At 35.3% G+C, this 71,014-nt stretch overlaps 8 protein-coding genes across 9 annotated transcripts; 6 read left to right on the top strand and 2 right to left on the bottom strand.

The window, feature by feature from the left end:
• The first annotated feature begins 2,900 nt into the window (after positions 1-2,900).
• LOC121256076 (potassium transporter 5-like) lies at positions 2,901-7,116 on the top strand. The gene is made up of 9 exons (XM_041156697.1): positions 2,901-3,117; positions 3,271-3,493; positions 3,606-3,854; positions 3,951-3,989; positions 4,082-4,342; positions 4,449-4,501; positions 5,116-5,230; positions 5,358-5,612; positions 5,688-7,116. Exons 1-9 carry the CDS (start codon positions 2,941-2,943, stop codon positions 6,728-6,730), a joined length of 2,415 nt encoding a protein of 804 aa, XP_041012631.1. The 5' UTR covers positions 2,901-2,940; the 3' UTR covers positions 6,731-7,116.
• A 1,462-nt stretch (positions 7,117-8,578) lies between these two features.
• Positions 8,579-10,933, top strand: LOC121256077 (protein indeterminate-domain 12-like). The gene is made up of 3 exons (XM_041156698.1): positions 8,579-8,675; positions 9,382-9,778; positions 9,961-10,933. The coding sequence occupies exons 1-3, from the start codon at positions 8,579-8,581 to the stop codon at positions 10,799-10,801; spliced, it is 1,335 nt and encodes a 444-aa protein (XP_041012632.1). The 3' UTR covers positions 10,802-10,933.
• Positions 10,934-16,153: 5,220 nt separating this feature from the next.
• On the bottom strand, positions 16,154-20,813 carry LOC121256075 (probable protein S-acyltransferase 7). The gene is made up of 6 exons (XM_041156696.1): positions 20,631-20,813; positions 20,273-20,486; positions 19,977-20,159; positions 19,035-19,340; positions 17,002-17,235; positions 16,154-16,915 (listed from the first exon to the last, which is right to left on the bottom strand). The coding sequence occupies exons 2-6, from the start codon at positions 20,399-20,401 to the stop codon at positions 16,562-16,564; spliced, it is 1,206 nt and encodes a 401-aa protein (XP_041012630.1). The 5' UTR covers positions 20,402-20,486; positions 20,631-20,813; the 3' UTR covers positions 16,154-16,561.
• A 15,963-nt stretch (positions 20,814-36,776) lies between these two features.
• On the top strand, positions 36,777-37,624 carry LOC121256074. The gene has a single exon (XM_041156695.1). It carries the CDS (start codon positions 36,957-36,959, stop codon positions 37,524-37,526), a length of 570 nt encoding a protein of 189 aa, XP_041012629.1. The 5' UTR covers positions 36,777-36,956; the 3' UTR covers positions 37,527-37,624.
• A 10,856-nt stretch (positions 37,625-48,480) lies between these two features.
• On the top strand, positions 48,481-51,984 carry LOC121256071 (calnexin homolog). 2 transcript variants are annotated; one of them, XM_041156690.1, is made up of 7 exons: positions 48,481-48,596; positions 48,728-48,859; positions 48,985-49,054; positions 49,913-51,042; positions 51,135-51,206; positions 51,312-51,428; positions 51,510-51,984. In XM_041156690.1, exons 2-7 carry the CDS (start codon positions 48,746-48,748, stop codon positions 51,672-51,674), a joined length of 1,668 nt encoding a protein of 555 aa, XP_041012624.1. In that variant the 5' UTR covers positions 48,481-48,596; positions 48,728-48,745; the 3' UTR covers positions 51,675-51,984. The 2 variants fall into 2 exon arrangements, with proteins under 2 accessions (XP_041012624.1, XP_041012626.1); XM_041156692.1 differs by having other exon boundaries at positions 48,520-48,859.
• Positions 51,985-55,647: 3,663 nt separating this feature from the next.
• Positions 55,648-59,043, top strand: LOC121256073 (calnexin homolog). The gene is made up of 6 exons (XM_041156694.1): positions 55,648-55,946; positions 56,057-56,126; positions 57,092-58,221; positions 58,316-58,387; positions 58,515-58,631; positions 58,714-59,043. Exons 1-6 carry the CDS (start codon positions 55,833-55,835, stop codon positions 58,861-58,863), a joined length of 1,653 nt encoding a protein of 550 aa, XP_041012628.1. The 5' UTR covers positions 55,648-55,832; the 3' UTR covers positions 58,864-59,043.
• Positions 59,044-59,846: 803 nt separating this feature from the next.
• LOC121256072 (calnexin homolog) lies at positions 59,847-63,055 on the top strand. The gene is given in 7 exon segments (XM_041156693.1): positions 59,847-60,153; positions 60,268-60,337; positions 60,976-61,323; positions 61,326-62,104; positions 62,197-62,268; positions 62,373-62,489; positions 62,566-63,055. Coding segments are annotated over 7 exon segments (1,647 nt in total). The 5' UTR covers positions 59,847-60,042; the 3' UTR covers positions 62,716-63,055.
• Positions 63,056-63,738: 683 nt separating this feature from the next.
• On the bottom strand, positions 63,739-66,019 carry LOC121256070 (pentatricopeptide repeat-containing protein At2g01510, mitochondrial-like). The gene has a single exon (XM_041156689.1). It carries the CDS (start codon positions 65,761-65,763, stop codon positions 63,763-63,765), a length of 2,001 nt encoding a protein of 666 aa, XP_041012623.1. The 5' UTR covers positions 65,764-66,019; the 3' UTR covers positions 63,739-63,762.
• Positions 66,020-71,014: the final 4,995 nt, after the last annotated feature.

Below are 71,014 nucleotides of genomic sequence, written 5' to 3'. Positions count from 1 at the left end.
GCTTTAGATGATGGATGGAATGAAAAAAAAAAAAAAATTGGGTACACCTAAACTATCTGGGTCTTTCAAAGTAAGATGTATATGGTTTTGGAGCCAAAAATCGAAGGAGCTCAGATATATATATACGAAGTCAAAGATGGGATTGTAAAGCAGGAATTTCAAGATCTAAAATAGGAATGGTGGAACTCGGACACCCGAACGGCGAAACCAACCCAAAAAGAAGGAAAGCCACAAATGGTGAAACTCGCGTTTGGGTCTTTCGTAGGAAGAAGATACAACTTTTGGCACAATAGCATTTTCATAGGCTTGAAGAAGAGAGTTTGAAGATGGGAATAAGAAAGGGAACATGGTAGGGGACGAAGAGTATACACAAATGACAAGAGTAATATTAGATACAATAATAAAATACGTAAATTCTCTGCATTCTTATTTCAAAAAAGTGAGATATACTATTTAAATTTTTTTTTTTTTTTTATATGGATTACAGATTTATCTAGTTAGTAATAATATTAGTTTTTATTACACATCTTTCCAAAGAGGAAAAAAGCCAGAAGAACCAGTGCCGTAAATGAAAGGTTTAGGTGATGCATCCACCACATGTATTTATATATTACAGTTTGCATAATAATAGAAGAAGCGTTAAGAACTGCTGAGATTCCGCGTAATTGAATGTTTCAAACTATAGCTGACCTTAATTTGGTGGTTTATTTTAAGGGGCATTATTGGTTCTCATTTCTCCTAATTGATGTTATTATATTGATCATAATTGCAATTATTAGAGGTGGATTAATGGTTTTTTTTTTTTTTAATTCAGATCGCTTTCATGCATTTTCATCATAATCAAATGGAAAAATTATTGCAATAATTGGAGATAAACTACTCCACATTCAGACGTTGAAAAATGCATTAAAATTTGATAGAGAATTAGATATTATATATATAGAGGGTGAGATAAACGTACGGAACAGATTAGGATCCATTTGGGATCACAACTGTTCTCAAATATTTTCATATGAAAAATGATATTTGTAATCATAAAATACACAAGCGTCATGCACTCATTTAAAAAAAATTAAAAAATGGAGTAAATATGATATCTACACGAAAATTTAATTTTTTAAGAGTAATACTAAATATAGTTATGAATTATGCAAGCGTCACACAGTGCACAGACTCATTTTGAAAAAAAGTAGGGTCCATTATTAAAAAATTAGTTTTTCATACAAGTCTCATGTTTACTCATTTTTCAAAAGGAGTACGTGGCACTTGCGCTCCTACGCACTCCATAACTGCAAATATCATTTCTCATTTTTTTAACAGTAGACTCTATTATTTTTCGAAATGAGTGCGACATTTGCACAACCTATGACTATATCTAACATTACTCTTCTTAGATATTCTAAATTAATATTTCATTTCCAAACATCACACAAGCACAAAACACTTTTCAATTTCAAATCTTCATATTTTTCATCTAGTTATTACATAATCATTATAACTTTCTCATATTACCAAATAAAAATAATATTAAAATATGTGTTTTAATTTTATAATATTTTTATTAAAATTTTCTCTCTTTTTTTAAAACTCAATAAAACATCTTAACTCAAACTATTTCATTACTATTCATAAATTATTTCACTATTATTCATATATAATCTGAAATATTTATCCCAAATCAACGGCTACTTGGCATGTCATCGAATATTGGAATGAGAAGAACTCTGAAACTAGTCTGAATAATGCAAATGATTTTTAATTCTTAAATTAATCTCTTTTGTTGGGAAAATATTTTAGATTTGGGGTTGCATTATGTAAAACAAAACGAATGATAATACAATGGAATAGGAAGTTGGTTATGAGATTTTATAATACAATTGATGACGTAGATTCGTAATTAAGGATCCACTAAACTTAATAATAATAATAAAAAAGCCCCAAACTGATCTAGCTAATCCATATGTCAGAACCTTCATCCCGAAAGCTAAATTAATAGTACATAATTAACAGACTTGTAAAAAAGAAAATGGAAATATTTTCCCGTAACGTTAGATATAGAATTAAGATACATAAATTCTGTACATTTTCTTTAAAAAAAAAAATAGAGTCCATCATTAATAGAATGATGTTTTTATGTATATTCTAGATTTAATTACTTTATTCAGAGGGGATACATGAGATTTACACATTTTAAAATTATAATTATCATCTCTTATACACATATTCTGAGATTTATATATATATATTTATTACTTATTTATTATTGTCTGAAATATTTATAAGAAGAGTAATAATTATTGTCAGATTTATTTTTTTTATTTATTTCTAATTGAGATAGTCAGATTGGAGCTAGACAAAAGTGGTGTTTTTTTTTTTTTAATGCTAAAGATAAGTTTTAAATGCACAAATTTTACTTAAATTTTTTATAAAAAAAAAAAAAAAGAAAAAGAAAAAAGACTCCACGTAAGAAAAAAAATAAAATAAAATTTTCATACTCTTTCATGATAGTCTTTGAAAAAAAAAAAATCGAGTGAAAAAGTACTTTAATTTTCTAAGTGACGAAAACTAAAATAAAATTTCCTCCAAATATAAGCAAAAGAATTGATTCAGAGCAATGAGATCATGCCGATTCATTCCTACACATTTTAGAATTAAAAATATGAAATTGTCAAAGCTACTTATCTTATGAATATTCAGATCACCCAAGTGAAGACAAGGCTCCATTCTGACTTTGATCAGCGATCATGAGGACTTTCTGCAAAATGCAATAAACTGAATGGCAAAAAAGACAAAACAAAAAATCAAACCAAACATATATGATATATAAAACACAAGCATGTTTGACATCAGCGCCTATATATAATGACTAATGAAGCTGGCAGCAAAGCGCTGGTAAAAACCTGTCCATCACTGGATCAGAAGCACAAAGAATACCAAACGATGGCAGATCAGAAAGAGATGGAGACGAGAGAAGCAGAAACAAATGAAGGAATAGAAACAACAGTTGTGGGGAAGAACATGAAAGAACGAAAGATATCGTGGGCGAAGCTGCGCCGGGTGGACTCATTGAATATAGAGGCTGGAAGGGTTTCATCTTCTCAAAGCCATGCCTCCAAGGTCTCTTTTCATGTTAATGTCATAGTTTATTTTGCTCGTTTGATTTATTCCTCATGGGGCTAATTTGAAACTCATCAGTCATCAAGTTCTTGAGTGATTCTTTTTTTTTTTTTTTTTTTTCAACTTCGGCTTGGTGGGTTTGGTGTGAAGCAGGTTAGTTGGAAGAGGACGTTGAGTTTAGCATTTCAGAGCATAGGGGTGATATATGGGGACATAGGGACGTCTCCACTTTATGTGTACAAAAGCACTTTCACCGATGGTATTCAACACCAAGACGACATTCTTGGTGTCTTGTCCCTTATCATCTACACCATAGCGCTCATAGCCATGCTGAAGTATGTCTTTATTGTGTTGTGGGCCAATGACAATGGGGATGGTAAGAAAAGAAACCGCTTCAGCTTCCTTAATTCCTGTTTTAATGTGCAGTCTTTGGATCCTATATATATTTCTGATCTTCTGACTCCTTGCAAGCTGGTATTAATTTATAGGTGGGACGTTTGCACTGTATTCCTTGTTGTGCCGGTATGCAAAGGTGAGCTTGATTCCAAATCAGGAGCCAGAGGACAGGGAGCTATCCAACTACAGACTTGAAACACCATCCAACCAGTCGAGACGGGCTTCGAAGATTAAGGAAAAGCTTGAGAATAGCAAAACTGCACAAATTTTGCTTTTCATTGTCACCATCATGGGAACTTCCATGGTAATTGGAGATGGGATTCTTACTCCATCCATTTCAGGTCAGTTTGACAGAAAAATCTCGGACTTAATGAAGACAGTACAAGCCTAAACATGTTGTCAGTAACATTTAACAAATGGGTTTTGCATGCATGCAGTTCTTTCTGCGGTGGATGGGATAGACTCGCTAGGGAAAGGTACTATGTTATATGTCAATCATTCTTTTCTAAGCGAACTAGAAAGTTCTTTAGATTATTATCTCTGACGTACTAAACATGCTTCGATCCAGATGCTGTTGTGGGGATTTCAGTGGCAATCTTGATAGTTCTGTTTTCTGTTCAACGATTCGGAACAGATAAAGTGGGGTTTTCGTTTGCCCCAATCATCTTCTTGTGGTTTTTGGTCATCAGTGGCATTGGTCTTCACAACTTGTTCAAATATGAGGTTGGAGTTTTACGTGCTTTCAATCCAGCATACATAATTGATTACCTCAAAAGAAATGGGAAACGAGGATGGATTTCACTTGGTGGAGTTTTTCTGTGCATTACAGGTGAGTGTTACAGTACTAGTTTTTTTTTTTTTTTTTTTTAAATGTTGTTTACATTAATTTCTACCGTCTGGCTAGGATTCTCTATCTGACTAGTGACATAAATCAGGGACCGAGGCCATGTTTGCAGATCTGGGTCACTTCAATGTTCAAGCAGTCCAAGTAAGCAGACACAATAGTCTTCTATTTTCTTTTTCTGTTTGAGGGATGCACCTTGAATATATGGTTTTTTTTCCTTTAAAAGAATAAAAATTTTATTATACAACCATCAGTAAGTACCTTCAAAACATGACAGTGATGACACTTTTTTTTTTATTATTATTACATGATCAAATGCACAGGCACACGTTAAATTACACTCGCTAAAAACTTAAACAATTAAAATTAAAATTTGTATAAAAGGGCGGCTCCGGTGGCGGGGCTGCGCAGCTGGCCTCCAGCTTCCGGCAATTCTTTCCAACTCATGTCCCCAAACTTTAACAAAACCATCAAACGCCACAGTCAAATGGGTTTCCCCCCTTTCTTCGAATTACCAGCCATATATCCCTCGTACACATCGAGGCCTAGCACTTGCGCTGATGGCCAAGTGCAAGGCGCATGCATTAGTGCCATTCTTTTCTTAGCCTAGTCGATTTGCGTAAATTCTTTCATATGTACTCCTTAACGAATTTCAACTTCCGTGACCAAGGTTCTGTTCTCTTAAACCAGCCGTTCTACTTATTCAAGATTAGCATGATAGACAAAATCAATAATTTTTCACCATGATATTATTGCAGATCAGTTTCTCTTGCATTACGTTTCCTGCATTACTAACTGCATATAGTGGGCAAGCAGCATACCTCAGGAAATTCCCCCGGAACGTGGAAAATACTTTCTACGACTCCATACCAGGTTTAGTGTTTTTTTGTCGCAGCATATATGTGTGGATCCAATCTCTAAGAAAATCTTTTTCGGGTTATTACAACTGTGTTTTCTGAGCAATATTCAACTGATGTAAGTTAACTGGTACTCGATCCAGAGCGAATATACTGGCCAACCTTCGTTGTTGCTGTAGCCGCTGCCATTATAGCCAGCCAAGCTATGATATCTGGGGCATTTGCAATTCTCACTCAGTCGCAAAATCTAGGTTGTTTTCCTAGAATTAAGGTTGTTCATACCTCTGCAAAGTATGAGGGCCAGGTTTACATCCCCGAGGCCAACTACTTTCTCATGATTGCTTGTGTTATAGTCACTGTGGCCTTCAAGACTACTGACAAGATCGGCAATGCATATGGTAAGATTAACATTCTTTAAGGGAAACTTGGGACGGAATTAACAATGATACTTTTTATAATTATAATGAATGCAGGAATTGCTGTGGTTACTGTAATGTTGATCACAACCAGTTTGCTTTCTCTAATCATGCTTGTTATCTGGAAGACGAGGATATGGAAGATTGCTCTCTTCTTTGTGGTGTTTGCTTCCATAGAGGGGATTTATCTATCATCTGTCTTGTACAAGTTTACGCAAGGTGGGTTCCTTCCATTGGTATTTGCGCTTGTCCTAATGACAATCATGGCGATTTGGCATTATGTACACAAAGAAAGATACATGTTTGAGCTCAGGAACAAGGTTTCTAGTGAATTCATCAAAGAATTGGCTGTCAACCCAAATATAAAACGGGTGCCAGGAATGGGATTCCTGTACTCCGAGCTTGTACAGGGTATTCCTCCAATATTTCCCCACTTCATCTCTAATATACCATCTATCCATTCTGTTCTAGTGTGTGTCTCAATTAAGTCCCTCCCGATTAGCAAAGTTGTAGTGGAGGAGAGATTCCTGTTCCGACAAGTTGAGCCGAGGGAATATCACATGTTCCGCTGTGTGGTGAGGTATGGCTATAATGATGTGATCGAGGAACCTGAGGAGTTTGAGAGACAGCTAGTGGAACAGTTGAAAGAATTCATCCGCCATGAACACTTCATGCTTGAGGAAGGAACCACTGAACAAATTGCTGAACCAGTGAACCTCCAGCATTCTTCTCTATTGGTGAAAGATGGGAAAGCAAGAGGATCAGCTGTTCACACTGAGGAATCACTACAACTGCCTAATCCATCTGGGGTTTCATCCAGGTCTAATTCCATTCAGTCGGTCAATGCAGTTAAATCGACAAATTCTTCTAACCAGGGAGTTGAAGAGGAGATGCAGTTTGTCCAAAAAGCGATGGAGAATGGTGTGGTTTACCTCCTTGGAGAAGCAGAAGTTGTGGCAGAACAGAAAGCATCCTTCTTGAAGAAGATAGTAGTCAATCATGCCTATAGTTTCTTGAGAAAAAATTTTAGGCAGGGGGAGAAAGTTCTGGCTATTCCCCACACTAGGCTCGTAAGGGTTGGAATGACATATGAGATCTGAGATTCAGAATCTTTGTAAAATCAAATAAACATGCTGTACGTGTATAGCTTGCCCTGATAGCCTGCTTCTACAATCTCAATATGAGAACATGTAAAACATCTGTAAAATTCTCAAGTTTTAATGGAAAATGTTTTATGCCACACCAACTCAAATGACCAAGTTTTATGAATGAAGCATCCAAATTTACTTGGCTATTGCAGCCGAGAACAACTCCAATGGCCAAGTAAATTTGGAAAGTTCATTAAACAAAGAGGAAAAAAAACAAAAGCCTAAAACAAAGGGGTCCTTTGTGTGAGAACTGGAAGCCGCGCGCTGATGGCTCCAGTGTTATTTATTTTTACCTGAGCTTAATAAATAAAATGGTTTTACTAGTTCAAAGGTGATGAAAGTGTGTTTAGACAGGAGTTGTGAATTTGTGGTGACTGGGGTGAGGATGACTTCTTCACTCTCAGATGGCGTTTAACCTATAAGAATTTAGTCTTCGACTGGGGTGATGACTTGCTCCTCTAGCTTTCATACCTGCTCGAGTGATGCAACGTGGCATCATGGCAGGTCACACCGTCATTGGTGTGATATTGGGTCCTGCCAGTGGAGATTTCGAGGTAGGTTAAGTGCAAGACCAAAACCAGTTTTCCATGAATCCAAAAAGAAAAGAAATTTTCGAATGATTGATATAATCGAACTGATTCTATGATCATGTTGAACAATATTACTGGTGGGATTACACCTTTTCCTATCAGAAATGAATCTTAAAAGGGAGCATTTTTCAAATCCAGCTCCTGTAGGCTGTGCGATAAGATTGTGTCTCTATTGTATTCATGGGATCATTCATGTAGAAAATTATTACTATTTGAATGGAAAAACAAAAAGACCTGGAGAATCTTATTATGGTATATGCTGCTGATCAGTCTATTTTTCATCATTCCATGACGAACTTCGAGTGGATTCTTTTGTTTTTAAGATCGGGGAAGCATTCGAGAGCAATAAGTTTCAGGCTCCCAGAAACACAGTCTATGCCTATGTGCCAAATTAAACCGTTGAAGTACTTCCAATAGACAATCATATTGACCAAAGAAACTACTGGAAGTGGCATGAAGAAACAGGAAGTGCTTCAAGTAATAGGCTGCCATTTTTACGTTTTCATTTTAGTTCCGCATTAATATGATGTAAATGAACTCGTTCTGATTAATCAAACTAAATGACAAACAGGACAGACAAGCACAAATATGCCAAAGGGTAATCGGTATCACAGGTGGATCATGGAAGCAGGTAGGAAAGACAATCTAAAAATAATTAAATTAGAAGGCTAAAGTTGTCTCTTTCTATGGATCTCTCCTTTCGGATCCACTCTTATGTCTTTTCTGAATTGTATCCATCCATCCTTCTGGTCTTATGGTTACCAACCTCAACCAGTTTTTAATGTGAAGACATAAGCATTAATCACCTTTTTTAACATAAAAATGGGATCTGTATATTTAAGATACGCTTGTGTGCATTTCAAAATAGAAATGAAATGCAATTATGTCTGTGTCTTTATTATTGTAAGAGCTCCAAAGGGTGTTTCTGATGATTTTCGCACCTAGCAAAAAGGACAAACAGACCCAACTTCTGATGTGTTTTTTTATTGATATTTGACCTGTTGCATGATGCCATTTGATTGAACAATGTCTTTCTCAGAGAATTCTTATTTGAATTTAAATACCAATTTGTAGACCAAGGTCTTTCTTTGACGTTGGTATGTATGGAACTTCTTTTTGTCTGCTACTTTGAAGTCCTACCTTCCCTTGACTTATATCATCAGCTGCTCCCCCACCCTTCTTAGCATTGGATAGACGAGTCCTACCAAACATGTCAAACTTTGCTCCAGAATTCGAAGATGACGAGCAGTTCCAAAGCACCATTGTTTCCCAGTCTTCTACGGGCAGTCCGCCTCATGCAGAAAAAAGTGGCGATGGCTCCACTCCATCCGCCATATCGAAAAAGAAAAGGAATCTTCCAGGGAATCCAGGCAAGCAAACATTCTACATATCTTTTTCTCTAAATACTGTCCATTCATCTAAGAACTTGGTTGGGAAATATACTAGGAGCATTTTTTTTCCAGAAAATATGTACATGATAAGAACTAGAATTAGGAGAAGCACATCTGTCTAACAGATGGATTGCACCAAACTACACTTTGTGATCAACTGACTTTGTCTTGTAGATATATGATTACATAGCTAGAAACCATTGACTTTGTCAATTTACCAGAGATACTATCTGGAAAATGTTAAGTTATGAATTGTACAATCATCAAATCAGTAAGTTATTAATCTATATGACCATCTGCGCGTGTACATGGGCTATACCTATTTCATTCATATCAATAATATTTATCTCTTACTTATCAAAAAAAGAAAAATATGACCATCTGCGCAGATGTAGATATTTGGCAAATGTTAAATTGTACTGTATAGTTTTAAAATTTACTGAGTCGTAATTGAAATCTATGCTATAAATGTTGGACAGATTGTCTTATTTCTCACCCTATCTAAGATCTAAAGAGAGAATAGTACATGTCATGGGCAATTTCACCAAGTTATCATTAGGTCAAATTCTCCAAGGCTTTGGAAGAGAAGATTGATGGACTGGTCCTTTTTTCTTGTGTGCAGACCCAGATGCAGAGGTTGTGGCTCTGTCTCCAAGAACACTAATGGCAACAAATAGGTACATTTGTGAGGTATGCCACAAGGGATTTCAGAGAGATCAGAACCTTCAGCTACACAGAAGAGGACACAACTTGCCTTGGAAGCTGAAGCAAAGGACAAACATACAGGTCAAGAAGAGGGTTTATGTCTGTCCAGAGCCTAACTGTGTGCATCATGACCCAAGCCGAGCTTTAGGTGACTTAACTGGCATTAAGAAACACTTCTGTAGGAAGCATGGAGAAAAGAAATGGAAGTGTGACAGGTGCTCCAAACGTTATGCTGTTCAATCAGACTGGAAGGCTCACACAAAGATATGTGGTACCAGAGAATATCGTTGTGATTGTGGCACAATCTTCTCGAGGTCAAACTATACAATTTTTAGATTCTATTGTTGTAATTCCGACTGTGAGAAGCTTTTATTATAAGTAGTTAAATCTTGCTTGTGTGTTATCATATGTTGTACAAAACATTGATTAGAGTAATATATATTAGCAGAAGGCTCTGTCACAAAACTAATACAGCACATATCTTGCCTTTGTACAGGAAGGACAGCTTTGTCACACATAGAGCCTTCTGCGATGCATTGACGGAGGAGAACAACAGGCTGAATCAGAACTTTGCTGCCACTGGAGGAATGTTGCGGAGCCATGCACAGGAGCTTTTCATTTCATCAATGCCCGGCTCCTATTCCTGCTCAGAGACAAACACAACGATGAACCTGTCAATATCTAATGAGAACGTTGACAATTCACTGAAGCCATTATCCTCTGGCTCAGCTGGAGTCATGATATCGAGCAATTTAGATCCAACTTTCGATCCAAGAACAACCCGGACATGTTTTAGCTCTGAAGGTGGATCAAATGCCTATCCGATGACAATTGGTTCGTGTTACACATCTGCGACAGCCTTGTTACAGAAGGCTGCAGAAATGGGTGCTAAAACCAGCGATAATTCATTTGCCCCAATAATCCTCAAAGGATTTAATGGGTACCCTATTAGTAGCATGAACTCATCAGGATCTGTCCAGGTGGGTTCTTCTGGAGGCATTATGGGGCCAAACACCAATGGTTCTATTGAGAGAGATCGAGAACCATATGATAAAACCTTAGATCCCGGGGATCATGAACCAAATTATACTATCTCTCACTCTCAAACTGGATTGTTTCACTCTCCTCTTTCTGTGCACACGGAAAATGGACATGCTGGTAATCTACTAAGACATGTATACATTGGAGAAGGAGAAAAAATGACTGTTGATTTCTTAGGAGTGGAATCAGCTGGGAATTCAAGCACCGGGAAGAAAAGAAGTTACGATGGTAATGTAATTGGGTTGGAATATTCAAATGCACAGCAAAGCGTGCAAAATCTGCACTCGGAATGGTGATAAACTCATCCGAGTTCAGGTTAACGTGAATTACATACTATCTCTGATGCTCCGATGTCCGCTGAAGGCAATTCGCAAAGCCTTCTGGTTTGATCATTTTGTAGCAATTAAAGAAAAAAACTTAATTATGTACCTCTTCGATCTGATTGTCACCAGGAATTAGTTTATCCATTTTGAGCCTCCCGATCGATCAAATATGAATGCATTTGAGCATTACAAGAATGAAACACTTCACAAATCACAATGCCTATTGGTAGTATTGAAGTCGTTCATACAGACGGAGTGCATGTTCACATAACCTCAAATGTTTGTAATGACGAGGTCTAGGCCTCTTTAGCATTGGATTGGTCATTCTATTCTTCAAATTTTAACTAATATGTAACTTTTTCACTTTTAACATTCAAAACTTAAAGTCTACATTGGACTAGTCATCACACTCTATATAATAATAAAATATTATTATTTTTTATTATTTATATTTTTTTAATTAATTTATATTTTATTTTTATAATCTTCAATAACCTCCAACATCAAATTTATTTTCATTTTCACAATCTAACAATCTATAATATAATAATTTCATATGTATATAGATGATAAAATCTTATATGAATAAAAATCTCATATCTATAATATAATAATCTTAAAAAATACTTTTAGACTTGTTATAGTTATTTTCATATTTGAAAAAAAGAATAGATTTACTGTAACTTATAGTTTGGATGAAAACAATTTAGTTAATTCAATGTGGAGCAAATATGGATAATAATTACTAAATTTAAAGATGAAAAGGTATTTAGCTAATTCAATGTCAATAAACAGGTAAGCGGAGAACTCAGAAATGCATTGAAGTTTGAAACCCTACCGGTCCCAATAAACAAGTCCAATCATTCATCATATAAACAATCATTTTTTAAAATATAACCGTCCAAGTGGCTTTGGGCTCGTGGGTTTAATGCTTTCACTACATGGGCCAGCTTGCATTGACTACTGGTTGGGAGTTGGAACTGAGTTTATTTTAGTTAGTGTCATGGGCTTAGGCCCAAGTAGATTAATGATGTAATGGACTTCTTTTAATTTCTTTATTGTGTTTATGTTAGTTGTTTAAACCATGGCCCACGAGGCCCAGTAGATGGGAAGCCTTCCATTAGAAAATTCCTACGTATAGTTGTAGGGAGCGTATTGTTTGCTTGGTCTAGAAACTAATAGAAACTTATTCTTCTTCCTTCTGAATTTTCTTAGAGGTTTTCTCACCCTTGAAGTGGAATATTTCAATTTATTTGCTATTAATTCATTGGGCTTGTTACAAAGCGGTATCAGAGATGCCGATCCCAAAATGGCCAATCTAGGTAACACCGAATTGCAATTTTATTTTGAAAATTATCATGCTACTATCAAGAACGAACTTCTTAGGGTTCTAAGAGAAAAATTACTAGTTGTGAAGTGTTTGTTGGAAGAAAAGGAGTTGCAGATCTTGATTCAATACTTTGACGTGAAGTTGAGTATTGAATAAGCTTACCGGAGAGAGATATTTATCCATTGGAGCAGCAAGAATTGATACACAATGGTATTTGCTTGGAAGATGAACAAAACGTGACTAAGACCAAGGTGTATGAAAGTGGTTTTATCTTCCTTATCGATTCGAGCTCAATGGAAATAGAAGAATACGAATAGGAGGCAAAAAGGACAAAAATTAAAGACATAATAGAACCTTCGGAATCAAAGCTCACACAACTTGTGGTGTTGAACTCTGCAGACTATAACTTAGATTTCAATACGGTAGGCAATGCTCTTCAAGCATCTACACTCCATGAGCAAGGGTTGGCTTATTGCTTGTCTGGTGTTCGTGGCATTTCTACAAGGGGATGAATCCCAAGCAAAGGGTCACATCATGTATGGCATCATCCTCTGTGGCCAGGAGGTGATACTCACTCACTCGTGGTCCAACAACCCCAAAAATTCCAAACCCTAGTCTCTGAGCTCACTGATGGTACGTTTCAGACCAATATCCTTGTTATTCGGGCCAAGATAGAGGGGGTTGGAATCGTGCTTTGCTTGGATCTAATTTATGGTCAAATGCCTCTTGTTAGCGAGTCATCGAGCTCTGAGGGCTTCAACTGTCTCTCTTGGGACAAGGCCACTACATAATCTGCTTTCAAGCAGTTATCGTTCAATCTTATCGCAGGCGAACTTGTTGACGGAACCATTGATATTTGGAACCCCCTCATTCTAATCCATTCCGAAGGAAATGAAAATGCTATTGTGGGACATCTTTCAGGGCATAAAGGGCAAGTGCATGGTCCTGAAATTAGTATCAACACACCAAACCCGCTTGCATCTAGGGCCGATAATGATGAAATTTGCACATGAAATTTGGCAAATATTGCAAAACCTTCTCATTTTCCACCTCTAAAGGGCCGTAACTCAACGGGAGATATTTTATACTCATCTTGGAATAGAAAGGTTCAACAAGTATTGGCATCCACTTCAAATAATGGGACAACTGTGGTTTGGGACCTAAAGAAGCAAAAGCCAGTAATAAGCTTTTCAAACTCCGTTAGAAGGAGGTGCTCTGTTTTGCATTGGAATCCTGATTTTGTTTCTCATCTTATCGTTGCATTGGATGAAGATAATTCACTTACGTTGAGGTTGTCCTCTCAGCTTCGAAGGGTTGGGTTTCAACTTGAAAAATTCACATACTCTTTTGTTATAAAAGCTTGTGGTCAGTGCTTGAGTGTTGGAGAAGGTGGGACGATGCAGTCAATTGCTATAAGGAATACTTTTTTGAGAATTTATGCAGCTTTCACCATAAACGAGCTTGCAAGTCGAGTGTTCAATACTGTGAGAGATAGGGATTCTTGGAGCTCCATGATTGCAGGCTATATTGCTTACAACTTTCTGTCAGAGGCTTTGAAGGTGTTCCTACACATGAAGCAAGCAAATGAAAAGCCAAACTTAGTTACTTTGATAGGCTTTGAGGGAGATTTAATAGAAAAGATGAAAAGGCACAAGGAAGTGATGTTGAATGCTTATGAGCAACAATGTGATGAAGCAGCAAAAATATTTGCAGAGTATCGCAAACATCTTCATTACTATGTTAATCTAGTGAGGGAGGTTCAAAGGTTAAGGTTTCGTTTGATTCATTAACTCCTCTCAATTCATCTCAACTCATCATTACAACTTTTTCAAATTTCAATATAAAATATAATAAATAATTCAACTTTTTCAAATCTCAAAATAATAATAATATTAAAAAAATAATATTCTAACAATATTTTATCATCTCAACTCACTCCAATATCCAAACACACCCTAAATGTTGGCTCTTCAGATGAAGTATTTAACAACTTTAGTGCAAACAGTGATAAAGACATTAGTGTGATCGTTGCTTGTAACGTGTTTGATGAAAGGCCTGAGAAAGTGCTAAACCCTGAGAATGTCACGTTCTCAATCAGGGTTATTGAAGTTGATCATTACTGAAGCAGTTGCTCTGGTAGTGGATAGATTTGGGAGGAGACCTTTCTTACATAGTAGTATATTAGTCACATTAGAAGATGTTACATCGTGGAGGAGGAGTCAACTTATGTTGTGTCTATTTTAATTATGCTATTGTGGTTGTTCTAGTGCATAGTAAAATGGAGTGGTGTAAGATTGGAAATGGTGGCTTTATAATATGGGGTAATTGGGTAGAATATTTTGTTGGGGAGAACTCCAATTCATCTTCAATTTTTTTTGGATTGATTGTCTTATCTATACATGGTGATTGCGACTTCATGAAAAAGGTAGAAAGTGAACAGTTAGGAGGTGTTGCGGTCTTGGTGATGATAAATAACAACGAAAATATTTATAAGATGGTATGTGTTGATATTGCTGCTAAAACAAGATGTGGATCAGAAATTACTGGAACAATGGGTTTTACTCTATTTGTTTGCACACCGTTTGGGTAGGTTATATCTAAATGTTTGGGTCTAGGAAAAATGGACCTTGGCCTTGGAATTTATGGTAAACCAGGTGCTATTATGGCCAACATCAACTTATGGATGTGGTTATCTCTCGTGTTCTTAATCCAATACTTCCACTGGAAACCCACTATATTTCCATCACAAGAGGCAATAGAGTGGAGCTCATAGTGGAGCCACCCCTATAAGGGGATTGATGATTGCATCAAGAAAAGTAGTGTTGAAATTACAGCTTGAACAAGGACTGGCTGTTGATAGAGTGTACACAAGGTCCTTTATGACATCCCTTGACATTGCAAGTTTTAAAATATCCATCATGAAGGTAGGTGAAATCATTTAGCAAAGTCCGGATGCGCCAACTAAGGGTCCATATTGGCCTATGGGCGTTGATGGAAATCACTCACCTACCAAGATTCCTGTTCCAATGCCACTGTCTCCTTCAATGAAGAGTGATAAGGCATTAAGTCAACCACCGCAACTGAATCAACAAGGCCATATTCTAGAGTTTGCTATTCTAAAGATTACAAATTACACTTCGACTCTGAGATTGTATGCTAGAAGGAGGCGAGGTGTTCTTCCAAGATTAAGGAGACTTACCTGCACCTTGTAGGCAAGGTGCCCCAATGGGGGAGGATTCGTAAAAGTCCAAGTGGCTTTGGGCTTGTGGGTTTTATGTTGTCATGAACGACAGGGGCTAGCTTGTGTTGACTACTAGTTAGGAGTAGGAACTGAGTTTATTCTAGTTAGTGTCATGGGCTTAGGCCCAAGTAGACTAATGATGTAATGGACTTTTTTTAATTTCTTTATCGTGCTTATGTTAGTTGTTTAAAGCTACGTTTGGATGTTGAGCTGAGTTTAGTTCTTTATGAATAGTATTGAGTTGAGTAGTAGAGTGAGTTATGTAGGACCTATCTAAATTGAGTTTAAAGTGTATTTGGATGTTAAGATGAGTTTAATATTTTTTATGGAAAGTTGAAAAAGGTTGTGGGTCTTACGTAGAAAGATGTGTTAAGTTGAAAAAGTTACGGGTTCCACGTGTAAGAAGGGTTTAAGTTGAGTTGAGTTGAGTTTAATAATTTGAAGAGAGTATGATGTTTGGATGTTAAACTCAGCTTAAAATTAAATTGAGTTCAACTGAGTCTTGCAATCAAATGCGGTCTAAACCATGGCCCACTTGGCCCAGTAGATGGGAACCCTTCCATTAGGAAATTCCTACATATAGTTGTAGGGAGCGAACTATTTGCTTTGTCTAGAAACTAACAGAAACTTATTCTTCTTCCTCCTAAATTTTCTTGAAGGTTTTCTCACCCTAGTGGGATATTTCAATTTATTTGATATTAATCCATTGGGCTTGTTACATAAAACTATCGATAAAAGAGAAGGCACAAGAAAATTAGAGCTTATATTGCTTTTGGTTTTACTTCATCACAGATGATGACTCCAACAAAGTAAGATTTACCAACACCCAACCAAACTCCCAGGGAAAAACAGCTACATCGTAGAAAAACACTCACCCCAAGTATCCACGAAAGCAGTTTGATGTACATGCGCCTTTCCGAATGTTAACTGAACAAGTATTTTTCTTCCCGTGGAAAGAAAAAAAGACATGGCGAGACATCCTTCTCCAAGTTCAATCTGCCAGGTTACGATTTTATCTTGGCTCAAGATTAGAATACTATCCTCACCGCAATGGGTAAGGCATCAAAAGCTAGCTGTAGTGCCTTCCATGAATATTTTGTTTGTCTGTCAAACTATGTTCCATTATAAAGTCGGCAGCCAACATCCGGATATCAGGTGAGATCTACCAGCTCGCTCTGTCATCCCAGTTTGCATATCTTGGCTGGGTTCCACACCTCTCCAATCCACCAACACTCTCAATCTGACTCTGTATTTCTTCAAAATCTTCAGCAGCAACAGCTTGTCGTTTTCCAGACTTCATGTCGAAGCTTCTCTTGGGCATTTCTGGGCTCATGGCATGACTCAGTGGCATTGAAGTGGTGAAGGACGTAGATGAATCCCCCTTGACCTTTGCCCTGAAGTAGATGTTAGAACTGGGAATTTTAGAAAAGAAGATCTCCAGAATATTGCCAGAGCACCCACGATTATAAGGATTCTTCTTCCCATCATACCGGTACCGGAAATTTTCATATGTTGTCTGCAGAAATGCAATACAAGGCTTAACAAGACAAAAATAACCAAAGGGAACATAAACAATGATAGTGATAAATAGGAGATAGGAACCTGATTGGTGAAAATTAAATAGGCATGAAATGCGGTAAGACCTCCAACAAACCAAACAACTATGAACGTATATAAAATCAGAATTCCTGAAACAGGGGACTTGAGAAAAGCCCTCCAGAGATTACAATGGTATGCATCCATTATTTTCCCAAGATTGACCCAGCAAAAGGCAAAAACATAGAGGCAAAGCATGGTTGTAGAGGACACAAACATGAAGAAGAATCTGTAGTTCCTCTGTAAAGAAAACATGTCAACCCTGTTAGGACAATGAAGGGTAAGAATGCATCCTACAATGACAACCAGCAGAGTATAATGAGAGACCCATATTTATAAACTTAGTTCAGCAAAAAACCAGACATAGTGAATAACATATGCCAAGAAATCCAAGAATGACAACAAGCACAGTATAAAGAAAATTCATCTCTCAACCTCAATTGAGAAAAATAACTCTAAATGCATAAATGTATATTTGTGCATGCGTAACGATACAGGTGCATCTGTCAATGAATGTTATGCATTAATATTATATACATATATAGGTAGCTGCCAAATAGAGTCCAAATGATGATGTAACAACTCCAGTTGGGGAATAATGAGCATTATAAAGCTCAGAACTAAAAATCATTTCAACACCGAAATCATTTGCCTGCACTGCAATAACTAGGATGATCAGATAACTCATCCAAACAGTGAACTCTTTCGAACTCTTTGAGCAAGTTCAGGGAACTAACTTTCAATTAGAAAGTAAAGAATCACCCAAACATACTGAAAATCTTCCAATTCAGATCAGAGTATCCAGAAATTCTTTATTTTAAAAAAAGTCACTTAAAACCCTGGAAATTAATATAGAAATCTGGTAAGGAGTTACACAAGAAGGTTTCTTCTACCAGAGGGGCAAACTCCATACCAACCACCAGGATAAGTGGGAGATTTTCTGATAAATCCATCTTCCAGGTTATTACTATTTTCCACAACAAAGAAATTCACCAAAAAATATGAGTACTGGAATACACACAGCCAAAAGTTAATAAGAAGTAGAGAAGATACGACATGAATCTAATTATTATATAATAGATTTGTGTAAATGACTAGATCAAGAATCATGCAATCACCTTGATACATTTTCAAGACTGACAACAATCTGCTTCATTGACTGTAGGTTTTTAACAAGCATCCAAATAAAAATCCATATAATCTTAACCTCTTTTGCCCCAGTTGACTTATGTGCCACGATTCCAACGGTTTCACTTGAGCCAAAATGAGAACCATAGATCCTATGACCTATGGGTGAACCCCCAAGGATGGCAGGTATCCTGTAACTTTGAATTACATGTAACCGAACTTGAATGGGAAATATATTCCCGTGCTTATTAATATTCAGCTATCTCCATCAACCTTTTACACCGAATTTATAATGGATGCCAATGGTCTTGATCTAAAGACAAAAGTGAGAGACAAAAATGGAAACATACAGGGGAGCTGAAGAGGAGATACACCAGCTGTAGGAGATAATGAAGTTCGAAGAGTCGGAAGATTAAAAAATTTATGGACAAGCGTGGACACACTTAACTACTAGAACACAATCATTATTGTAAGTGAAATGAAACAGATTAAAATAATAAGCACATATGGAGTTTGTAATGTGCAATATATTCAATGTGAACCTACTTCCCATTTAAATTTACATAATCTTCTAAAACCCAATTTTTATCTCAATATAATTCAATGTTGAGTTATTATTTTCTTTCAAGAAAGAAGCTTCTAAGATAGGAGCAAGGACTTGTGATTCTAAAGTGACAGCTTCATATACCATAGGACACGAAAGTAACTCAAGGCAAGCAGAGATAATAGACTGGTGGGCATCCAAAAAATAAGCATCCTTCACACATCGCTAGAAGTTTGGTAAAAAAAACTGGCATTTTACTATCTTATAATCAAGTCCCCAATGCTGTTCAAGTTGCTACATGATATAAGGTACCCAAGTTTTACACAATGACAACAAATGTAAGAGGAGATTTTTAGAATGAGCATACCTTCCCGATACACTGTCCCACCCATGGGCAATGGTGATCAAAACGCTCGACACAGTTATTGCAAATAGAACAATGCGAGCATCGTGGTGGGCGATACAGCATACATGTTTGACAATATTTGACTTTAACTACTACCTTGTCGTTGACCATAACATCTTTTGTAGGTGGTAAACTTGGAGCGCTACTTTCCCTTCCATCAGCAGAGATACCTGAGCCATTGTCCTCATCTTCAGGATCTGGCGGATGTGGATTTCGAGGAATGATGCCAGGATCTCCTCCAGAAGTAAGGAAGAGAAGAGTTATTACCTGCAACTCAACAACTTTAATTATCCAATTGTTAACCAAAGTTGATAGTGCAATAATATTCAAGACACCAAAAATGTCAAACAGAGATTTTTTTTTTTTTTTTAACATTGTTCAACTTAATTAAATTTTTTTAGAAAATGTTATTCAAACACTTTCATTTCCATATACTCTACGGTTACACAAATTTAAATTGTTTCATTCCTTGTGCTCCATTTGGATTTCATACTGATATAACCTTACTTGGTTCCAGAAGAAAAGAAGGAAAAAAGAATAAAATCAGCCGAGTATTTTACCGTCAATTAACTTGGTTAAACAGGGATCTTCATTATCTTCTGAATTGAAATATAGATTAGAAGAGAAATCGTTTTTTCTCTTTTGTCCGATCTCCTTGGTTACCCAGCAACCAGAAGAACCTTTATGAAATAGAAACTACATAGAATTGAGTGTTACCCACCAGAGAATGCAAAAATGTTTGTTTTCTAAATGCAGTTGCATAATTCTATCCGGATATGCCTATTCGAACTTCCGCCCGTATTTGTATAAGTATCAGCAACAATATGAATTGAACAAGTATCAGTAGCGATATGAAGCTGGTAATTTGAGAAGCGGCGAAATGAAAAATGAAGAAGTACTCACATATACAGTGACGACAGCGCATATAATTACTATAAGATTGCCGAAAGGGTGCTGGAATTCATTAATGAGGCTCCGAGATACAAAAGCACAAAACATGATTACTGGGGTCACAATCAGAAACAGCGTCAGGAATATAGACCTCACGTCTGGACCAAATATAAGTCTGCCTCCCAGGCAGAATCTCTGCGAGAAAATACAATTTTCGAAGAATTATAGCCAGTTGCTTTGGTTTTATAAAGAAAAAAAATTAGATCGTGATAATGTAAGTAAGACCGATAGATAAATGAAGAGCTCACATTGTTTCCTTTCCAAACTTGATAAACACGCAGGGAGGGAACATTGGGATCTTCCGTTATACGGCTGTTGGAGTCGGAGAGCGGCGGAGGCAGTGGATTCGCATGCATGTTTCCTTGCATCATTGCCATTACTCGATCTCTTGGTGTCACCTGCGCATTTCTTCAATGTTGAAGATGTACTTACCCCCCCCCCCCCTTCCCGGCCCCACTCGATCTGCATACGAAAGTCCGCACGTTCGTTGATTAATTATCATTATGAATTGTGGTCATAAACGAAGGAAAATATTCAAAAAACTAATAATGATCTTCTAAATTAGACACGTATTTTATTCTGCAGCTTCTCTTCTGGAAAACTTACGGATCGAGGGTCGGAAGGTGGCTTCCAGAGCCCGAAAGTCTGTGTCCGGGAGGAGAGATTACAGACAATGCACGAGTGCCGAGAGAGGAGGACGCAACCGCAACAGACCCCGTGGCCAGGCGACTTTCCGCCAGACAACTCGGATCGCCGGTTTTTCACGATTATGTCAACAACTCGCTGTTCTTTTTTTTTTTTTTTTTTTTTTTCCTTTCCTTTTTTAATCAAAAAAATAATGCCACGAATGGACAGATATGTCCTTGGTAATGGCAGTGTCGCCGGAGATCTCTATCTCTCCTCATCCCTTTGACAACGCTCGTTAAAACGGCAGATTAGACTACCCTTCAGCGTTTAGATTGTCTCTTTTTTTTTTTTTTAATCGTCAGCGGTGCTTCCGACTGAATTTTGACCTGTTAAAAAAGTTGTCAATTTGATGCCAGCTTTTTCATCAATTCTCCTCGTTGCGGGAACTGAAAACGACCGATGTAAGATTATATATAGTTATTTATTTTAAGATTATATTTAGACGTTGAATTGAGTTAAATTTAATTGAGATGAGATAATAAAATATTATTAGAATATTATTTTTTATTATTATTATTATTTTAAGATTTGAAAAAGTTGAATTGTTTATCATATTCTATATTAAAATTTAAAAAAATTATAATAATGAGTTGAAATGAGTTGAGAAGAGTTTGACTTCCAAATAAAAAATCTTCTTGTCTCAAAATTTTTATTAATATTTTAATGTCAATTATTTTATTCTCGAATATACACGTAGTACTCGTCATCAATATTATTTAAATAATAAGATTTAATTAATAAAATTTATCTTTTAAACTAAATTATATCATATAAATATTTTATTAAATATATTATCTATCCCAACTTATAAAAATATTTTTTTTACTATAAATATATATGAGATTTGTTTTTTTTAATACAAAGAAATAAAGATGAATAGACTTTAAATAAAATACATGCTATTTATCATCTCACAACACAATAACATGTAATTTTTCAATTTTTTTATTTAAATATACATATTTACATATCAATATATACATATTTAAATAAAAAATAATAATAATAAATCATATATTAGTATACAGTATAGAAAATATTAAATAGAATTTTTTTAAATAAATATGTTTTAAATGGATTTAATTTATAAAAATAATATTATTTTATAAAACACTCGTTATTTAAATATAGATGTAGAGAGTTATAAAAATAAATTGTCCGTATATCATCGCTGGAGAATGAATATTTATAAATATATATAAATAAGTATGGAATATTTATATAACTTTAATTTAAGTATGGAATATTTTAATTTATCAAAAAAAAGTATAGAATATTTAATGTACGTAAAATTAAATATTTTAATTGGTGATATGTACGGGAAAGGAAGAGAGAGAGTCAGCTGCGTACAAAAAGAGAGTCAAAAGCAATTCCATGACAGCGACGCATGTGCAAATCCCAATCGAATTTCTTTGGTTACGACAATCACACCTCACACTTTTCTTCTTTCCACTTTTACATTTTCGGCAGTAACTCCTACGTTTCTTCTTTCCACTTTTACATTTTCGGAGAGGATCTACGCTTCTTCGAATAATATTTTATCTTTAAATTTAATTAACTTTATTAATAGTTAACTTATATTGAATTAGTTAAACACTTCTTATCTTAAATATTATCTATAGTAATTTTATATTTTTCTTCAAAGATGAAAAGTATTGTTTCACCTCTAAATATATTGTTTATTAATTTCGGCTCTCTTCTGCGATTTCTTTTCTTTCTTCTTTGCTCTTTCTCTCCCGCCCGCGTTTCTTCTTCTCTTCTTCCTTCTCTTCTTCCCTATTTCTCTCTCGCATCTCTTCCTCCGTTCTCTTCTTCCATTTTTTTTTCTCTTCTTCTCTTCTTCTCTCTCCCACGTCTCTTCCTTCTTTCCGTTCTTATAGTTTTTTTTCCTTCTTCCCTCTTTCTCTTCTTCCGAAACCATTCTCTCTTGCAACTATTCTCTCCAACACGACACCGCGGCAACTTTTCTCCACCACGACAAGCACACGGTAAGATTCAAAACCCTAACTTTAATTTTACTCTTGATTTTTATTGTTTAGGTTTGATTTTGTTGATACTGTTTGGGTTTGATTCGAAACCCTAGCCTTAATTCTACTCTTAATGAAGTTGTTTAGGTTTGATTTTGTTGGTCTCGGGTAGTTTCTTCGGTCTCGCTAGTCTTCATGTTTGCTTGTCTTTAAGTTCGTTTGGTAGTTTCTTTGCTTGTCTCGTTTGTATTTGTGTCATTTTTTAGCAAGATCAGAAAAAATATTAGTCAAAACTATAAATTTCTTGCAGAGGAATTTAGTGAGATGAAAGTGTCAGCATATGTGTATGTATACCCTGTGCTACAATGTTATTCTTCTAGCCACTCTTCTTCTCAAGCTATTCAATTCCTTTGTTCGCCATTTAGATTATGCATGCTGATGACTGATGAAGATTTGTTTATGAAACAAATGGTAGCAGTCCATGGCTAGTTTGTGAGCACATTTCCAAGCAATGTTTCGCACAAAAATCTTAGAAAAATTGAAATCAAATGGTAGTGTTATAAAATGTAGTTAAAATGGTGGGTGAATGCCAAATTCTAGCTGGTATATGTCTCTTTCTTTTCTTTTTCTTGTTGGATGAGTTATCATCTTCATATGCTTTTGTTTGTTTTTCATTTTCTTTCTACAAATCTTTTATTATAATAATCAATACAAATGTGTGATGTAATCGATGCCAAAATTCTCACAAAAAAATGCAATCAAATGTGTCCAAAAGTCGTTATTCTTTATAATCTTCCATCAGGAAAGAAGGAAAAAAAAAAGATTATGTAAGTGATGTTGTGACTGAACCGATATCAAATAATAGATTGGGGAATGAATTATCAATATAAAAAGAAAAGAAAAAGAAACGCCTTAAACAATGGTTTGATTAGATCTGCTTGCATAAGATTTTGTGTGAATACTTGAGATTGTGGTTGTTGTTCAGTAGCAGTGTTTATGATTCTAGCCCTGATTTTTTACAATTATACTTGAATTAAGGATGAACACCACATTTGATGAAGATCCCTTCTTTACCACTCTATTGTAGAGTGGTGAACAAGGGAGATCCACAATCGTAATGACTAGTAGCCATGATAATGTTGGACTCCAAACAACACTATTGGAAGGTGAAAAAAGGCCACCTAGTAAGAAAACACAATGAGGTATATCTTTCACCGTAAAAGAGGACAATGTCCTCGTGTCGGCTTGGCTCAATATTAGCATAGATGCTATACGGGGGACGGATAAAAAATATTATCAAATGTGGGAGAGAATTAGCAATTATTATAATGAGCATAAAAATACTAGCATGACAAATCGTTCTGGGGGGTCATTAACCAATCGATGGTCGATGATCCAAAAATGCACAAATAAATTTTGTGCTATTGTGACTCAAGTAGAATCTTTGCATCTAAGTGGTGCGACAGAGCAGGACAAGGTATGAGTTTCTAACTAAATTTCATTCTAATTCTTCTTGCTGAAATTATATTCTCACATTCTTGTTACATTCGCATATTTAGATTGAAAGAACTAAAATCATATATAGAGAGACTGAGAAGGCCACATACAACATGGAACATTGCTGGTGTCTATTGAGACACCAACCAAAATGGCAACAACACGTGTCCATGTTGTCTACGAGAAGGAAACCACATAGAAAAAATCCTGCTATGGCGGAGTCGACTCCACTAGGAGACGACACGATAGATGACAACGTATAGCTCTTTTTTGAGAGACCTCCAGGTAAGAAAGCTGAGAAAGAAAGGGAGAGAAAAAGGAAGGCTGCAGAATCTTACGATTCAAAATTTGTTGAGGTCTTAAATTGCATGACAAATGATAGAGCTGTTTTCATGTCTGAAAGAAGGCAAGTGACCAGTAAATTGGATGCTAATAGGGCCCAATTACTAGCGGAGAAAAAGATGAGAAATGATATGGAGAATAGGAAAATCGATATGGAGATAATGAAAATGGATCTTGCTGGCATGAATGGAATGCAACGAGAGTATTTCTTGAATCGTCAAAAAGAGGTTTTTTGAGAAATCCAGGAAACGATTTTCATCTCCATCTCTATCTTCATATTTTGAAGATGTATAGCCTTTTGTTGGTGAAACATTTTGGAGTTGTTTGTATATTGTGGTTGTATTTGTTTTGGGGTTGTAGCCCATGATTATTTTGTGGCTTTTTGTTATTTTGGATCACAAATATGGGTGTGATGTTCATAGTTTTATATGTTGGTTACCACTCTATTCATTACTCTTATTTTGCATTAGTTGGTGACGATGTTTGTAAGAATTGGCTTGGTTGCATTAAAGATCGATGGAATTATTTTGATAATATTGATATCGTGTGATGAAATTTTGTTTATTGGATTGTGAAAATGAAAATGAATATGATTGTTGGAGATTATAGGAGGTTATAAAAAAAAGAATTAATTAAAAAATAAAAATTAATTATAAAAAGATAAAAATAATAAATAATAATAATTTATTATTATAGAGAGTATGATGATCCATTACGTACATTTCAAATTTTTTTATTTTTTTTTATTTTTTTAAGTATTTTTTTAATATTCTTAGTCATTAAAAAATTAAAATATATATATAACTTTATTAATACTCACTTCTTTAATCATTAAATAAATTAAAAAATTAAAAAAATCAAATACAAAAAGAATAATAAATGGATAGTAGTATGATAATAATCCTATCATTATTCTTACATTTTTCTTTTTCTTTTTCTTTTTATCCCCGATTAATTTTGATTTACGTTAATTTTATTGGTCATAAAACACATGAAATTTTATGCACTTCAAATAAAAATAAAATAAAATAAAAAATAATTAAAATCGGGTACTTGTAAATTTTGTAAAATTTATTTTCTTTTGTACGTTTAATTAGAGCTCGACATTATTTTTCTTGATGCATTTACTTATTGTATTAGCTTAAGGCATTGCTCTTCCGTTTTTTTTTTTTTTTTATTTATGACATTAGTAATTTTTATCCATTGAATAAATATCAAGTTCAGTTGCTCTATTCATTTTTATATAAAGAATTATAATATATTATTATTATACTGAATCATTAAAATTGGAGATTTTTATTTACAAGTCGATGCTTAACATGCACAATCTACATCAAATACATTTAATGTGATATAATTTGATTTATAAAATTTAATTAAGTAATACTATATATAGTCGTTGAATGCGTAAGAGCCGTACAGTCGTTTTAAAAAAAGTGAGTCTACTATTAAAAAATTAATTTTTTTAAGTAGATCTCATATTTATTTATTTTTTTTAAATTGATTGCTCGGCATTTACACACTTACAATTGTAATTATCATTTCTCAATTTAAATATATAAAAAAAATTACAAATTAAATCTAACGGCTTGTTAATAGATTTTTTTTTTTTTTTAAATAACCGTTTTTTATGGGCCAAGCCTTCAATGGACTAGTCTAATTGAGTTTATCGATAAATTTTCAAAGGACTTTTGGACCCAAAGAGATGAGGGCATGTCGGTTCAATTTGAACCTAAAAGCCCCGGCCCACTCAAATGTTATGTCCATCTAATTAATGGACAATGAGGAATGGAAGCAAGCAAGCTTCATTATTTTCTCTTGATGTAAGCTTGTTTCATATTTGAGCCCGTTTGATGCAAAATTTCTTGCTGCTGCTGATCCTTTTTTTTTTTTTTTTTTTACCAAAGAAACTGTCATTATTCGTTCATTAAAAACACTTACATCTATGACCGAATATATTTTGGGAGATACACATATAAAACATGATATCATAAGCTAAAATAATACATTTAGAGCTTCACTAGTATATTATTTCATTTTATGACATGATTGGTCTAGTATTCATTATTGTTGATACTCTCTATATACAAATATCCAAGAGACAACACTTTCTACCTAAATAGAGACTCAACATTACCCTTCATGGAAAGAGAAGACTCAACTTCTATAAACGTCCAAGAGACGAACTCTTTTTTTATTTTAATTAACATCAAGGAAATCAAAAAAGAAAACAGTAAGATAGATGCAAAAGTAATACACTTGGCTCTTTTCAGTCACAAAGATCATATTTGAAAGGTCTGGCGGTGGCAAGTCCGATGATCTGATGCGTGTGTCAAGAAGAGCTACTAAAAGGGGTGTAGGCGGCGCGTGAGAACCACGCGCGGTTATTTTTGCAAAACCGTCACTTTCCTTTGAACAATTTACGACTTGTGAATCTGTTTGTGTCACTTGTGTCTCTCGAGAGTTGCCGAAAAGTTATAAATTTATCTTTTTTAATCTTGTATAAAGTAAACTAAAATTAAGTAAAAAAAAATCTTGATAGACAAGATAGGTGAGGGAATGACAGGGAGGATGAGGAGGAAGCCGATGCCTCCTTCCCCTCCAATAAAAATTAGATGATAAAAATTAGATCCATAATTCTTAATTTTTTAAAGGGAGAGTAGGAAGGAAGCGATAGGGGTTTTTTATACAAACATCATTTCTCCCCTTGCCTTTTTAATTTATGAGAGATATTTGGTTCATGAGAATGAATAAATTCATAAAAGGGCAACAATGGAGGGATCTTTTCTGAAGCATCCATACGTACAGATCTAAAGTTGCCAGATTACGTGCCAGGTGCCAGGTGTCCTATCTCAGTCCACCATTTTCGGCGTTTGTGGCATCTCTTCCGTAATCATTGTCTCCTCGTCTGGCTTGTCTTTGGTTTGCTTCTTTTTCACTTGTTACTTTCATTTTATTTTATTTCATATAAATATTATAATTTTTTTTAAATTTATACTCAAATTATAATAAATAATTAAATTTTTAAATAAAAATTATATTATAATAATATTTTATTTAACTTTCAACAAAATATCTTATTTTATTTTATCTAAACTACGTAACTAAAAGAGGTTTAAATCTATATTGTCTCTCGTTCACTGATTATTGTTCAATCTTTGAGCTATTTTTTGGATAAACTAGAGGATTTGGAAAGGGGTTCTAAATTTCTAATCATATCACTGATTATAAAATGCCGGACTTTTGTGTTCCATTTTCCGATTGTTAATTCAAGTTGGTAGCTTTTTTCGATCTCTCTGAGTCTGAAATAAGTAACAGTGAAGCATGTAGAAGTGGGGAATTGTTGATGTATTCTTCGCTTGTTGGATTGACAGCGTTATAAGCTTTTGTGTTACGAGAGATGTGTTGATTAGTTTCATGAATAGGCAGAAAGAACAATAAGTTAGGGTTCATTTCCATTCTCCCATTGAAGTAAGTGTCGGTATTTTTGTTCATAATGTGAAATACACCCTGTCGATTCATATATGACAATCAAAATCAGGAGTCTTCTGGCCTGATTTCTGAAGATTGTTTTAAGTATATCCTGTTAAAAAATAATAATCGCAATTATGAGTGCGTAAGTACCGTATAATTATTTTAAAAAAAATTAAATAAATACGATATCTATATGAAAAAATAATTATTTTTTAATAGTAAATCTCACACTTTTTCAAAGCGATTGTACGATATTTGTACATTTTACGACTGCATGTAATATTACTCTTTCCTAATTTATCTTTATTTTTTTTTTGTATATTAAATTCCTAACTTGTTAAAGATAGAAATATGGCTATCTAATTCAAACAGAAGAATCGATTAATGAATGAAAATGGGAGAAATGGAGTTTAATTTTTATCTATGGTCTTGGTGTTTATTATCATCTCTAAATTTAGGTTTTATATGCAAAATTATCGGAAGGTGATAACTTTGCCTCAAGCTCATATTACTATATTGAAATTAATGCCTCCTAGGTTGAGATACACCCACACTCATTGCCATCCGCTGATCTTAGGTCCAAGGCCAGGAAAAGACAAAAAGTCTACTGAGGTAATTGACTTCTATAATTTATTCAGGACTTTGGTTGTTTCAGAAACATCGACTCGAGGATTGCAGTCACAAAAAGTAGGTTGAAATTTATCAATGGATGGATGCACTACAACTGTTCATTTAGCTGAATGGCTGTTCCATCACTAAATACCATTGGTCCATGCTTCATCTGTTAGAATTATGTGCAAAATCCTCCTTTTACTTTATCAGAGAGTCCGTCCAAAACGGCTACAAACCACTCATATTGAGTAAACTGGTCCATCAGTTTAAACACAATCCAACAATGACAGAGCAGGGTCAAGCACTATCTCCTTATTCACAACGTTGTCTCTGCATCTCGTCCATAGACCCACCAACATTTCCGGTGATTGATATGGTTCTGCTGGGAAGAAAGTAGAAAATTAAGGTAATGGAAAAAAAAAAGAGGCTTCGTACGGTTTGGGCGTTTTCAGAGACCAGTGTGAAAACAGAACATTATCTCCTATTACTTTGACGAAAGATTCCAAATGCTTTGTCGTTTAGGTTGTGAGGTAGTCGATGGTTCGTGTTTGATTTTAGTAAAATGACAGATATACCACACTTTTATAATTTTTTGTTTATAATTATATTTTAAATAAGAGGTGTTTTTATAAAATAAGTTTTAAAAATAATATCACTTTATATAAATATTTTAATTTTAAAATATGATTATATAAAAATTATACAAAAAGGTTGTCTATGTGGTATTGTTTTTTGATTTTAAGGATTGATTTTGTTAAAAAAAAAAAGTAAACTATGTCATTTTATTTTATATAATCATTATAATTTATAATTTTTTTTAAATTTTAATATAAAATATAATAAATTTTTTAAATTTAAAAATAAAATTTATATTATAATAAAATTTTATTAAACAATCTCAATTTTGCCAAACAACTTGACGTGTGCCGTACTCTATTGATTCTAAAGCAGGTTACTAATACCTCGTTTCTTTCTAGTATATTCATCGTTGTTTGCCATGCCCAATCCAAAAGCAGACTTTTCATCGTCTTTCTCGCCCGGTGAAAATTAGTCGGACTGAGAGAATATTGAATCAATACAGACCCTAGATATCATGGATTTTGGCTCAATAGAGTTGAAGGTTTTATCGGCTAGTGATCTCAAATGCTTCAATTTCTTCCGAAAGCTATCTTGTTACGCCGTCGTCTCCCTTGTCTGTGATGAATCGAAAAAAAAGCCAGAGCAACAATATCTGCAGCGTCAAAAAACGCTGGTCAATGATGAAGCCAAGAAGAAAAATCTGCAGCGTAAAAAATCGTTTGTCAATGATGAACCGAAGAAGCTAGAGCGAAAACATCTTCAGCGTCAAGAAACGCCGGTGGACAGAGTGGGGGATGGGAATCCTGTGTGGAATCACGAGATGCACTTTGATCTTAAAGAAATCTCGGTTCTTGATGATGACTGCAAGCAGAATCTTTTTCTGAAGTTCGATCTTCGCTGTGAAGGTATCGTTCTGGGAAAGAAAACCATCGGCGAAGTGCAGGTTCCGATATTTAAGGACTTGATTAACGATGAGCTCAACCGAACTGTGAGGTTTATGAGATATCAGGTTCGAACAAGTGACGGCAAGCCTAATGGTGTGCTGAATTTTTCTTGCAAGGTGAAGAAGAACTGCAAAACGAAACAGAAGAGGGTCGAAATTGAGAGCCCAGAAGTGGAATCCTCTTCTGGAACCCATTTCTCGGATGCGAAAGAAGTTCATTACCCAACCCTGGAAGTCGAAAATCAGCAATCCCGGGATATATGCTATCCTTCACTGGATGATGTTCGCTCTGCTTCGCCCAGAATGACCATCCCGTCTCCCAACAAGTACCACTGGATGCCAGGACCCTACATTCTGACGCCGCCACCCATGCTGCGGCACTTACCCCCTGCCTGTGAGCAACCAGCGTGGTATAATCCTCTGCTCCCGATGCAAACTCCGGGGACATATTGGAACAACCCTGAGCGGATCATGGGTTATGGTTACACACTTACACCTGGGTTGTGGGGGTACTCTGGGGTTGGACAATTGGGGACAATTGAAGGTGATGCATCCAAGATAGGTTCTGAGATTAAAAGCCACACGGGCATGTGATGTGATTAGCTGTGCAATTTCGATGACGGTTCTAGTTATAGCTGGTCTGTTTTGATGCTGCTACGATGTAGATGTACCCAGTTCGTAATGGTACTAAATTGATGTCAGTGTAATCCCTTCTGTTATGGGTAGTCTGTTTTTGTCTATTTGCGTCAAAATTTTAAGGACAGGAGTTGCAATGAATGATTAGTTTCTCTGCTTAGTGAGCTGTGTCTCGTTGGGTTTTCTCAGAATGTTAAGCAAGCCATACGCTTTCCCGTCTCCGGAACAAAAATGTGTACCCAAATCCGGCACCATGATTGACCCTTTTTGTTGCATAGTCCAAAAGAAAAAAAAAAAAAAAAAAAACAAGAAATGATGTTGGTGATCGGAATCTGTGTTCTCTGTCAATGTAAAAGGGGTTTTGAAGGAAGAAATATAAAATTTGTTCATCGATTTGTGTCCAGAAAAAAGAGGCATGGAAGTAAAAGCCAGGTCAAAACTCTGAAGAGACTTTTCCAGGCAGGAATTCAAGGATGCAAGTATGATCAAGAATCCCCAGTCCTAAAGTTGGGGATTGTTGAAAACTTGGGCGTTCCTGTTTTGTTCTCTTCTTTCACCATTCCAAATTAGGTTTGTTGAAAATTCAAAAGAAACTTCCCAAGTCATTATCGACCAATGTTAGAAACGTAGCCTATGCGTAGAATATAAAAAACAGACCAGAAGTATAACGGGTTACATAAATTATTTCATCTCATTTAATATTTATAATTTTTTTAAATTTTTATATAAAATATAATAAATAATTTAATTTTTTTTAAATCTTAAAATAAAAATTATATTATAATTATATTTTATTCAATTTTTATACCTATCTCACCTTATATAATCTACTTAAATTTCCGTACCCCACAATGGACAGTGAATGATGCAGGACAGCCCTAAGGACCCAGTCCCCTTTGAAAATATTGGATCCTCCAAATTAATTATCTAGACCCCTTTTCATAGACTAAAGACCATTCAATGCTCAAACAGCCCACGTCCCAACCACCCACCCAAAAATAAATAGAAAAATAATAAAATAATAAAAACGTACAGAGCATTAGGACCTCTACCAATGTTAAAGTACCAGAACAGAAGTCTTTGGATGGACACAAAATTAATGGCGTGACACTGTGATTTGTTAGACAGATTCAGGTGTGGTTTATTTCAGTTTGTTCCATCTGCTTTGTGATGCTTGGAAGTTCCTACTTCCTAGTTACAAGTGATTTTAAAATTCATTTCATGTTTTTTCTCTCTTCATATGTTTTGAATGTTTAAAATATTTTAAAATTTTGTGCATAGTAGTAAAATAATTTCAGTAAAAATATTTTATTGAGTTTTGAGAAAGAAGAAAAAAAAAGTGGTATAAAAATATTTTTTAAATTTAGTATTGTAGTGGAGTTTGTGAAAAAGAATAGATAAAGTTAAAAGTTTATGGAATATAATTTTTTAATATAATTTTTATTTTAAAATTTATAAAAATTGTATTAATTTTTGTGTTTAAGTAATAATTATTAGGTAGTAATTAAATGAAATTTTTAAAATTTGAAATAGAGAAATATTTTATTTTTGAGTGATGTTTAGAAATAAAGTTAGGAAAAATTTTGAGAATGTTTGGTGTTACCCAAACTTGCCCTAAACAATGAATTAAAACAAGATGTTTTTAACTTTTTATAGTTAATTTTATTATTATATTAAATATTTATTTTTTTAGATTTCTAAATTTTAATATGCAGAATTTCCTAAACATGATGTCTAAGAGCATTCACATTGAATTCTTATAAAATTTTCTATAATTTAGTTAAAAAGTACATTCCCTATAATTTTTTTCTAAATTTTACTCATCTTTTAAAAACCTTCTATATCTCATTTTTTATTCTATTAAAATAATATTTTTCTATTCTTTCTTTATTACTTTTTTCTCTCACTTTCATTTACAAATTTAACTACTCAATATTTTTTTTTATGTTTTGAACTATTACTCTAGTGAATATTTTAAATAAAAATTTAAATTATTTTTAATATTTTTAAAATTATTATTTTTTAATATTTTCGTAGTTATTTAAATTATTTTTAAAACTATTATTTAAAATTATAATAAATATGAGTATGAGAGAAAGTGTAGATGATTAGAAGAAGAATTAATTTAATTGAAATGAATAAAATATTAATAAAAGTGATTTAGAGAATGAATAGTAGTTTCCTAATTTTTTTTTTTAAAAATAAGAATCCGGATAGAGGGAGGTTTTGAGAGTATTTTTTAAATTTTTTCTATTATAGAAAAAAATAGTTTTAAGAAATCTAGTGAGCTGCTCTAACAGTATATGAATGTATGAGCGATAGTGTATCTAAAAAAACAAATATTAGACACGGGAAAACTAAAATTAAAAAAAGGTATTAATTAATACAAGTAGAAGACGATAATGAAAGAAAGAAAGAACAAATAAGAGGGGTTAAATAAACCGAGTAAAAATTACAGTGAATTTATGATCAAAAGTCGGTAGGTAAAATAGTGAATTCACAAAAAAGATAGAAAAAACAAAAGAGCATATGTTTCTCGTGCCTTTCATTTAAGAGAAATAATATTTATAATTATAGAGTATGCATACGTCATGTAACTTTTTTGAAAAAATAAATAAATACGAGATCTATATAAAAAAATTAATTTTTTTAATAATAGATCTCATTTTCTTTTAAAAGGATTGTACGATGCTTATACATTTCATGATTATATCTAGCATTACTCTTTATCTAATATATATATTTGCCACATTTGGAATGTTAATTGACCACTTTTTTTTTCACTAACGTAATTTATTTTGTGCGGAGTTATTCTATTTTTAAGTCGATGCGTAGAACAAGTCATCTACATTACTTAAATTATAAAATTTGATTTATAAGATTTAAATTTTAAAATTTTTCTTCAAAATCAAATTATGCTATGTAAGTACTTTATTATATGTGTTATTTACACCGACTTATAAATAAAATTTTTTTATTTTGCATGTAATTCAATTTTTTTCTTTTTTGTATCTAATATGTTAGAAGGTGATGCAAAACATGTGATTAACGCCCTGCAAAAAAGAAAATGAGGATTTCAGTTCTATTGGCCATCTTATATATCCAAGATATTCATGGCATGCTTGTTTCCTCGTGCTCAAGCATATAAAAGGAAACAAAGTGTCACATTTATTGGCAAAAGCTGCTATGCATTTGTTGTTATATTTATTGTAGATTATAATATTAAATGTGTAGATTTATTCATGAATGTAGGTTTTTATTTAATTTCGTGATTTAAAGGAAAGGGGATGGGTTCAAAACTCCATAACTACACATATGATTTAATTTCAACAAGCACACGATAGGCTTAGAGGCCCAAGGGGCTAATTGGTGCATAAGGTCCAATCCGTGGGCCGAATAGACACTTGAGGGGGTGCAATGCTTTAAAATTAATTCACAAAAGAAAAAAATGTCATTGGAGGACTCGAGTCAGTGCCCTTCCTTCCCCAATGGCGGTGCCTATCCATTGGACCAGGCATGCCCTTTGGTCTAAGTGAAACATTATGTCCTTCGAACTAGTAACTTCTACTTGAAAAGTCACGAGTTGTAAGATTTCACAATGCACCTCTTGATTTTCTATAAATAGAGGATGAGATTCACAAATTTAAAAATTTTATTCTCCTAATTTTCTTGTTATTTACACAATTTTGTAGATAAATTTTAAAGGAAAAACTTTAAAATTGTTATCTATAGTTGGTGATTTTGTTATATCCTGAAGGTGAATTACTTGTAACTCAATAACAAATTCTTTCGAGTGAGAACAATTATCATTTTAAAGATAGTATTCTACACGCCTCAAAATCGTATTTACTTTTTCATCCGCTCAAATTTCTTTAACATTTGGTTGGTTGATGATCATATTGTTGTAAATTCTGTACCCGACAACATTCGATCTCTTGTAATGGTTGATGCTATGCTTGTTCATTAATGAAATGGGTTTCTTATACTTATAAAAAAGATTATCTCGAAATTAAAAATTGAATTGTTATATTTGAGGGCCTCGCAAGGGTTGGGGTGGGCCTGATCACACAACCTATATAAGATAAATGAAGGTATATTAGTTCACTTGGTAAAAAGCTTTACACCCTATTAATCTATTAACTTGTATAAAAAAAATTGAATAATTAATTAAAAAGATTGTTAAACCTACAAAAGAGATGTAAATTGATGTAGTTTAATGCGATAAGTCATATTTATTTTATAATAAAAAATTTCTTATAGCCTAATATAATATATTAAGCTAAATATGTTATTTATAATATATTAACGTAATATAATATATAATATATGTTATTTAGAAGTGAACAAAAGCAAGACGCTGGAATAAAGAAAGAAAAAGGGTGAAGTAAAGCAAGACGCACAAGCTGTATTGCTTTTGTGGATGACAACTGAAAAGTCTGTATATTTCGGATTTTTCCTCGAGAAAAGAAAGAAAAGATGTGCCTAAATATTCTCAATTTCTTTGTTGGGTCTTGCGCGAAAGGGCCAAAGTGCAGCCGCCAACAGGTGACTGAACGTTGTGATTAGCTTCCAGGTTCTTCCCCTTGCCCCCATTTTCATTCTTGTCAAAACTGGGGAGCACGTTCCTTGGCAAGTTAGTCCTTTTCAGTTTGGGGCATGCACTTTAAGAACCATCTTCGAAGGTTTCGTGCATGGCTAGCTGCATTACAATAACCAGAAGCATGCACGTGCCATTTGTTTTTTTTTTTTTTGTTTTTTTCCCCTTCCTAATATAATTCTTTCAATCTTGTTTCTCGATCCCTGATCCTTGAATGATCTACATCTATCTAGCTGGGAACGAAATCAATATCGACCCTACCATAACACCTTCACCACTCATATAAACTATATATACTGTAAACTAAAAAAAAAGAACACAATATATTGCAGCCCCACTGGCCACTATCATCAAATAGCTTACACGCGACACGTTTGTCCCGTTGGCCATTGCAGCTATTAAGCTCCGATTTGGATTGAAAATTCATCTCATCTCGTTTTTATAATTTTTTCAAATTCTCACACAAAATATAATAAATAATTTAATTTTTTAAATCTTAAAATAATAATATTATTAAAAAATAATATTTTAACAATATTTTATTCAACTCATCTAAAATCATCTTAACATTCGGATGAAAAATAAGTGATCATATGATACAATCTTGACTGTCAAATCTTAATTGAGGATTAAAGTATCAATTTGTACTTATAGTTCATTGAACAGTTTATTAATTGTAATATTGATGGCAGTTTTTGTTTGAGATATTGATGAATTTATCAACAATAATCTTTGAAACAAATAGTTGAAGTAATCTTCAAAAAGTAATATTAAATACGGTTTTAGAGTGTATAAGTCTTGTATATTTTTATTTTTTTAAAATAGAACACATTATTTAAAAAATGATTTTTACTTTTAAATTAATCTATTTTTTTAAAAAAAGGTAAAAATTTACACAAAATAGTAAATATCATTTTTTCACCGTTCAAAATATCTAATGGAAATAACTAAAGTTACCTTAAAACTCACTACAGTACAAAACCACGTATTTAATGAGGCAAAGAATCATTTGCATGCTTTTTCCACCACTTTTAATTAAATAAATGCCCTTGAACTTTCACCGTCTAAAGTCTTTTGAGCTCCTTTTTCTTTTTTTAATTTTTGGTTTAAAACTAGAGAAAAACAGATGTTGCCCACTTGCCATGCACTGTATGCCATTATTCAAATTGGCCACTACCCGGATATTATTACCATCTAATAATTTGACGTACCCAAATTAGCCCTTGTGCTTCCTTTAGAGAAAGTATGCGGGGCAGGTGTTATCCAATAGGATTATAGCACGTGGATTTGTGAGCAGTTTGAAGCACTCTCGTTTCTCGACTTTTATACTCAACGTAAGTGCAGGCACCCCGTGACAGAAAGCCGCAAAGCAGCTTTTTGCATGCTATTTAAACCCCATCAAAGCCTTCGGCATTCCTTCATGCTAACGTTGCTTTTGCAACCCTCTCTAGCGGCCCTTAAAATCTTGAGCTTGAGCTTTCGAAAATTTCTTCCATTTTGTTCAAACGCTTTTCTTCTAGATCTCTCGTAGTTTTCCTTTACAACATTTCCTGGGTTTTCTTTTTTTTTTCCTTTGAAATTCTTAAATAATATTAAAAATGAAGAACAAGGCTTCTCTCTTCCTCAAACAGATTATCTGTGTGTTGAGTTCTATCGCTAAAGCCAAGTCAATGGCCATCAAGAACAAAACCAGCGCAGCCAGAGCTCGCTTCCTAATGTTCTCCTTATTGAAGAACAAGAAGCTTTTACTGGATTCTGTTTCCCACAAGATCCATAGACTTCTTGGACAGCATGAAGAGGAAAGCCAATACGATGCAGATGAGCAGAGCAAGGCCATAGTTCTGTACAATGCCATGGCAAGCGAGTCGAGTCACACCCATCTGGTGGAGAGGGTGGAAGAAGATGGCGGCAACGATGATAAGTATCCAGATCCAAGGCGTTCGTTATTTGATGGAAAGGATGATCTCGACTCTGATCAGGATGACGAGGGTGGGTACTCCATCATTGATATGGTGAGGAATTCCAAAGAGGAAGGGGAGAATTTCAGCCTGGAAGATGAGATTGATGATGTTGCAGACTTGTTCATCAAGAGGTTCCATAAACAGATGCGATTGCAAAAGCTGGCATCATTCAAGAGGCTCCAAGCGATGATGGAGAGAGGTCTTTAATCAATACTGCATGCATGCTTGTACGAGCTGGAGGAACGGGAAACCATATGCATTAATATTAATTTATATAATGTTTTGTTGGGAGCTTATTTTGCTCATCCATTAATATCTACCTAGCTACCTGTTTGTCTGACAGATTAAAATAAGGAATTATCTGACCCAAAAAAAAAAGAAAAAAGATCTGTACTTCAGTCACTGCTTTATCTGTTATATAACTTCGATCCGCCCATTGCCCTTTTTTTCTCTATCTCTCCCTTTTTAAGCGAAATACTTTATTCTACACAAAAATAATCTACTGTCATATTCTAAAATTATTTTTATTATAAAATAAATCTAACAGATCACACAAAAAACTATATCTATTAATCTTTATAATCTTTTTATAGTTATAGCAGTCATTTTTTTTATGTATCTTATAGAGTACTTAATCTGTAATTTGCATGTAACTTTGTACGTGTAACGAGAAACAACTCTTTGCATATTTATTTTAAATATGATAATAATATTTAATGTTTTATTTATTTTATCTATATATTTATTTATATAATTTTTGCACAACTTATATTCAGTAAAATAATATTACTTTTTGATAAAATTCATGAATTGGAAATTAATTAAAAAGTTACGAAGAAATTATGTTAGTATTCTTTTTCCCATAGTTTTCAACATAAACTCTCTTATCTCTATAATTCGAAAGAAATGTGTTACAGACACAAAGATATTACGTAAAGTAAATCCATAAATTGATATGGTTTCATAAAATTCGTTAGATCTACTTTATAATAAAAATAATTTTACAATCTAACGTATCATATTAAGGCATATTAGTTTATAGATTTACTTTTATGTAATTGCTTTGTGGTTAAAATATTAATTTCTAACTCAAAAAACACAACCAAATAAAGCTTAATAATCATGAGGTTCTGATCTCCTCCTACAACAAATCAATAAATTTGGCCCTTAATTCATTTGACCAGATCAAGTATTTTCTATAGGCATGCATAACTCAAGCAAAATAAGGTTATTGTTGTTATTTGCTTATTTAACTTTTGGGATTTTTTTTTGTGTGTACAGACATTCGGAGTTATGGGCCTTGTATGGTCGATGTTCCCATGGTCAACAATTACACACTTAGCACGAAGTATATTTTCGCTAAATGGGGAGTAGATTAATGCATTGATTTAAGAAGGTAACAAATTTATAAACATTCTAGACTAGATTAACAGTCGAATTCCTAAAACTTGTAATAATTATATTTACACAAATTTTATGATTTAGATTTTAAAATTACAATTAAAAAGTTATAAATCGACGCAGCTCCACTTGAGAATAAAACAGCATATCATTAAAATTATTTATATATGTGTGTGTAGAGAGAGAGAGAGAGAAATGATTAAAGGAAGTCTTGCACCACACATCTCCACTTAATTAATATGTGATTTGACATTTTTGTCCTTCTATATATTTTTGTCATATTTAAGAATTAAGATAGAAGGACAAAAATGTCAAATCACATATTGATTAGGTGGAAATGTGTGATGTAAGGCTTCTATTTAGAATTTCTCATATATATATCATATATATATATATATGTGTGTGTGGCGCCCTCGACCCCCACGTGTTATTTTTGTGGAGTTCGTGACATCGGGATAATGATCACACGGATCACGCACCCCAACGACCAGTACTCAAAGTGTGTACAATATGCAATAAATGTACACAATAATATTCACAGCGGAGAAAATAAAAGGTCTTTTTTTATTAAGTACCAGAATTGTTCAAAAATCAGTAAAATAACTTTACAAGAATTTTACAGTCTTCCAACATATAATTTAAAGAAAACAAATAACATAAGGGAAACAAATGCCAAAACGCTGAACAACATAACAGCAACTTAAGCTTCTGGCGGAGCCGGTCCTTCAGGTTCATACTCGGGCTCTGCGTCAAACTCTACGGCACCATAAAATGGAACTGTAGGGTAAAACACCACAATGAGATTATGATATCGCAGCAAGTAATTAACCAAAACAATATCCAAGAGATTTAAAACACATTTATATAATCACACGCCCCCATACGGATAGAATAACAACCCACATTCAATTTTTCAAAAATATCCTTTTTATACTCACACCAAAAATCTCATTTTTGGTCTCGATTATAATTATTACAAAATTACGCATGCACCATGGTCTCCCCTATGGACCGTCCGCACACCCTGGCTCTCTTCGTCACATCACGGGTAACGTCCATGCATGGGACTTTGTAATGAGCGATGCCCAGTTCCGCGCCCAGCGTGTACATGGCTAAGCATCATCTAACTTCGCTAGCCAAAAGGTCACGGAATCGGTACGAGAGCGTTACCGGCTCGTCCGTTCCCGTCGTCGCCCTGCGACAACTCAGGGGATGTCACGTCAGTCTGTTACGCTCCCAAGTGACCAGAGGAGCTCCACCGAGATAATACCACATCTCGGCTTGGGGTCGTGATACACACGCACCCACAAATTCAGTCACCAATGCAAACAGACCACGTGACATCACAACACATTTTTAATAAAAACCATAAATATACAGTTCAATCATTTAATAGGAATATACAATTAAAATAATTCATTTATAAAAATAATCATTTATTTACAATTTCACCCTTTCACCATACAAGTCAAACCCCGTCCTCCAAACCGGCCCAAGGCCCAATTCCAACAATTACAACAGTTACAACTCAATGCTTTAACGGCCCAAATCCAACAGATCATTACAATCAACAGTTACAATAGAAATGACAGTTTACAAAATACAATTACAACAACTTTATTAATAAAACTAAAAAATTACATACACACGAAGTTAGGAAATATGAAAGATCAAGCGAAAGAGCGTTTGCTCAAAGTGGCGGCTCAGCAGCGACAACAATGTCAAAAGGCCTCTCAACTCATGGGTTGGGTCAATTTATAAGCGGATGGAAATTCAACTCACTACAACCCAACAATTTCTCCAAGAAACCGAATGATATTTCATAAGTTTAGAATTGAATAGAGCTCGGCAGAACAACACAAGCTCACGGGTTCACTAACAAATATACAGAACAAAATCTCAGACACCAAGAAATGCGATAAACTTAAGCGAGAGAGAGAGGATGAGGATTTTCGGAACATTTAATTTGCTGAAACCGTGGCCTTTAAATAGGCCAAGAGTGGCGGTTTGAAGCACACGGGGAACATCACGGAAGAGAAAACCGAAGTGCAAGCTATGAAGGGAACGCATGGCAGTGCGGGTTGCGTGGGGAAAATGTGGATTGACAACAGATGAACGTTGGACAACAGCTAGACACGGGACGACCATGAAAGCTTGAGGTGGAAGGTGGTGGTGGCCGTGTGGAGCAACGGATTGACAGCAAGCTTTCAGAAACTCTAGCCGAACGACACCAAGAAGAAAAAGAAAGATGGAGGTGGTAGCTTGCGGCTGGAAAACATGACTAAGCTTCGAATGGCGTCGGCAGCTACTGCGTGGAGGAAGAAGCTCGAAGGAAGAAGAAGATTGCAGAAGAAACTAGAAGAAAAGAAGAAGAAAGGAGAAAGAAAAGCAGCACGGCACAAGGAAGGAAGTGATGAAACCCCTAAGGGTTTCCTTCCAAAACGGTGCCGTTTGAGTAAAATGAGGGGCTGGGTTTTAAACCGCACGGGCTGGGCCAAAACCGAACGGGCTGGGTTCACACAGCATGGGTTTTATTCACACGGGTTGAGTCAACATGCACACGGGTTGGGCTGGGTTTTGCTTCACTCGGGCTGGCTTAAAACAAAACATAAGGCTGGGCTACCACCACACTCACACACCCACGCCCCAACCAGAAACACACACACACAGCCCAAAAAATAAATAAAACAGTACAAATAAAATTACACAAAAATAAACATACCAAAATAAATTACAATAACAAATAAATAAATAACACAATTAAAAATAATTAAAACCCATGAAAATAGGGATCTCACAATATATATATGTATGTATGTTATGAATTTCAATCTTGCAATTGCTCGTTTAGTTGTCTGTGTTTTCTTTGATTTTTCGGCTGATCTCATGATCTTGTAAATAGTAGTAAAATTTTGTGAGTTAAGATGTTTTATTAGATTTTGAAATATGAGAGAAAAAAATGGAAAATGGGAGATAAATAGTTTAATATTAGTTTTGGGAAAGGAAATATAAATGATTTAGGGGAGTTTTGGATTCAGATATGAGATGAGATGTTTTAGATGAAAGAAAAAAGTTAAAAAAAATATTGTTAGAATATATTATTATTATTATTTTGGAATTTGAAAATGTTGAATTGAGATTTGAAAAAATTGAATTGTTTATCATATTTTGTGTGAGAATTTGAAAAATTTATAATGATGAGATGAAATGAGATGAACTCTTTCTAAATCCAAACTGAGTCTTGATGTTATTTTTGTTTTAAAGTTTGGCAAGATTTTATTAATTTTTGTGTTTTATTTTGAAATTTATAAAAGTTGTAATATTGCTTAGGTAATGATTAGATTAAAAAAAATAAAAAACTTGAAATTAAAAAGTGTTTTGTATTTAAGTTAAGGCTGTAAGACTATCAGTCTGGACCAGGCTGGACCGAGACTGACCAAATATTTTTTTAAAAATATTATATATAATATATTATTTAATATAGTAGTTATATAAGTTAATTATATAATTTTCATCTAAGGGATCACTGATTTACCATTGACCATATATATAATGAAATTATTTAATATTCATTAACTATATATAAAATGTTAAAGAGATCACTTAATTTTAATTGTAATAATTTAATTAATTTTTGTATTAATTTTTATGTTAAAAAAAAAGTTCATGGACCAAATCGGACCAATAGCTAATGGTCTTGTCTGACAAAAATGAAGTTTTGGTCCATGACCCCCCAAACATAACCAATTACACCCCTAATTTGAGTAATATTTGGAAAAAAAATTGTCTGAAGTTTCGAGATTGGGCAATGCTAGGGTGCATCCCAAATATGCACACCAGTGCAATTACACTTTTTTTCAAACATTTTTTTAAATATATTTAAATATTTTAAAAATATAAATTCATTAGTAGCTACTTTTTTAACTATTAAAAAAGATTAAAATACTCTAGTGTGCAAATTTATAGTGCATATTTGGTGTGCATAGAAGCATTTTCATTTGATAATTTCTCATCTAATTTACCAAACATATTTAAATGGAGACAAAACTCCCTAACACTTGATTGGACGTTGGGTATTGGGCTTATGGCCGAGCAAGTAGATCATATCCGTATCTGTCAAATAAATTTTTCCCATAATACCTACCAGTTAATAAGATGCGGGTATGTTCATATCTTAAAAAAGAATTGAAGTCTCTTTCAATCAATCTATAAAATTAATATGAATCCATTAGGATCCCCTGGTCCTAATTGATTCTTAGCTGTGTTTTACCAAAATCATTTGGATATAGTGGGAGTAGATGTCACTTGAGCTGTTCTAGAAATCCTAAATTCCATTGGTGACATGTCCTGCATAAATCAGACTTATATAGTGCTTATTCCCAAGGTGAAGAAGGCTCAAGTAGTGAAGTAGTGACTGATTTCGGACCTATTTCTTTATGCAATGTTATCTACAAACTAATCTCTAAAATTTTAGCCGATAGACTTAAGCTCATACTGCCTCAGATCATTTCTTCCACTCAAAGTGACTTTGTACTAGGTAGATTAATTCTTGACAATGTGATTGTAGCTTTTGAGGCTATGCACTCCATGAGTTGTAAAGTCAAGGGGCAGCAAAGCTATATGTCTTTGAACCTTGACATGAGCAAAGCATACGATAGAGTGAAATGGAGTTTTTTGAGAGCAGCAATGGATAAGATGGGTTTCAGCTCTAGATGGATTGGCTTGGTGATGGGGTGTATTTCAATTGTTTCTTACTCTATACTCATCAATGGTGTTCCTCAATCATAGTTTCAACCCACAAGGGGACTAAGGCAGGGAGACCAGGACTAAGGCAGGGAGACCCCTAGTCTCCCTATCTTTTTATCCTTGTATCAGAAGTTTTGAGTTCTCTTTTATACCAAGCTGAAGCTTCTAAGCAAATTCATGAGTTCCATTTTGGCAGAAGCAATTTAAGTATTAACCATTTGTTTTTTGCAGATAATAGTTTGTTATTTTGTCGTGCAAATGGTGTAGAGTGGGCTAAGCTAATTGATCTTCTTGATATGTATGAAAGGGGCTTTGGACAGAAACTTAACAAGGATAAAACTTCAATCTTTTTTGGTGCAAATACCAGAAGGGAAACTAGAGATTACATCTTTTGCATGGCTGGACTTAGAGCTACCTCAAGCTATGAGAAATATCTTAGACTGCATGTCCTTATAGGCAGGTCAAGAATACAAGCTTTCAAAGGGATCCTGGATAGAGTCACGGCTAGAGTGAGTAATTGGAAGAATAAGCTACTATCTCAAGCTGGAAAAGAGGTCTTACTCAAGGCTATTATTCAAACACACTCCGCCTACTGTATGAGAGTTTTTAAACTGCCCAAGGCTCTTATCAGAGAACTCAATAGAGTCATGCACAATTTTTGGTGAGGACAACAAGAAAGGGAGAGGAAGACACATTGGGTTTATTGGCATCAAATGGGAAAGGCAAAATCAGTAGGAGGGTTGGGCTTTAGAGAATTTGAAAGTTTTAACAATGCTTTATTAGCAAAACAAGCTTGCAGAATTATACAAAAGCCACTCTCCTTGGCATCTCAGGTCCTTAAAAGTGAAGTACTTTGCTACAACAGAATTCTTGAAGGCAAAAGTATGTGGCACTCCTCTATTCCCTCTAGTTACAAGGTACAATCTATACCACAAATTTTGCCTGAGTATGCCAGTGTGGTTTCTATTATCAACCATATAATGAAAGAATGGAAGAAGGATTTGGTTAAGAAGATCTTTGGAGAAGCTGAAGCTGAAACTATCAATAAGATCCCAATCAATTCCACTAGGGCAGAGGATAAATTAATCTAGTTAAGAACCAAAGATGGAGTCTTTACAGTGAAGAGTGCATACCATCTACCAAAGGAGTTAAATGCACTAAGGTATGGTCAGTCCTCTTCTATTGTTAAAAAGAAAATTGAGTGGACTAATAATTGGAACTTTCGAATTCCAAATGTTGTGAAGACTTTTTTGTGGAGAACTTGTCTTGAGTCTTTACCTACAAGGTTTAATCTGGCTAAGAAGAAAATCTGTGAATCCCCTAAGTGTCCTATTTGTTTGTGTGAGATTGAAATTGTGATCCATATTTTGTGGAATTGTCCATCTGCTATGAATGTTTGGAGTCAAGGTCCATCTGGTTTGTAGAAAAGTTCTATCAAACCTGGAAATTTTGGTGAATTACTTGAGGAATTAATCTCAACATGTGATCAAGAAACTATTGAATTATTTGCTTTAACAGCAAGGAACATTTGGCATAGGAAGAATCTATTTATTTTTAGAATTCTTTTACTCACCCCCTTTGAATTGATGCAAACAGCCTAAAAATCTCTACAAGACTTCAAAGCTGCCCAACCCAAGTATAATGCATCTTCTCGAGGGATAATAGAAGAGAATTGGATTTGGAATCCTCTTCCTCCAGGTGTAACCAAGATCAATTGGGACGCAGGATTGAGTGCAGGACAAGGCAGGGCTGGTTTTGGTATAGTAGCCATGATTCTCAAGGAAAAGTGATGGCTTCCAAAAAAATGTTCAGACCAAGTTTTTTTTATCCTTTACTTGCAGAAGCTCAAGGTGCTTTAGAACTAGCTATAGAATTGGGATGCAACTCAATTATCTTGGAGGGTGATTCTCTTTCAATTGTCAAATGCTTAGAGCAACCGATGGATAGATGGGATCGGGTGGGGATGATTCTGAATGACACAAAGATTAAACTTTCAGGTGTAGTGAGTAGGGAAGTTTTATTTGTTAAAAGAGATGCTAATGTTTATGGTCATCAACTTGCAAAAGCTGCACTATCAATACCAGAGGATGTAGTTGCTTTGGTTGTTAGTCAAAAAATTTTGCATTCTGTAACGCTTGATGAAGTTTAATGAAGTTTATCTTTTCTCAAAAAAAAAAAAAAAACTATAAAATTAATATACTTTATTTGAACATATTAGAAATATATATATATATATATATATACACACACGCAAGGGCACAACGTGCAATGCATGTGTGCCCTGTTGCAAAAATATGTGAAATAAGATCTATAGAAAAGGATAAATATAATATGTACAAAATTAAAATAAGTCATAAATTTATACAAGTTAAAGTAAACTTAATATAAAGTTAAAAACAGTAATAGATTCATACAAATCAATGTTTTATCTAGTTATATATTTACAAAGCTAGAAAAGTTCGATGAAAACAGATTTTAAGGGTTTATGTCATTGTTTCATTGACGGAGTTAATGTACAGATCGTAGAATTTCTTTTTACGTTGCTGTCTAAGTTGATTTAATTCTGTACTAAAATAGATGATCCATTCCTTTTATATGAAGTTTGTGCTGCAATATTTTAGAGATATAATAGATGGTCCTGCATGAATTTACTTCAAGATTTCTCATAACCCTTCTTTTTAAACATTAATAAAATACGAACACTTTTTAATTTCTAATTTTTAACTATTCACATGTAAAATAATCAAAACTAACATCTATATAATATCTGTTAGAACGATTTTTTTTATTATATATTAGTTATTTCTAGAATAAACATCTAACATGTCAATTTTAATAATCTAAACAATAATACTTAATCTAAACTATAATACTAAGTGTTGAATAATTTGATCCTATAATTATAATATGAAGTCCCATCCTTTACAATTAAAAAAATAAATAAAGAAACTATAATACAATTCAAGCTGTAAATTTGCTTTTGATAAAGAAAAGTACTTGTTTCAGTCGAATGAGGGAAGCGCTGCGCAACCCGTGTCCACATAGAAAATGAAATGGTTCATTTCATTCGTTTCTTCTTCTCCATCCTCTCCTTCATTTTCACATTCTCTAAATCATTTTCTCCCCTTCGTTTTTTCTTTTTCTTTTTTTGAATCTTCTCTTTCCCAATCGCAATTGTGCCCCTTCGTGTTTCCATCCTCCTCTATTTTGCTTTGTTTAATTCAAATTTATACTGTTCCCTCAACGCCTTGCCCTCGAATACAATTCAAGTGGTAGGGCCAGGCAATAATCCTCGAAAGAGAAGGTTGTGAACCCTGATCATAAGTTCATCTTATACACCTAAATGCTTATTTTCAATTTAATTTTATGAAAAAGGCTAATTCCTGACCACACTCATGCAACTTTTTATCCTGTCATCAAGCCAAAGAAAGCCCACGTGAGATCTAATCCTACCATTTCTGGATATCATCTAAATGGTTCTATGCTTACTAGTTCAAACACTTGCCATGTGAGATACAAAGCTTTGGCCTCTCTTTTTTGATTTTGATGTTGATTCTCCTGCAAATTTAACTCAATTTCGTTTGCTCATTGAAAAAAAAATATATTTTCTCTTTTCATTCCAAAGAACCTACCAAAGTTAATGAACAGAATAAGGAAAACTCATAAAGAGGTTCAAAAGAAACTTTTTACCACGGTGCTGACAACCAAGATAGAGGAAGTGAACAACTGGATTTTCCACTAGAAAAATACAAATCCTTCAAAAAAATTTCCAATGTAGAAATGTGGAAGAACCCACGAAGAGAACCCATAGTGAAAATTAAGGTGAAAAGAGGGATTTGCAAATCCTATTTTTTTTTTTTAAATAAACCCAGATGCAGAAACTCTTTGCTGGTTTGTGGAAGAACCCACGGTAAACAAATCGATTTTTGCCAACCTACAAAGAGAAGCTCGGTTTAGTAGGAAGAGAAGCTAGGCACGAAGAGAAGCTCAACATGAAGATAAGCTTCATTATGCATGAAGAGAAGCTCCATGAAGACAGAGAAGTTCTGTCTGCTTGTATTTTTCTTGTTTTCTCTTTTCTATATTTGTTTTAAAAAAATCGGTTGACGTGGCATGCATGTTGCACCACGGTTGCACATAGCCGACTGTCTGTAGAACAATGTGTGTGTGTGTGTGAGAGAGAGAGAGAGAGAGAGAGAGAAGTTTAAGAAATTAATGAAAGAGGTGGCATCGCATGAGAGACATAATTGGAAGAGAAATAATAAATAAAAATAAAAAACACTACTGCATGAAGGACAAAATCGAAAGAAAAAGCAAGCCGAAGTTAAGGCCTCATTTGGTTCCCAAACCTAATTCGGTATCCTCCACTTTAAACTCTTTCAATCATCCAAACACCCCAACTTGACTCAGCTCACTTCATGAATTTGTTGAACTCATTACTATAGGACGTGTTAATTGGGTCTAATAAGATCCTTCTTTCCTGATCATAAGTCCATCCTATGCACCTTAACTATAATATTTAATTGGGTCCCACCAACTTCACAAATTCTCATACATATATTTAAACTTATCCTAACAATTAAATACATTTTAAATTCATCTTATATGGATCTCATAAAACTCATTCAATCATTTCAACTCGCTATTATTCATAAAAAAATCAGATTAATTTAACTCAGCTCGACATTCAAATGCAGCATAGAACAGAATTAAAATCAAACAAAGCATGAGGGATAAAATTGTCAGAAAAAGTAGGACAAAAAAATACTATTGCATTTTGGATTCACGTTTTTATACATAGAAGATATATTCTTGAATAAATTAATGGTATTAATCTTTAATTTTTTATGATTAAAGAAAATTTTTAAAAATTTCAAAAATCTAATAAGTTGAAATTGAATTATTAAAGTATGATATCATCACTCGACAACCGTGCAAAAAACAGAACAAAAAACATGGCATTTACGAGAAACAAAACGACGAGTTTCTGTGTTAAAGGCAGATAATGTCTAAAATGTCCCAAACCGGAGTGAATTGCCAAACTGGAGTGGGCACTTTAAATTGAAGGGTCGGGCAAGGCGATCGAGTCAAAGTCATCCCCGTCTCGAAAACGCAGAAGAATCAACGCAGGCCAGTATTAACTAACACCTTCTATATATCTACGCATCCCTTCTGAATTTTTCCATCTTCCTTTTTCTTTTTCTTTCCCTTCGTTTTTTCTTACTTTAATTAAGTTGAGGCTTCTTGATTTTTCGGTTTAGGATTAGGTTTAGGGTTTTATGATGATGGAATTGAGGTGGAGAATCCCTCAGCTACCAGCTGTTGAGCAGTGCATAGCGCTGTTGCTGGTTGCTTCCTTCACCTTTCAGATCTGCGCTTCTGCTTCCGATGTGGTAACCTTCTTTTCTTTTCTTTTTTTATTAAATTACCCTCCCCTACTCTAGAACAGTTTTGAGATCTCTTCTTCTCTTTACCTTGTCTTTGAATGAATAATAGTGAAGTGTTTGGTATTCAACAGATCTATTACGAGCCATTTGACGAATCGTTCGAGGGCCGGTGGGTTGTTTCTCAGAAGGATGACTATAAAGGTGCCCGCCCCACCTTTTACCGCTTGTCTTTATCTAATAAGATCCTTCTTTCCTTTTAAAATTTTCTTTTTTCATAGTTAGGATCCATTAATTAAGGAATTATTTCTTGGATATTGCTACCACCACAAAGTAAAATACTTCGATCGTTAGTCTACCATTGATTTTCGTTTTGTTTTCTTGTCGAATCCTTGCATTCTGCAGTGTGATGTGACTAACAAAGAAAATTATTTTCCTGTTTTCCTGAATATTTAAAATTTTGTTCTTTTGTTATGGGTTTCTGCTTTTGAGTTCCCTGGCTATACTGTGACTGTCGAACTTTCAATTATAGATATTGTTCGCTAGAGCATCAGTTTGCCTGCTTATTTTCCTTTTTTGTTGAGTAAATTATGCGCGCTTGTAGGAACCCCCAATATCTTCTTCTGCACCTCTTGATGGTTGTCGTGGTTTTATTAATGCTGTAAATGTATCCTCTTCTGATGTTAGGATAATACTACTCTCACCACTCCATTCTATCGCTGTGATTTTTTATTTATTTATTTTTACATAGTGATTAAGGAAGTGTTTTTTAATAATATTGTGATTTTTTTATTTTTTTAAAAATATTTAAAAGTATTAAAAAATACATGTATGAAAAAGCAAAAAAAAAAAAAAAAAAAAAATCCCATAACTAACGGGAGCTCTCAGCAGGAGCTGGAGCGGTGACGATCCCTTATGTTATTATTCATAGCCATTGTCAGAAACATAACGAGGACCCTACCCTCCCCACAAAATAAAAATATCTGTTGTGCATCCCTCTTGATGGTTGTGATTTTATTTATTTGCAATTTTTTTTTAATGAATGTACTCGTTTGGATTTAGGTGTCTGGAAACATTCAAAAAGTGAAGGACATGATGATCACGGCCTTCTGGTTAGTGAAAAGGCAAGGAAGTATGCAATAGTAAAAGAGCTAGATCAGGCTTTGAGTCTCAAAGACGGAACCATTGTCCTACAGTTTGAGGTCCGGCTCCAGGATGGGCTAGAATGTGGTGGTGCGTACTTGAAGTACCTTCGACCCCAAGAGGCAGGATGGCAACCCAAGGAATTCGATAGCTCCTCTCCATACTCCATAATGTTTGGACCTGACAAATGTGGTTCAACAAACAAGGTGCACTTCATCCTTAAGCACAAGAACCCCAAGAGTGGGGATTATGTCGAGCACCATCTAAAGTACCCTCCTTCTGTGCCCTCAGACAAACTGTCCCACGTCTACAGTGCAATATTGAGACCGGATAATGAAGTTAGTATTTTAATAGATGGGGAGGAGAAGAAGAAGGGAAATTTCCTCTCTGGTGATGATTTTGAGCCGCCACTAATTCCGGCCAAGACAATTCCTGATCCAGATGATAAGAAACCGGAGGACTGGGATGAGCGGGCTAAAATTCCAGATCCAGAAGCAGTGAAGCCAGATGATTGGGATGAGGATGCACCCATGGAAATCGAAGATGAGGAGGCTGTGAAGCCCGAAGGATGGCTGGACGATGAGCCAGAGGAGATCGACGATCCTGATGCTGCAAAGCCAGAAGATTGGGACGACGAGGAAGATGGTGAATGGGAGAGGCCAAAAATTGATAACCCAAAGTGTGAGGTTGCACCTGGGTGTGGTGTGTGGAAGAGGCCAATGAAGAGGAATCCAGCTTATAAAGGGAAATGGCATGCTCCTCTAATTGACAACCCTAATTATAAGGGCATATGGAAACCTCAAGAAATCCCAAACCCAGATTACTTTGAGCTCGAGAAACCTGATTTTGAGCCCATTTCTGCCATTGGCATTGAGATCTGGACAATGCAGGATGGCATTTTGTTTGACAATATTCTCATTGCGGGTGATGAGAAGTCTGCAGAATCATACAGGCTAACAGCATGGAAGCCAAAGTTTGAAGATGAGAAAGAGAAACAAAAGGCTGAAGAAGCAGCTGCCGGTCTTTCGGATGGCCTCTCTGACTTCCAGGTATTTTCCTATTCTCCTCTATGTTTGACTTTGCATATCCATGATTTATTGAATTTCATGCCTTGACGAATTTCTCGTATCATTACTTGCAGAAGAAGGTTTTTGACTTTCTTTACAAGATAGGGGACATTCCTTTATTGGATGCATACAAACCTAAGATCATTGTAAGTTAAGGAAGTTGTCATCGTTTATAGATTGTCATCTAATAACTTGTCTTAGCTTAGTTTGCGAGGTTCTCTAACAGGGATTGTATGCTTTTTTTCTGGCAGGATCTAATTGAGAAGGGAGAAAAGCAACCCAATATAACCATCGGTATTATTGTTTCAATTGTGTTGGTTATTTTGACAGTCTTCTTCAGACTCCTTTTTGGCGGCAGAAAGCCAGCGGTAGGATATTATGCATTACATCATACTTGCATCTCTCTGAATGGGAATTTATATGGCTATATGTTTCCCTTTAACTTGCAGGTCAATGTCAGTGAAACAAGCACAGATGCATCTGCAGGGACTTCCACCAATCAAGAAAGCATTGGGGAGAAGGAACGTGAGGATGAGGTTGAGAATGAGAATGAGAATGATGCTGCTGCTGCTGCTCCTCCGCGCAGGAGGCCTGGTACCAGACGGGACCAGTGAACTCGGCACATGAGAGTTGCGGTTTGTTGTTTACATCCACAATTTTGAGGACATGGGAACTGAGTGACTGGATTCTCTTCAAGTGAAATTTCCTGAATTCTCTGTTTATTGTTGTGTTAGAGCACTTCGTTTTAGATTGGTTAAACTCTAGTCGTTTTGATTGTTGTTTCTGTTGATTAATTTGCCTTTTTTCTGGAGAAAAAAAAAAAAAACACGAAGTCAATTGTTGCCATCTGGTTGCGTTAATAATCCCCCCTCCCAACATCCCACCTATTTGGAAGCGAAATCTTAAGCATGTGGTTGGTATTTACTCCTGTTTGAGCTATCAAAATGCAGAACTAGCCACACTTTGACTGGCTTGATGTTGGTTACTTCAGTTTTGTGCATATTGTTCGTGTTTGGTACTTCTTGACATTCACATTCTTGTCCATTTTGGTTCTGTCTCTCTGTTGTGATCGATGTTGCGGAATGGCATTTTGTGTTGTACTTTATGCATCAGAGGCTTTCTATTTGTTTTTCACCCTACCAAGTGTGGATATCTAAAATAATAATCTGCATTACACTGCACGTATTGAAACCTTACCGACAGCTGGTAATGAAGCGTTTATTGAATCGATTTTCTTATTATGGCCATATTAATAAATAATCCGGGCAAATTTACTCACCAAAGAAAAGAGAACAAACCTGCACGTACAAATTTTTTAGAAAAAATAAATTTGTTTTTTTGTTTTTTTTTTGTTTTTATTAATAACCCAGAACATTTTGATAAATTGGAAGAAAACTGCACAAACATGTCGCTCGTTTAAGGGGTACAAGTATCATGGAATTGGATCCAAAAGAGAAAATCTTATAATCGGTCCGTCTGCCTCCACTGAAAAATAGTCTTTCAATAGATTAATGCCATGTACCTTTTAAATTGGAACTACAATATAACTGCACATCAGGAAAACCCGCTCCCCCTCTCACACTCAGATCTCCAGAGCTCCTCACCTAACTCTCGCCTCACTCTTAGACATAAACAAGAAAACCATCGCCATCTATCCTCCAACTCTCTTGCCCTGTTGCTAGAAGATAGGAGATGTGATGTGTTCATTTTTGTTAGATACAAAGAGGTTTGGTTTTGCTTTCGGAATGAGAGGGGGTGTTGAGAAAGAGAAGACAGAGAGGCAATGCAGGAAGAGACTACGACAACCTTTTTCTTTTCCTTTTTTTTTTTTCACATTTACTTTTTAAAAAATAGTTTAAACTTAAAAACTGATTTTTAACATTCTTTGCGATTTGGAAGACAGACATTGTAAACTTATTTATTTTTTTCTTTTTCTTTTTGTAATTTAGTTTTGTTGTTGGGAGAAAAATGGAAAACTCTATTTGGAAAATTAACATTCTTTAATTTTACTTTAGTAACTCTGTTTGGTTGCTAAGAAAAATAAGAAAAATCAAAAGAAACCCAAACCCATATTCCTATGTCTAAATCAGACCCATACAAAATGGATTTACAAGCAATATTCTATTTCTAATTTTTTTTTTTTTTAAGAAAGTTTCCATTACTCAAATCTTAGTATCCTGAATCTCTTTGGTTTGGTTTTGACAAGCAAGCACTCAATAGCAAGCACCAGTGTCTAAATGTGCTACTCAGGTATTACTTTAGTTGTTGTGGAATGTGGATACAAGAAAAATCTGTTCTTTCTAGAGACTGCAGAATGATAGGAACTTCAAAACATAAAGTGACAGTGGGAATGAGAACTTCAAAACATCATCTACTGACCCATACGAAAAAATAGAAATCGGTAGAGAGGCTTCAACGATAAAAATATTTTAGAATTCTTGGACTTGAAATTATTGGGTGTGATAATTTTCAAAATCCTTTAGGTAGAGTTGCTGACGTGGTAATCTTTCATTGGAGGCTGTTAAAGCCAAAATAATAGCCCAACCACTTCAAAGCGGCTTTGGATCCAAAATCTACACAAAATTATTAACTTTTAATTTTTTTTTAAATACCCAATATTAAATTATCCCCAAAAAGAATATATGACCTTTAAGGCTAGTTTGGGTAACCAATTATTTTTAGATATTTCATTTTTAAACATTGCTCATACACAAAAATACTTTTAATTTTAAATTTTTTTTATTTTTTATCTAATCATTATCTAGTTATTACAAGTTTACAACTTTTCAAAACTTTCAAACAAAATAAAAAATAATATAGCTTTTTTCAAATTTCAAAACAAAAAATTATATTTAAACAATTTAACTTTGTAATATTTTTTGTTTAACTTTTTCTCTCGGATAATGATACGTTTATAATTTCTTTACGACTATTTTATAATTTATTTTGAATCAACCAATACAATCATCCTGCTCCATTAAAAATAGTCCCAATATTATTTTCTGATAAGAAACTGCCCATTTAATCGATCTTGAGATTGAGGCGCTCGCAAGAGATGGCCCTCATTGAAGATTTGGCCTTGCATGAACTGTAGTGTTGAATTGATTCTAGCCCTTGAGCTGATTGGAATCCTTGAATTCGACCAAGGAAGAGGTATCATATTCAGTTCAGTCAATCTTGAAGACCATCAGACGAGAAATGAGATGATAACAAAGAGGAGGGGTTTGGATCAACAACGGATAATTTATCCGCTGCTTCGATTCTAGTCGAAAAGCGAACTGATTGCTTTCTTAGCAGCTACTTGGCTAAAACATTTCTACAAGGGATTCCGCTCTCCTCGAGACTGCATTCGATTGGTACACCAGGTCGCCAGATGTAACCATAAACTCGTGGGCTGACTCACTCAAAGCAAAGATTGAGCGGACTATTCTCCTACAATATTTTCCATCTTCATTTTACTGAGAGATGTACCGTAGTTGTAAAATAATTGTAAATAAATTATTATTTTTTTCTTATTTTTTAAAATTTAATAAAATATATTAATGTAAATCATTTTATTATTATTTACGGACTATTTTATAACTATTAAAAGATATTTTGAAATATTCTTAGAGCCATAACTTTTTTTTTTTTTTTTTTTTTTTTTACTTTAGGTTTTGTTTGAGTTGAGTTGAAATGAGTTGAATTCTTTATGAATAATAATGAGTTGAGATAGTGGAGTGAGTTTTGTAAGACTCATCTAAGATGGATTTAGATATGTTTAGATGTTAAGATGAATTTATATATATTTATGACAAATTGAAAAAAAATTGTGGATCTCACGTCTAAAGAGGTATTGAGTTGAAAAATATTATGGATCCCACATATAAAGATGTTTTGAGTTTAGATGAATTTAATGATTTGAGAGTTGAGTATTTGGATATTAAACTCAGTTTAAAATTAGACCAAATTGAATTTATTTGCGTTAAAAAAAAAAAGGAACAAATTGTATAATGTCTAAAATAACCCCACCCTTCTCCAGAACACTTTCATTGGATTGATTAAAAGTTAAATCTAATGAATATTTAGTAATTAGAGAGTAAAATATGCTCACATTGGATTAGCCAAATTCCAAATATTTAGAATTTAGCTACAATGACTTTTAAAAGTTTTATCAAATTTAAAGGTTACTGTACATACATCAAATACATATTTTATTAATTATTTCTCTCTCACTTTTTTTCTATCACATATTTTATCACAATTGATATATTAAGTTGAGTTAGTAATATATTAATTTAATAAGAATATGATTATTAATTAATATATAATAAGTAGAATAGTAAAATATGATAAAATTAAATAAATTAATAATTAAAAAAATTAAATATTTTGAAATTATTAATTATTATATAATAAATAAATGTATAATCTAATATAAAGATTTGATGTAAATAATTAAAATTAAATTTATTTTATATTATTTTATTATTATATAATAAAAAAATAACTATTCTAATATAAAGATTTATATAAATAGAATAATTAAAAGTAATTTTTTTACATTCATAAACAATCTCTTTTAACTTTTGAATAATCTAACAAGAGAGCTCATTTCATTTCCACCGACCGAAGGGGCAAAGACATCGAGAGACTTGTTAAAAGCCACAAGTCGCCGCCGTATCGAAGACGCAGAAGTCACCCCCTTCCAAACTCTCAATCTAATCTGCAGTAATACTTCCGCATAACGTCTTTTTTAATTTTTGGGTTTTGGAATAGGGTTGCAGTTTTTGATGATGATCGAATCGAGGCGGAAAATCCCTCATCTGCCTGCTGCTGTGCAGTGCGTAGCGTTGTTGCTGATTACTTCCTTCGCCTTTCAGATCTGCGTTTCTGCTTCCGATGTGGTACCTTTTTCATTACATAACCCTCCCCTACTCTACAACAGTTTGAGATCTCTTCTACTCTTTAATTTAGCTTTGAATTGAACAATAATTGAGTATTTGGTAATGAACAGATCTATTACGAGCCATTCGACGAATCATTCGAGGGCCGCTGGGTTGCTTCTCAGAAGGATGACTATAAAGGTGCCCACCCCTCCGTTTACTGTTTCTATCTCTTCCTAAATTAGATCCTTTTTCCTTTTAAAATTTTCTGTCTTCATCGTCTTAATCTATTAATTGAGGTGACATTTCGTGGGTATCGGTGCCAAACCACAAAGCAAAATACTTCGATCGTTACTCTCAACATTGCTTTTCGTTTTGTTTTCTTCTTGAATCCTTGCATCTGCTATGTTGTGATTAATATACGCAACTTCTTTTTCCTGTTTTCTCGAATGTTTAAAGTTTTGTGCTTTTGTTATGTGTTTTTGTTTTGAGTTCCTTTGTGTGGCCTGTGGCTGTGGTAGTCTCAGTTATAGATATTGCTTCTTTTTTTATCGGTAAACAAAATTTTATCGATCATAAGAATAGGCAAGAGCCCAATTATATGGGACATATACTAGAGCATTATGCGTGCTAGTTTAGTGATACAAGGAATTCATGAAAATTCGTGCCTTTGAAATCAAGCACAATTGACCAATGAAGTAAAGTATTGAAAAAGGAAATTTCTAAGCTCATCCATTCTCAATTTTCAAGGCTTCTTTCATACCACTCCCTCCAAATACACCACCATAGACATATTGGGACCATCTTCTATATTGTTCGCTAGAGGATCGGTTTGATTGCTGATGATTCTTGTTGAGAGCCCCTGATATTTTTTTCTGCATCCCTCTTGATGCTTGTCGTGGTTTTATATGTAAATGCAAATGGTGTTGCATGCATGCATATTTGGCGATATCGTAGTTAATTCTTTGAAACATAACAATCATGCCACAGCGCCCCCCCCCCCCCCCCCCCCCCCAAACAAAAAAGACATAAAAATATTTGTTGTACATATCTCTTGATGGTTGTAGTGGTTTTATGAATCAATTCGGTTGCAAATTGTGACTTCATTATGAATATACAATTTTCACCAATAAAAAAATATTATGAATATACACCTTTTGATCTAGGTGTCTGGAAGCATTCAAAAAGTGAGGGACATGATGATTACGGCCTTCTGGTTAGCGAGAAGGCAAGGAAGTATGCAATAGTAAAAGAGCTAGACCAGGTTTTGAGTCTCAAAGATGGAACTGCTGTCCTACAGTTTGAGGTCCGGCTCCAAGAGGGGCTAGAATGTGGTGGTGCGTACTTGAAGTACCTTCAACCCCAAGAGGCAGGATGGCAACCCAAGGAATTCGATAACTCCTCTCCATACTCCATAATGTTTGGACCTGACAAATGTGGCTCAACAAACAAGGTGCACTTCATCCTTAAGCACAAGAATCCCAAGAGTGGGGATTATGCCGAGCACCATCTAAAGTATCCCCCTTCTGTGCCTTCAGACAAACTGTCCCATGTCTACAGTGCAATATTGAGACCGGATAATGAAGTTAGCATTCTAATAGATGGGGAGGAGAAGAAGAAGGCAAATTTCCTCTCTAGTGATGATTTTGAGCCGCCTCTAATTCCGGCCAAGACAATTCCAGACCCAGATGATAAGAAACCGGAGGACTGGGATGAGCGGGCTAAAATTCCAGATCCAGAAGCAGTGAAGCCAGATGATTGGGATGAGGATGCACCCATGGAAATCGAAGATGAGGAGGCTGTGAAGCCCGAAGGATGGCTGGATGATGAGCCAGAGGAGATTGACGATCCTGATGCTGCAAAGCCAGAAGATTGGGACGATGAGGAAGATGGTGAATGGGAGACGCCAAAAATTGATAACCCAAAGTGTGAGGTTGCACCTGGGTGTGGTGTGTGGAAGAGGCCAATGAAGAGGAATCCAGCTTATAAAGGGAAATGGCATGCTCCTCTAATTGACAACCCTAATTATAAGGGCATATGGAAACCTCAAGAAATCCCAAACCCAGATTACTTTGAGCTCGAGAAACCTGATTTTGAGCCCATTGCTGCCATTGGCATTGAGATCTGGACAATGCAGGATGGCATTTTGTTTGACAATATTCTCATTGCGGGTGATGAGAAGGCTGCAGAATCATACAGGCTAACAGCATGGAAGCCAAAGTTTGAAGATGAGAAAGAGAAACAGAAGGCTGAGGAAGCAGCTGACGGTCTTTCGGATGGCCTCTCTGACTTCCATGTATACTCCTATTTCTCCTATATGTTTGAGTTTGCATTTTGACGATTTTTTTATATTTCATGACTTGACAAATTTCTCGGATCATGACTAGCAGAAAATGGTTTTTGACCTTCTTTACAAGATAGGGGACATTCCTTTCTTGGATGCATACAAACCCAAGATCATTGTAAGCTAAGGAAGTTATCATCCTTTATACAATGTCATCTAATAGCTTGTCTTAGCTTAGCTTGGGATTCTGGGAGGTTCTCTAACGGGTATTCGGTGCTTCTTTTTTTCTTTTATTTTTCTGGCAGGATCTCATTGAAAAGGGAGAAAAGCAACCCAATATAACCATCGGTATTATTGTTTCAATTGTGGTGGTTATTTTGACAGTTTTCTTCAGAATCCTTTTTGGCGGCAAGAAGCCAGCGGTACGTTATTATGCATTACGTCACACTAGCAACTCTCTGAATAGGTATTTATATGGGTTTTCTGTTTCCCTTTAACTTGCAGGTCAATGCCAGTGAAACAAACACAAATGCATCTGCGGGGACTTCCAGCAATCAAGAAAGCAGTGAGGAGAAGGAGCATGAGGATGAGAAGGATGATGATGCCGCTGCTGCTCCTGCTCGTAGGAGGTCTGGTACCAGACGGGATCAGTGAACTAGGCACATAAGCATTGCCATCGGTTGTTACATCTACAATTTTTGAGGACATGGGAACTGAGGGACTGGATATTCCTCAAGTGATATTTCCTGAATTCTCATTTCTTGTTCTGTTAGAGCACTTGCATCGTAGACGGGTTAAACTCTAGTCGTTTTGATTGTTGTTTCTGTTGGTTAATTTGCCCTTTTTTTTTTTTTTATCCGAAAAACAGGTTCCATTAACACAACCAACAACACCCCCCCCCCCCCCCCCCCCCCCAAAGAAAAAACATATGCTCCTCTCTCCAAATCCTCCTTATTTTTTAAGTTGAATTTCAACCATGTGATGTGTTTGGGTATTAACTCCTGTATGAGCTATCATAATAGTAAAATATGTTGCGAACCAGCCACGCTTTGATGTCCATATTGGTTCTGTCGATGGTTGTGATCAGTTTTGCGGAAAGGCATTTTTTTTGGGGGGGGGGGGGGGGGGGGGGGGGGGGTGGTGTCCATTATGTGGTGTTATGAATCATGATCCATAAATCCAAACAAGGGTCATCATTCTTTTCTCAGATCCCCATTTTTTTTTGCAAGAAAGGAAGAAATTTGGGAAGGAAATTACTCCAAAATAACCCTATTAAATTCTCATTTCAAACTTTTTAAGAGAATTTATGATTTTTTTTTTTAATAATAAGAGAATTTATGATGTTAGATCAATAAAGATTTTTTTTTTTTTAAAGGAATAGGGATTTGTTTTTTATATTAAAAGAGAATGATTTAGCCTAATTTGGATTATGAATACTTCATTACTATTTAATATTTTATTATTATTATTTATTTACTTTTTATTATTATTCACTATTATTTAATAATTTATTATTATTTTTTATTTTTACAAAATATCTAAAAATACTTCACTACCGCAAGCTTAGTAATAAATGGGGGTTCAAACACGTCACTCATTTAACGGGTATCATTAAGATGGAACTCGATCCAAATCCTACCGCAGAATTTTGTCTCTAGAAAATACCTATTTCAACAGTTCAGAGCGGAACAAACTCTGTAATTTCCATCCGCCGAAGGGGCAAAAGGCAGTCGAGAGACTTCGTTAAAAGCCACTCAAGTCGCCGCCATCTCGACTACGCATAAGGCCTTTTTTGTTTTTCTGGGATTTGGTTTAGGGTTACGGTTTCTTATTATGATGGATTTGAGGAGGAAAATCCCTCTGTTACCTGCTGTTGAGCGGTGCGTAGCGGTGTTACTGATTGCTTCCTTCGCCTTTCAGATCTGCGCTTCTGCTTCCGATGTGGTAACCTTTTTGTTGCATTACCCTCTCCTCCTCCTCTAGAACAGTTTTCAGATCTCTTCTTCTCTTTGATTTAGCTTTGAATTGAACAATAACAGAGTATTTGGTAATGAACAGATCTACTACGAGCCATTCGACGAATCATTCGAGGGCCGCTGGGTTGTGTCTCAGAAGGATGACTATGAAGGTGCCCACCCCTCCTTTTACTGTTTGTTTCTTTCTAAAGTAGATCCTTTCTTCCTTTTTCATCATTTAAATCTGTTAATTGAGGTGGTATTTCGTGGGTATCGGTGCCACCACAAAGCAAAATACTTCGATCGTTAGTCTACCTTGCTTTTCGCTTTGTTTTCATCTCGAATCATTGCATTCTGCATTATGTTGTGATTAATATTCCCAACTCTTTTTCCTGCTTTCTTGAATGGTTAAAGTTTTGTGCTTTTGTTATATGTTTTCGCTTTTGAGTTCCCTTTGGTGGCCTTTGTCTGTAAAAGTTTCAGTTATTGATATTGCTCGCTATGGGATCAGTTTGACTGTTGATTCTTCTTGTTGAGAGCCCCGATATTTTCTTCTGGATCCATCTTGATGATTGTCGCGGTTTTATTGATGGTGGTGGGTGTAACCTGTAAATGCAAATGGTGTCCTATGATATTTGATGTTATATCATACTCGATTGTCTGAACATAACAATAACGCCAACCGCCCCCCCACCCACCCAAAACAAAGACACAAAAATATATGTTGCGCATCCCTCCTGATGGTTGTTATGGTTTTATTAATCAACTCTGCAAATTGTGATTTATTATGAATATATACTTTTCAATTTAGGTGTCTGGAAGCATTCAAAAAGTGAGGGACATGATGATTATGGCCTTCTGGTTAGTGAAAAGGCAAGGAAGTATGCAATAGTAAAAGAGCTAGACCAGGTTTTGAGTCTCAAAGATGGAACCATCGTCCTACAGTTTGAGGTCCGGCTCCAAGAGGGGCTAGAATGTGGTGGTGCGTACTTGAAGTACCTTCGACCCCAAGAGGCAGGATGGCAACCCAAGGAGTTCGATAACTCCTCTCCATACTCCATAATGTTTGGACCTGATAAATGTGGCTCAACAAACAAGGTGCACTTCATCCTTAAGCACAAGAACCCCAAGAGTGGGGATTATGTCGAGCACCATCTAAAGTACCCCCTTCTGTGCCCTCAGACAAACTGTCCCATGTCTACAGTGCTATATTGAGACCAGATAATGAAGTTAGTATATTAATAGATGGGGAGGAGAAGAAGAAGGCAAATTTCCTCTCTGGTGATGATTTTGAGCCGCCACTAGTTCCGGCCAAGACAATTCCTGACCCAGATGATAAGAAGCCGGAGGACTGGGATGAGCGGGCTAAAATTCCAGATCCAGAAGCAGTGAAGCCAGATGATTGGGATGAAGATGCACCCATGGAAATCGAAGATGAGGAGGCTGTGAAGCCCGAAGGATGGCTGGATGATGAGCCAGAGGAGATTGACGATCCTGATGCTGCAAAGCCAGAAGATTGGGACGACGAGGAAGATGGTGAATGGGAGACGCCAAAAATTGATAACCCAAAGTGTGAGGTTGCACCTGGGTGTGGTGTGTGGAAGAGGCCAATGAAGAGGAATCCAGCTTATAAAGGGAAATGGCATGCTCCTCTAATTGACAACCCTAATTATAAGGGCATATGGAAACCTCAAGAAATCCCAAACCCAGATTACTTTGAGCTCGAGAAACCTGATTTTGAGCCCATTGCTGCCATTGGCATTGAGATCTGGACAATGCAGGATGGCATTTTGTTTGACAATATTCTCATTGCGGGTGATGAGAAGGCTGCAGAATCATACAGGCTAACAGCATGGAAGCCAAAGTTTGAAGATGAGAAAGAGAAACAAAAGGCTGAAGAAGCAGCTGCCGGTCTTTCGGATGGCCTCTCTGACTTCCAGGTATTTTCCTATTCTCCTCTATGTTTGACTTTGCATTTTGATGATTTATTGATTTTCATGCCTTGACAAATTTCTCGGATCATTACTTGCAGAAAATGGTTTTTGACCTTCTTTACAAGATTGGGGACATTCCTTTCTTGGATGCATACAAACCCAAGATCATTGTAAGTTAAGGAAGTTGTCATCGTTTGTACAATGTCATCTAATAGCTTGTCTTTGCTTTCCTTGGGAGTTTCTTTAATGGGGGTTATATGTTTATTTTTGGCAGGATCTTATTGAAAAGGGAGAAAAGCAACCCAATATAACCATCGGTGTTATTGTTTCAGTTGTGATTGTTATTTTGACAGTTCTGTTCAGAATCCTCTTTGGCGGCAAAAAGCCAGTGGTACGTGATTATGCATTACATCCTACTTGCATCTCTCTGAATAGGTATTTATATGGGTATTCTTTTTGCCTTGCAGGTCAAAGCCAGTGAAACAAACATTGATGCATCTGCAGAGACTTCCGACAATCAAGAAAGCCATGGAGAGAAGGAAAATGAGGATGAGAAGGAAGATGCTGCTGCTGCTGCTCCACCTCGTAAGAGGACTGGTACCAGACGGGATCAGTGAACTAGGCATTTAAGAATTGCCTTGGGTTGTTACATCTACAATTTTGAGGTCATGGGCTGAGTGATTGAATTTTTTTTAGTTTTAGAGCACTTGCATCGTTATAGATGGGTTAAACTCTAGTAGTTTTATTGTTGTTCCTGTCCATTTCGTTTCATTAATTCCCAAATTGAGGACATGGAAGTTGTGTGACTGGATATTTTCTGATTTTCTTTTCTTGTTCGTTTAGAGCACTCACGTCGATATAGATGGTTAAACTCCAGTACTTTGTTTGTTGTTCCTGTTGTTTGCTGTGACTTCTTTTTCTGTATTTTTCTTCAGTCAATTGCCATTTGGTGTTATCGTTCCCCTGGCATTAGCTCCTGTTTTTCATTAAGAATGCTGAATATAACTGATCTGTGCGTGCTTTTCGAGAGTAGAAACCGACATTCTTGTCCTTTTTTGTTCATTGTCAATCTGTTGCATTAGAGGCGTTTTATTCAAGTTTGTCAACAAAATCGGAGGAAATTTTTTTACACGTGAGTAAACCAAATTCTGTAATTCAAAGATGCCTCTAGGGCCTAGGCTCTTGGAAAAAAGATGTCCATGGAGTTCTTCAAGGAGAGTTCAGACTTCAGAGGCCACTGCCCCGCAGTGGGGTTGAAGGGAACTAACCTATTGCAGCGACGGATCGATTCATGTCATCTGGTAAAATCAGGCTCTTAAGTACCTAATTCTCAACATCAGAAACTTTTTATTATTTATTATTTTTGTTATTATTTTAATCTATTAGGCCAGACCAGAGCTGTCTTTCCCGTATGACACTGATGCCTGTTGTATCTTCTCTAGTTACCCTTGTGGAGGCAGCATGGTCAACCTCATAGAGCTCCTCTTCTCCTGGCTTTGCCTCAACATCGAGTTGCAATTAATATTAGTTGGAATTCATATAATGCAATTCCATGGATGTCTCAACGATCTGTGCAAATTCCTTGATCCAAACTACCTAATCAAGATCTGAGTAGCTGAATCACCAAACATCAGATGAATATATATATATATATATATAACATGTCACCAAAAATCTCCACACGAACAAAATCCTTCCCTAAAATGGTGGAAACAATTTGGGTCCTTGAGTATGATTTCTCGTCCTACTATCTTGGATATCATCTTTGCAGAATCATGGCAATTGCGACACACACGGAGGTTTTTACTTACACGAATTGTTATACCGGGTTGTGTGCTGATGAGCCCAAAAGATACTGCCAACATTTCACTATGCCCAATTTGAATGCACTCCCGTTCTTCCTCCACATCATGGAAGCTAAAATCTGGATTAGGTTGATATCCTTCATCTTCCATTTTCTTTACTAAACGCTGTAATTCCGAAAATATTCTCTCTGATCTTGGGTGGGATACATCCCCCGTCCCAAAGGCGTGAACTTTATTTTGGAACTCTATCCAACTATAAGCTTTCTTCGGCTTCAAACCCATGTCTCTTATTGTTTGCCTCAACTTATCAACCATGTCCCATCTTGCGCTGTTAGCATACCAGTTAGAGAGCAACACATAGTTGTCTGCATTAAGAGGTTCCAACTCGCAGAGTTGCTCGATGACACGTTTACCCGGTACTGGTTGTTGGTGATTTCTCAATCCATCTAGCAGTGCTCTCAGCACTTCGGCATGCCTTTCAAGCTTATGTTCCTCAATAAAGACCCTTGCCTCATCAAAGAGTCCGGCACGAGCTAGAAGAGCAACCATTAAAGAAGAGGTTTTGGCTTTAGAAGCCTTAATGCAACTGAAGTAAAACTTTCCTTGTTCAACCATGCATGCAGTGCGACAAGCATGGAGGACGGCAGCATATGTGACTTCATCTGTTTGTGTGCTCGAGTTAGTCTCTATCATGCGGAACAAATGAACTCCGCGTTGCCCTTGTCCATGTAAACTATATCCCAATATCATCACAGTCCATGAAACCACATCTTTACACTTCATCCCTCTGAAAATCCTTGAAGCATATTCAATGAATCCTGATTTCACATACATATCCATAACAGCATTCTGGACCACGAGATTCAAGTCAATACCGTTTCTAAGCAGGTAGCCATGAATTTCTCTGCCATGCTTGTGTGCAGTCATCCTTGCACAGGCTGGAAGAATGCTAGAAAATGTGAAAGGATCAGGTTTAAAACCATCCATAATCATCTGCTGAAACAACTTAAGACCGTCATTGAATCCTCCCTTCTTTACACACCCATTAATAATTGCTGTCCATGAAATGACATCTTTTGATGGCATTTGATCAAAAATTTCCTGAGCAGCTTTCAGACTTCCACAATCGATATACATTTTCAAGAGGGCATTGCTGACCACCATATTAAACTCAAATCCACAATTCCTAGCAATCTGGTGGAGCTTCCTGCCTTGTTGCAGCGATTGTAACATGCCACAGGCACCAACTGCGGTTGCCAATGCCACTGAATCTATCTCAGCCCCTGACTCAACCATTTGATTAAACATATCAATCGCCAAACCAGGTTTGTTTTCCATGATGTACAACCTGGCTAGTACAGTCCAAGAAACAGAATTCCTATGTGGGGACTTGTCAAAAAGCCACCTGGCAGTATCAACGCTATCAAGAAAGCCATACATTTGGATCAAAGCACTGACCACATAGTGGTCGGAAGAGAACCCAAGCTTGAAAGCGTGCCCATGAAGCTGTTTGCCGATAAATATATCACCACGACGGCGAGAAGCAGTCAAGACACGAGGGAGAGTGCGCCTGTCAGGACGAACAGTACCCCGAAGCAGCATTTGTCGGTATGTTGAAATAACAAGGTCGAGATCTCCACTAGCAAGGTGAGTTTGGATAATACTGTTCCAAGTAAACGTGTCTTTGTCTGAAACAGGCATTTCATCGAACACCCGGTGGTCCAACGGAAATTCATCGGCCACTTTGGGGTTGTTACAAATATTACGGGAATGCTGGCATTGGGTAACGTTGAGTGGGTGCTTCTGGTACATGAAATAACAACGCTGAAACTGGGTGTGTGCGGACGGAAAGACGTACATTTTCAGCTCTCGGTGTGTGTGATATTGTTTTGACTTTTCGTTGCTTATCTGAAGATGAAGGCGGAGGAGGACATTAGAGAAAGGCGTGGGCACATGAATAGCATATTGATGGCATTACACGCAGTTAACACTCCCGAATCGCCGTTTCGATTTCGAGCGTGCAAACGATTAAAGAAAATGACAAAAGCTTTCGACACAGCAGCAGCATCTATGGCTGGCAATGCCAACCAATCTTTTGCTTTGGACTCGTCATCCCACGCCAAAAACTTTTACGTATTTTAAAATTTTATTTTATTTTATTCTTACAGGAGTAATTGAGTTAGGAAAATTATTTGTATCAGTCCATAGTATACAGTAAACGGTAAAAAAAAAAAAAATTGTGTGGTGTGCGGCTACATGCTGATGCGTAGAATTGTTCATTGAGTTATTACTCGTAATTCATACATCACATATTTATTATGAAAAAAAAAATAAAAGATGTTAAGTAGAATTATTCGATAGTAAATCATGTTAATTTTATAAATTATTTGATAGAAATGTCTCTCAATTAAAACATAACTGCATAAAAATTGTGAAAAAAATTATATGTATATAACTTTCCGTTTTAGTTTTCCTTTTGCATTTTTATTAACGCATACATTTTTATATAGAAAGCTTCGTAATTTGAGGGTGGTCATTCTATTGCTGTAGATCCTCCTTCAACACAAAAAATTAGTTTATTTTTCTTTTTCATATGTTATAACGTTTGTTTTAAGGTGTTTCCCCCTTCTTATAGTACTTTTAATTTTAGTTAATATAATATTGCTAACCAATAAAATAAAATAAGTATGGAGATTTGAAATCGGTCAAAGTTTGCAATGCAAACTAGCTTAAAATCTTTTGGTTTTTAAATTCACCTAAGGACTATTTTATGAGATAAATGTATTTGTCTAACGTAGGGGTGATACCCATATGCGCGGGGCTGGGTCACCCCTTCCCCGCACCCCGCTTCCCGCCCGCGATAGGGCGGATGGGGGCTGGGTGCGGGGTCCTGCTGCCCACCCCTAGTCCAATGTATCATCATTGAAAAATGTTGCTACTAATTAGCCCCTGTCATTTGCATATTTGGAAGTCGATATTCGAATTGATCCCTATTATACAAGTTGAAAGTCAATGACTGATTCAAAATGGCTTCATAGACTTTGGTTTGGCAATTGGATGGTAAATGGCTCTATGAGTTGAAAGATTTTTATTCAAGAGGATGGAAGATGGATAAGATGTGCATATTGAATAATCCATTTTTAATACCGGAAGTAGTGAGTCACAATATAAACCTCGAGAAGAAAGGTTTGGATGTTAGGGTTTGAAAGCATTCAAATGATGGAAACTTCAACTCCAAATCTACTTGGGAAGCAAGCATTCAAATGATAGAGACTTCAACTCCATATCTGCTTGGAATTTATCGAGGCCTCATTCAAATTTGTCATCGCTATACATCTCAAAGGTTGCAATAAAAGAGTAAGGAAAAGTATGGAAACCATTGATGGTTTGTTGGATGTTCCCTCCTTCTGGTAAGATAAAGTTGAACATAGATGGTACCTCAAAAGTCATTAATCCTCATGAAAACGTTTTACATGGTTTCTCTAGTTGCAGCTTAAGTCATGATACTAACGTATTTGCTGAAATCTTAGCTTTGTGGAATGGCCTAATGCTATGTTACTAGCTTGATATTTATGGCCTCATAGTTGAGACTGATTCTAATTTATTAGTGGTTAGTTGGTTCCATCAAGGAAAACAAACGTTGTGGCAATTTTATGAGTTTTGGCACCGAGTTTTCACTTTCCACGACGTTATTATCCTTTGAAATATGTCATGTTTTTAGAGAGAGGAATGGTGTAGCGAATGTAGGGTGTAACCAGTCAGGTTTTGAACATATTTTATAACCGAACGGTATACATTGATTTTGAGATTTGAAGAATCGATACTGCATCGGTTACACCTCTAAACCGGTATTTCAGGTTTTACCGATTCCAGTCTAGTTTGGTTCCATTTTTTTTTTTATTTTTCTAGTGATATAGTATTTGATTATGTATGTTAGTGATAATATGTTAGTGTCCAACTTATTTTTATATTTGATTCTATATGTTAGCAATAATATGATGTTACATACACCTTTTATATGAGTGTATATGATCAAATGTATAGAAATGTATTTATAAAAAAGAATATATATTATAATTTATCATGCCATAAAATGTATTTATCCTCAATACATATATAGTTTATATTAACAACATTATGATCAAATGTTCATGTTTAAAATTAAAATTTTATGTTATAAAATTATATTTTTTAATGATAATGTTATATTAATTTTATGTTATTAGATTATTATTATACATGAATAATAAGATTTTAAAATTTAATATTATATTAATTAAAAATTTAGCATATAATATAAAATTATTTTATATATAGTCATACCCCCAAGTGTACCGAGAAGTGCATTTGATTTTTTTAAAGCATTCGTGTGTCTTCTTTTAATATTTAAAAAACAAACATACAAAATATTTAAAATAAAATAAAATAAGAAAAATAAATGCACCTATGGTACACTTGGCGGCGTATTAATGAATGATGGGTCAGCTGCCACACAAAAAGAGCAAAATTCGAGAGAGCAACACCACTACATGTCCAACAAATTCTCAACATAATTGATCGTGATATTTTGGGCCGTGTACATTCGTGGGGAGCAATATTGTATATCCATTTTGTTTTTTTTTTTCTATATAGATTATTTTATTTCTCTTGTATAAATATACTATTGTACATATTACATTACAAGCTATGAGGAATAAGATTACAGAGTATTTCTTCATCATTGCGATTGCTCTGCTTCTTTTTCTTCCAATAAACCACACCTCACTGACTCTATCATGGCATTAGAGACCCTGGTTCCAAATTCCATTCCCAACCTTACCGATCTCAGCAATCCAAACAACCCATATCGACTAGAAACTTCTAATAATCCTGGTACTCTTCTGGTCACTGAACACCTCACAACCGAGAATTACTCCACTTGGTTAAGATCCATTCAACGAGCACTTTGGGCAAAGAATAAACTCGGATTTCTTGATGGAACCATTGACAAACCCGCCACTACCTCTACAATCCTTCTCTCATTGTGTGAACGATGCAACGATATGCTTGTGTCCTGCTTCAAAATGCTATCAGTCTACCCCTTCGTCCATCGGTTGCATTTACTGATGATGCTCATGAGTTGTGGCTTGAATTGCAGGACCATTTCATATATGAATTGAAGAAAACACTTGCCAATTTTTTGCAAGAAACAGATACAGTAAGCAACTACTAAGAGAAACTTAAATCCATCTGGGATGAACTCTCCATCTATGACCCCTACCTGTTGGCTCTTGTGCCTCAACAAAAGTCATTTTTGACTGATACCAGCGAGACTGTGAGATCCAATTTCTGATGGGCTCCATGACTCATTTACAAATGTTCATGACCAGCTTATGTTAATTGACCCTTTACCACCTATCAACAAGGTATTTTCTTACATTCAACAACAAGAGCGTCATCATCACATCACTTCCGTTGCTCCTCCAGTTGATATTATTGCGTTGGCTGCTCGTCAACCAACTCAATTTTCTCCCAAGCAAGACAAGCCTTACTGCACTCATTGTAAAATCACTGGGCATACTTTGGCCCAATGCTTCAAATCTGGAAATGCTACAGCCCCTGTCTGTACTCATTATGAGATCACTAGACACTATGCCGAGCGTTGCTACAAGCTTCACAGGAATCCCCCTGGACACAAGTATCATTAGCCATGCCTCAATGTTGTCTCCATGGAAGCCCCTTCTTCGGCAACCAACAATGACCCAAACCTGGTGTTGACTAAAGAGCAATATCAAGAGCTTATAGCCTTACTGCACAATAAGAACTTGACTGCTTCTCTATCTGTAAACCAACTCCAATCAGTTCCTCCAACTCAACCCCATATTTCATCGGCTGCTGCTATCTCTTTGTGTTTATCTTCTTTTTCTTCTACTTCTCAAACTTGGATCATTGACATTGGGGCTACAGATCATATGATCTGCAGTCCCTCCTTCACCAAAATAACATCCACCACTTCCAACTTTGTTAGACTCTCAAATGGTGAAGTAGCTACTGTCACTCACATTGGTATTGTGCAAGTGATAGCAACTCTTCTCCTCCATGACATTTTATGTGTTCCAAATTTTCATCTTAATTTGTTATCTGCGAACAATTGAATTGTTGTCTCATGTTTTTTTTTTTTCTGATGCTTGCTTTATACAGGGCCTTTCTCCCTGGACAATGATTGGGAAGGGTAGCCTGCTACGCGGTCTCTATCATTTACATACAGATGATGTTTAACCTCAAGCTTTAGTCCATACTTTTCACAGCATTTTAAGGTTCAAAATTCCATTTCAGCCTTGGTACAACCTCTCGACAGTGCTCATAATTTATGGCATTGTCGATTAGGTCACCCTTCCCATTCTCGCATGTTACACATACATGATACCAATGTAACTGCCCATATGAATATCAATGAAAATTTACCTTGTCTTACTTGTGCTCTTGCCAAACAAACACGGCTCCCACTCCCTTCTTGCACTAATTTTATTTCTACTTGCTTTGATCTTGTTCACTATGATTTATGGGGACCACACCACATTTCAGACCACAATGGTTCTCGATTTTTCCTCACATTTGTTGATGACTTTTCTTGCTACACTTGGGTGTATATTCTGAAAAATAAATCTGGTGCGCATCCTTAGTTGAAATCCTTTTGTAATCTAGTTGTCACCCAATTTAATACAAGAATTAAAATCTTGTGTAGTGACAATGGTATGGAATTTTTCATGACATACTTCTATTCTGAACACAGCATAATTCATCAAACCTCTTGTGTCGAGACCCCCCAACAAAATGGCTTAGTCGAAAGAAAACATCGCCATCTCCTTCAAGTGGCTCGTGCTTTACGTTTCCAATCAAGAATACCATTAGAATTCTGGTCTGATTGTTTTCTTACAGCCACCTATTTAATAAATCGTATTCCCATCTCCTTCTTCTCAACAAGACTCCATATGAAATCATATTCAATAAACGTCCATCCTACTCACATTTTCGTGTCTTTGGGTGTCTTATCTTTGCTTCCACCACATCCCACCATCGTCATAAATTTGATCCACATAGTCGGCGTTGCGCCTTCATTGGCTATCCTTTT

The sequence above is a fragment of the Juglans microcarpa x Juglans regia genome, chromosome 3D, assembly GCF_004785595.1.
Source record: "Juglans microcarpa x Juglans regia isolate MS1-56 chromosome 3D, Jm3101_v1.0, whole genome shotgun sequence".
Taxonomy (NCBI): Eukaryota; Viridiplantae; Streptophyta; class Magnoliopsida; order Fagales; family Juglandaceae; genus Juglans; species Juglans microcarpa x Juglans regia.
Note: the sequence above shows the minus strand (reverse complement) of the source record. Positions and strands in the feature narration are given on the sequence as shown.

Excerpts from the sequence above, each read along its gene's own strand:
- LOC121256076 (XM_041156697.1), top strand. The coding sequence starts at position 2,941 with ATGGCAGATCAGAAAGAGATGGAGACGAGAGAAGCAGAAACAAATGAA. Across the intron at positions 3,855-3,950 it reads TCTTACTCCATCCATTTCAG|TTCTTTCTGCGGTGGATGGG; the intron begins GTCAGTTTGACA and ends GCATGCATGCAG. Across the intron at positions 3,990-4,081 it reads GATAGACTCGCTAGGGAAAG|ATGCTGTTGTGGGGATTTCA; the intron begins GTACTATGTTAT and ends GCTTCGATCCAG.
- LOC121256075 (XM_041156696.1), bottom strand. The coding sequence starts at position 20,401 with ATGGCAATGATGCAAGGAAACATGCATGCGAATCCACTGCCTCCGCCG. Across the intron at positions 20,160-20,272 it reads AAGTTTGGAAAGGAAACAAT|AGATTCTGCCTGGGAGGCAG; the intron begins GTGAGCTCTTCA and ends ATTTTCTCGCAG. Across the intron at positions 17,236-19,034 it reads TGGGACAGTGTATCGGGAAG|AGGAACTACAGATTCTTCTT; the intron begins GTATGCTCATTC and ends TTTTCTTTACAG.
- LOC121256071 (XM_041156690.1), top strand. The coding sequence starts at position 48,746 with ATGATGATGGAATTGAGGTGGAGAATCCCTCAGCTACCAGCTGTTGAG. Across the intron at positions 48,860-48,984 it reads GCGCTTCTGCTTCCGATGTG|ATCTATTACGAGCCATTTGA; the intron begins GTAACCTTCTTT and ends GGTATTCAACAG. Across the intron at positions 51,207-51,311 it reads CATACAAACCTAAGATCATT|GATCTAATTGAGAAGGGAGA; the intron begins GTAAGTTAAGGA and ends TTTTTCTGGCAG.
- LOC121256073 (XM_041156694.1), top strand. The coding sequence starts at position 55,833 with ATGATGATCGAATCGAGGCGGAAAATCCCTCATCTGCCTGCTGCTGTG. Across the intron at positions 58,222-58,315 it reads ATGGCCTCTCTGACTTCCAT|AAAATGGTTTTTGACCTTCT; the intron begins GTATACTCCTAT and ends CATGACTAGCAG. Across the intron at positions 58,388-58,514 it reads CATACAAACCCAAGATCATT|GATCTCATTGAAAAGGGAGA; the intron begins GTAAGCTAAGGA and ends TTTTTCTGGCAG.
- LOC121256070 (XM_041156689.1), bottom strand. The coding sequence starts at position 65,763 with ATGTACGTCTTTCCGTCCGCACACACCCAGTTTCAGCGTTGTTATTTC.
- LOC121256077 (XM_041156698.1), top strand. The coding sequence starts at position 8,579 with ATGTCAAACTTTGCTCCAGAATTCGAAGATGACGAGCAGTTCCAAAGC. Across the intron at positions 8,676-9,381 it reads TCCGCCTCATGCAGAAAAAA|ACCCAGATGCAGAGGTTGTG; the intron begins GTGGCGATGGCT and ends TCTTGTGTGCAG. Across the intron at positions 9,779-9,960 it reads TGTGGCACAATCTTCTCGAG|GAAGGACAGCTTTGTCACAC; the intron begins GTCAAACTATAC and ends GCCTTTGTACAG.
- LOC121256074 (XM_041156695.1), top strand. The coding sequence starts at position 36,957 with ATGAAGAACAAGGCTTCTCTCTTCCTCAAACAGATTATCTGTGTGTTG.